This window comes from Anastrepha obliqua, chromosome 6 (genome assembly GCF_027943255.1).
Source record: "Anastrepha obliqua isolate idAnaObli1 chromosome 6, idAnaObli1_1.0, whole genome shotgun sequence".
NCBI classification, from domain to species: domain Eukaryota; kingdom Metazoa; phylum Arthropoda; class Insecta; order Diptera; family Tephritidae; genus Anastrepha; species Anastrepha obliqua.
Genome location: NC_072897.1, coordinates 63,828,651 through 63,900,739, shown reverse-complemented (window position 1 = coordinate 63,900,739; position 72,089 = coordinate 63,828,651). Strand labels below are relative to the sequence as shown.

Sequence of the window (72,089 nt, the reverse complement as noted above, 5' to 3'; positions counted from 1 at the left end):
CGGCCATTTTACGGTCCATTTAACAAGCCGTCCCGTTTTGGGGTTATGTGAAGTCATTGGACTACAGCAGTGGTCGCCAACCTTTTCAATGTGTTGAGCTACTTTCAAGATTTTGAAATAAACAGCGAGCTACTTGCACAAGCCAACATAAATTAAATAATACACAGTTATATTCGACATACAATACATGTATTTATTTTACTAATATACGTTCTATATATGTATAATAAACTTATGACTTATAGTGCTTATACTTATGCATAACTACATCCATGTTCACACATATCAATCGTAACAAAATTTTTTGCAGTCATAATGGCAAATCACAAGCGACTTAAATAAACAACAAAACAGTAATAGTACATTATTTTATAAATAAAATATGGGCAGATAAAAAGAACATATTTAATGGGAAGGTTGACATTCTGACTCATCGATAATTTTTTTAATATTTGCAGTATAATTTGATACAGTCATTCGAATACAGTTATCCAAATGTATATCTGTAAGCCGATTGCGGTATTTATTTTTAATAAATTTCATATTGGAAAAAGAAGATTCACACAAATAAGTTGAACTGAATAACGCTTTCACTTTCAACGCAACACGACATAAAACTGAATACTTATCTTTACTTACTAAAGTCCATATACATTTTGTATTTTAACCTAAAGATTTTAAAGTCAAGTCACTTTGAAAAGCAATCAGTTCCATTTCTGTCACAGCAATGTCTTCGCCAAAGTTGTTCATAACACAAGCTGCAAACTATTGTATATCAATGTCCATGAAGGGTGAAACAACAAATTGCGTCACAAAAGCAATTTTTCTGTAATCCTTGAAACGATTTTTGAAGTTTTCCTTTAAGTTAGAAACTATTTCCATATGATATTTACTGTCTTAGGGCTTCAATAGATTTTTGGATATCTTTTCGGAAAGAATAGGAAAATGCTTAGTATCGCGGTTTTTTAGGTTTTGTTCCCAAAATTCAAGTTTTGTAATAAATGCATTTATATCAGAAATCATTTCCGCTAATTCTTTATCCCTGCCTTGAAGCTGCAAGTTAAGCTCATTTAATTTCTCTGTAATGTCCACAAGAAAACCAAAATCTCTGAGCCAAGTCGAATTTTCCAGTTCAGGAATCGGTTCATCGCGTTCTTTAAAAAATTGGAGTATAGCAGGCAGGACATCATTGAAACGTTTGAGCACTCGTCCTCTGCTTAACCATCGCACTTCACAATTTCCACCACCAGTTTCATAACGTTGTTCAAGTTTAGAAAATTTCCACATAATGCTTGCTGATGTATAGTATAATACAGTGGTAACTAAGAAATTGTGGAAAACTTTCATCCTTATGACATAGCGCCACGAGCCCCTTATCACAACCCACCATAGCTGGAGCACCGTCAGTTGTCAGGCCTACCATTTTTGATATTGGAATTTTCTCAGAAGAGATGAGATTTTTTAAATGAGAAAACAGCTCTAGCCCAGTAGTATGTCCTTTGAGTGGAATAAACTTCAAAAGATCTTCTTTAATTGTAAAATCACTAAAAGCCATCCTGACAAATATGGCCATCTGTGAGGTGTCAACTACATCTGTTGATTCATCCAGTTGCAGTGAAAAATAAATACAGTTATCTAAGTCACTTCTTAACTGTAAAAAAATATCATTGCTCATTACTTCTACTCGCCTCATCACTGTATTAGCAGAAAGTTGCATAGATTTTATAGCAGACACTATTTCGTCTTTATTTCTAAAGTTGGCGAATAAAGAATCTGCAGCTTCCAAAAGTGCTTGTTTTATGATTTCCCCGTCTTCATAAGGTTTTTTCTTTTGTGCAATTATCTGGGAAACACGATAAGATGCTTCAGTTGCAGCCTTATTTTTATCGATTGTTTTCAAAAATATTGACTGTTGTCCAATTAACTGGATTTTTAAATGTTTCAGTTTTTCTTTTCTGGTGGCAGAATTTATCGGGAATGCCTTCTCAAAATTCGAATGTACAGTTATATGATGCCTCTCAATATTTCCTTTCTTAGGAACTGACACAGATGTATTACATAACAAACAAACACTTTTGCCTTCAACTTCTGTGAAGAAGTATTGTTCTTCCCATTCCGAATGGAAATGGTATGCCTTCGCCTTCTTACTACTGCTTGCCATAATGTTTCGAACTCTAACCCAACCGCTGCACGCAGAACATTGATAATGCCGTTCCGTATTAAACGCTTACCGCAGTGTTGCCGCTGTTTATCTATCTATTACGAACATTTCTGAAATTTGCTAATACTGGTATGATTTTCAGACTTTTGAATTTTTTGCAACGTGAGCAGCGCGAGCTACCAGAATTGCCTTTGCGAGCTACCGGTAGCTCGCGATCGATGGGTTGGCGACCACTGGCCTACATAATCGCTGATTCAATTCATGATTCCTGCCGAACTGATTCCGATTATTGGCTCTGGCCACTGTGGGGCACCGCTGATCCACGGTTGGCCAATTCGTCGGCGATTTCGTTTCCTTGAACACCGGAGTGTCCCAGAACCCATATAAGTACAAGCCTGTTTTGTGTTGCGACAGAATTGAGCTTCTTCTTACATTTTTGAACAATCTTTGAGGTTTGTTTCGCATTCTCCAAGGCCTTCAGGGTCATTCTTGGACCCATCGGCAAAGAAAATATCCGTCAAACCTCCCTGCATGCATTTTGAATTACTCCATTGTTCACGCAATGGAAATCTGACGTGAAATTTCCTTCCAAATGAAAGTGTGGGTATCAGGTCGTCTTTAGGTGCCAAAAATAGAGGATACTGCTCAGATAGCAACCTAAAGATTTCTCTGTGTCCCGAAGTTCCGTCTTTGTGACAGGAACCATATTTATGGAGTCTACACATTGCTTTTATTGCTTCCTTTTGTATCTTAAGGTCCAGGAGGAGCAAATCAAGCATAGCATTTAGAGCATCACCAGAGGTAGCACTCATGGCACCCGAGATGCATAAACATACACTTCTTTGTAGCCTGTATAGTTTTCGGATTGTGGACTTAACTATGCTCCGTCGCCACTATACCACAGAAGCGTAAGTGATGATTGGTCTGATAAGTGCTGTGTATATCCATAGGACCACAGCAGGTTTCAGACCCCAGGTTTTACCAAAAGCTCTACGGCATTGCTGAAAAATCCTCAATGCGCGATTCACCTTCAGTGAAACGTGTGTCTCCCAAGTCAGCTTCTTACCGAAGATTACTCCTAGATATTTAACTTCATCGGAAAGACCAAGTGTCAAACCTTTCAGTGTTGGAAGACTGAGTCCATCCAATTTCCGTTTTCTCGTAAACAAGACTATGGTTGTTTTGTTCGGATTAACGGAAAGACCTTGTCTCATACACCTGTCATCGATTTTGTCAAGAATCCTCTGCACTTTCGTGCAAAGCCTCCTAAAAACCGAGTTCCTGCATCTCCGCTGGTAGAGAGTCTACGGCGAAGCACTACAACAGCAGAGAAAGAACACCCCCTTGGGGATATCCTTGCCTGGCCCTGACTGTGATTTGTTCGTCATCGCACCCACCAGCGGTTAACAGCCTCTCAGAGACATGGAATACTATATATCCATTTCACAATGGTTGGATTAACTCCGTATCGGTCGGCAGAAGAACATATCGAGCCGAAAGTGGCATTATCAAAAGCCCCTCAATGTCCACGAACGCGCCCATTGTGTATTCGTCAGCTTCCAGCCCGGCTTCAATCTTGCTGGTAAGATCGTGTAAGGCTGATTCTTATGATTTTCTACTCTGGTAAGTATGTTGATTTCTACTAAGTGGACTTCCCGGCAATACCTCCACTCGAATAGGTTTCTCCACCACTCGTTGCTAGGGAATAGTCATCTCTTCCTAGTTTCGGAATAAATATTACTCTTACGCGTCGCTATTGGGATGGTATATAACCAAATGCAAGACAGGCTGTGAAGCTCCTTTTCAGGGCCTCAATAAGCCTGTCTCCTCCTTTTTTAAGCATTGCTGGATACATTCCGTCAGATCCAGGGAACTTAAAGTTCCCAAAGGAAGACAAGGAAAACGTTATCGATTCTTTTGTCACTATCTGACTAGCAATATACCAGGTTACACCGTTGCTACCCTTATTGTTCATGTCACTCTCTTCTTCAGAGAGAGTTCTACTACCCGGAAAATGGGCTTCGAGTAGAGCATTAAACGTTTCCGATTGAACCATTAGGTTTTCGAATGGAATCCAGCCTTACTGAGCGGTCTAGATGAAGGACCTTACGAAGTTTCGCTGTTTCTCTCATTTCTTTGACGTTACTGCAGAAATTTCTATAGGATTCAAGTTTGGCTTTCCGTACTTTTGACGTGATAACGTCTTATAATTCGATTTAACAGGCTGCACGCACGAAAAAATGTGTCGTTACCTTGCTCATTAGTGTTACCTTGCTCATATGTAGTTACCTTGCTCATTAGTGTTACCTCGCTCTTTAGTGTTACCTTGCTCATATGTAGTTACCTTGCTCTTTAGTGTTACCTTGCTCATTAGTGTTACCTTGCTATTTAGTGTTACCTTGCTCTTTAGTGTTACCTTGCTCTTTAGTGTTACCTTGCTCATTAGTGTTACCTTGCTATTTAGTGTTACCTTGCTCATTAGTGTTACCTTGCTATTTAGTGTTACCTTGCTCATTTGTCGTTACCTTGCTCATTGCATTGCATGAACTGCAAGCGAAAGCGCGGAACGAACGACAAAGCAAACGAACGGCAACGTTCGACATCTTGCTCTCTCCTACTTAAGTGAGCGTATATATGTATGTATATGCGCATATGTACATATATAAATTCACGTATTTGTATTTGCATATGCCTTCTTATTGATTATTATTAATTTGATTCACTTGAAGAATTTAAAATAAAACCAAGTTTGTTAATAATACCTCTTGTTTTAATGTTATAATTATTAATTTTTTTATTATATAATATATGAAGGAAAAAATGTATTTTAATATTTACCATATACCTTATAAACTATGTTGTCTATACTAATATTATAAAGAGGAAAACTTTGTTTGTTTGTAATGAATAGGCTCAAAACTACTGGACCGATTTTAAAAATTCTTTCACCATTCGAAAGCTACATCATCCACGAGTAACATGGATTATATTTTATTTTGAAAATAGGGCTCGAGATATAGGTCAAAACGTGGATGGATGGAGTATGGATATCAAATGGAAGCTGTTGGTGAATGCTTTAGTCCAGAGTATTTTTCATGCCGCTCCGTGACTAGGGTCTCGAGATAGAGACCAAAACGTGGACCCTAGAATGTGTTTGTACAGTATGGATATCAAATTGAAGCTGTTGGTGAATGCTTTAGTACAGAGTATTTTTCATGCCGCTCCGTGACTGGGGTCTCGAGATATAGAACAAAACGTGGACCCGGGTAACCTTTGGTTGTGTATGTACAATATGGGTATCAAATGAAAGCTGTTGATAAGTGCTTTAATACGGGTTAATTTTCATACCTATTGATGACTAGGGTCTGGAAATATATGCCAAAACGTGGACCCGCCGTGTCCTTGCACCGAATTAAACCAAACTTACATACATTGTTAAGGAGGTATTGAAGATGGTTTCCGTATAGTTTGGATACCTATTGGTAGATAGGGTCTCGAGATATAGGTCAAAACGTGGACCCGGGTAACCTTCGGATGTGTATTTAGAATATGGGTATCAAATGGAAGCTGTTGGTGAATGTATGTTCACATGTTAACATGTATGTTAGTTCAGAGTATTTCCATCCGCTCCGTGACTAGGGTCTCGAGATAGAGACCAAAACGTGGACCCTAGAATGTGTTTGTACAATATGGATATCAAATGAAAGCTGTTGATAAGTGCTTTAATACGGGGTAATTTTCATACCTATTGATGACTATGGTCTGGAAATATATGCCAAAACGTGGACCCGCCGTGTCCTTGCACAGAATTAAACCAAACTTACATACATTGTTAAGGAGGTATTGAAGATGGTTTCCGTATAGTTTGGATACCTATTGGTAGATAGGGTCTCGAGATATAGGTCAAAACGTGGACCCGGGTAACCTTCGGACGTGTATGTACAATATGGGTATCAAATGAAAGCTGTTGGTGAATGCTTTATGATATGTTATGTTATGTTATGTTATGTTAGGTTATGTTATGTTATGTTATGTTATGTTATGTTATGTTATATTATGTTATGTTATGTTATGTTAGGTTATGTTATGTTATGTTATGTTATGTTATGTTATGTTATATTATGTTATGTTATGTTATGTTATATTATGTTATGTTATGTTATGTTATGTTATGTTATGTTATGTTATGTTATGTTATGTTATGTTATGTTATGTTATGTTATGTTATGTTATGTTATGTTATGTTATGTTATGTTATGTTATGTTATGTTATGTTATGTTATGTTATGTTATGTTATGTTATGTTATGTTATGTTATGTTATGTTATGTTATGTTATGTTATGTTATGTTATGTTATGTTATGTTATGTTATGTTATGTTATGTTATGTTATGTTATGTTATGTTATGTTATGTTATGTTATGTTATGTTATGTTATGTTATGTTATGTTATGTTATGTTATGTTATGTTATGTTATGTTATGTTATGTTATGTTATGTTATGTTATGTTATGTTATGTTATGTTATGTTATGTTATGTTATGTTATGTTATGTTATATTATGTTATGTTATGTTATGTTATGTTATGTTATGTTATGTTATGTTATGTTATGTTATGTTATGTTATGTTGTGTTGTGTTGTGTTGTGTTGTGTTGTGTTGTGTTGTGTTGTGTTGTGTTGTGTTGTGTTGTGTTGTGTTGTGTTGTGTTGTGTTGTGTTGTGTTGTGTTGTGTTGTGTTGTGTTGTGTTGTGTTGTGTTGTGTTGTGTTGTGTTGTGTTGTGTTGTGTTGTGTTGTGTTGTGTTGTGTTGTGTTGTGTTGTGTTGTGTTGTGTTGTGTTGTGTTGTGTTGTGTTGTGTTGTGTTGTGTTGTGTTGTGTTGTGTTGTGTTGTGTTGTGTTGTGTTGTGTTGTGTTGTGTTGTGTTGTGTTGTGTTGTGTTGTGTTGTGTTGTGTTGTGTTGTGTTGTGTTGTGTTGTGTTGTGTTGTGTTGTGTTGTGTTGTGTTGTGTTGAGTTGTGTTGTGTTGTGTTGTGTTGTGTTATGTTATGTTATATTATGTTATGTTATATTATGTTATGTTAATGTTAACTCATTCTCTATATCCATACAAAATATCTATCAAACAAATAAAATTAAAATTTTCTTTTGAAAAATGCAACCATTCAATCAGTATTTTCTTATGACGTTATCACGTTAAACTATCGTCAGTAAACCGACTTTACAGACAACCTCTTTTTTCTTACATTCTCTCAGCATAAGTCGATGATTTGCCCAGTCCTCCTCTGTTTGGGTCTCTAAGGCCTTATTAAGAAGTTTTCTAGACCGGGAACGAAGTTTCGACAGTTCAGGGTTCCACCAAGGAGCCGCTTTCCCTTGTCTACTTTGCCATAGTGGGCACAGCTCCTCAAAGCAATTGATTAAAGTACCTTCTAATTTCTTAGTAGCATCTTCAATCATTTCAACTGATTTGATTTTTTTTCAGGTTTAATTATAGCGCTGTTACAAGCTCACCATACCTGTCCCAGTCCACATTCCGAGGATTCCTACCGAAAGGTATTGATATTGTATCGATTCCTACTCGGAAATTGATAAGGCGATGATCAGAAAGAGAGTCCTCTTCCAAAACTCGCCATCGGTTGATTTCATTTCCAACTGACCTATTGGTGTTAAATCAATCACCCCTTGTCACCTTTTGGTAACAAAAGTTGGTTTGTTACCAGTGTTTTGAATGACCAAATCGGATGACAGGATAAAATCCAGTAACTTGAGACCTCTGGGGTTGCATTTGCTGCTTCCCCACACAATGTTCTGTGATTTGCGTCACAGCCCACTATTAGCCCCAGATTATTGGATTCTGCATACTTGAACACTTCTCTTAGCTTCCTCGAAGGAGGTGGCTGAAAAGAGTCGTAGGGTAGGTGGGCCGAAACTATGATAGCTTGGACACTGTTCCCACTTTTCAAGTACTTTATCTTTGCAACAACGATATCTCCGGAGCATAGCTCTTTTAACATCGTGTGTTCGATCAACCTCGGCTTGATAATACATGCTCGCGGTCTTACATTTCCTTCACAATGAAGTATTTGTCCCCACGACATAGCACCTAGACCGCAGATACGCTTGTGGCATACCCATGGTTCTTGTATTAGTGTTATGTGTGGGTTTGTTTGCTGGTTTGCATGTCTACGGCACAGGAGAGCCGTAGACGCTTTGCTATGCTGCAGATTTATCTGTGTTAATATTACTTCAGTCATGAGACTGAGTATATTAACGCTTTGTCCTCCACCTTATCCTGAACACGGAAATGGATTCGCCCCAGATGTAGGTGAGGATGGCACCCGTAGTTCGACTTAAGAACCTTGAGAGACCCAAGATCGATACCCAGCACCAGGAGCTAACCCGCCTCCGAAGTGGTAGCGGATTTCTGCCTGGGGCACGAGTATACTCTCCAGAGAGTCGTGTCAAGATCTTTGTTCTGAACACGGATGCGTGTGAGGAGCTCTGCTGAACTGCAGGAAGGACTCGGAATCCAGACACTCGCTCGTACCAGCCTTCCTTTGCTACTCTCAACAAGAATGAACTTACTGTTTTCGCAGGCTGGAATTTTTGCTATCACTTTTTCCAGCTATTCTCTCAAAAAAGAATTGGAACTGTGCACCTTTACGATGCCGTCCACCACGCTTTTACCCTCGACAGTCGGAGCGTCTTTCGACTCACCGATAGCTTTCCAAGGATAGCTGTCAAGATAGTCTTGTTGCCCTTTGGACAGTAGACCGTCTTGTTTGTCGGTATGTATCTCCACCGCCATTGCCTTTGCTGCCATTCTCGCGAATGATTCGCCAGACGTTGACGGAAGAGTGTCATTCGTCATTTGAGGTCCCTTAGCCCTTGCCTTGTCAGGTAAAGGTTTATCTGCCTTGGATTGGGTCGAGGATGCAGGCATTTCCGAGTTCCGTCTCTCGACTTTCCTCATCTTTGCCTTTCTCCTCTTCCCGGTCGTTGGCACAGACCCCATTTCGTTTCCGGAAGAGTGCAACGTTAGAGAGAAATCCTCTGTTCTGCCACGCTTTCCCGTTTCCATTACCGTTGTCGAAGTTGACGGAGCTTCAGTATTTACCTTAGCTGATGCATCGGCTTTCTTCGCCTTATGTCGTCTTCGTTTGATCTGCCTTGCGGATAGACCAACACCTGCGTTCGAATCTCCAATAACTTCGGCCTTTTTACCGGTACTTACCTGATTCACACCAGGTTTAACCGTTGTCAAAGACTTACTCGGTACCAGAGATCCGTCTGAGTCTACTGAGAAATTGTCCGCCATCTCCACATCCTCCACAACTTGTTGAGTTGCTTCAGACCGTTTCGACGACGGTGTATCGCTCACACTCACTTGGCTCTCCATTGGCATAGCCAATGTGCCATGCTTCACCACTAGTAGTTCGCTTCCTCTGGAACCCTGGGTGTCACTTACCGTCATAAGAGGGTGTGGGGTTCTGGCCTGCACATCCTCGACGGGAGGATTTCCAGAAAGTGGGCTACCTCGTGCAGAGAGATCCTTGTTTAGCCTCCACATTGCAAGAAAGAAATGCATTTTATACCTCCTGCCAGGTTGGGGGGATACCCAATTCCTATATGGAGATGCCCTCTTAGTTCGTGGTAAGTTAATCTCCATAACATGGGAATAGAAATTTGAATTTTTTTTTTATTTTTTAAATTTACAAACAAACTTTGTTCAGTAACAATTCTGAGCACTGACTGAGACTATTTAACCGCTGCGCTTCAAAAGATAAAACAGTTACGAGATTGCTACAACTCAATCTCAACCATTGCGAAGCCGCACAAGATCTCTTGTCGCAAACAATTGCTGAACTCAAGGTTGTATTGAGCGAACAGTATAGAAAAAGGTCAGCCAACTGAACGCACGACGCTTGCAAAAAGGCTGCAATATGGTCCTCCGATGCCAACGCAAGGCACTCTCTATGGGGCAGCTCGGAGACGAACGAACGAGGTGAGTCTTTTTACGACTTTATTATCAATACTAACCTGACGGTATGCAACAGAGGTAAGACCCCCACTTTCACCTTTCCTAGTACGGAGTACTTTAGGGGTTGGGCGGAAGTAATTGATGTTACTTTACTGTCCGTAAACAGTTCGGTAAGGGTAGAAAAATGGAAGGTTTCCAACAAAAATTCTTTCTCCGATCACAGCTTGATCCTTTACGAGCTGGATCTGAGGGTGGTTACACCCTTACCGTATCGAAACCCACTAAGAACTAATTGGAAAAAGTTCAAAAATGTAGTGAACAATAGGTTGGGAGGAATTCCGATCAGATAAATCACTCTCACGGAAAACCTTGAGAGTAGGGTTGCAACATTGGAGAAGACATTCAGTAGGGCCTACAAGACGTCGTGTTCATTTAAATATAGCAAAAAAACACATCCTCCCTGGTGGAGCAATGAGCTCTCGAAATTAAGAGAAGAACCCAGAAAAAATTTTAATCTCAGCTACTCAACAGGTAATTGGCAACTGTACAGAGATAGTCGGAGACAGTACAAAAAGGCAACTAGGGCCGCCAAGAAAGAGAGCTGGAGAGATTTTTGTTCTTCGATCGAATCTACCAGAGATTCTGCGAGGCTTAGCCGTATCTTGTCCAAAGATCATTCAATGGCTTCTTGGGTCAAGAATCCAGATGGCACTTGGACTTCTACGGCAGAAGAGTCTCTAGAACTTCTCTTAAATACTCATTTTCCGGGATGTAGCGCTCACGATAGCGATGTGGGGGAACTCGGCGGAGCCGCTATGACCCACAGAATTTTGCGGATGTAATAGTCACAAAAGAGAAGGTTGCATGGGCAATCAAATCGTTTTCACCTTTTAAATCTCCAGGCCCTGACGGGATTTTTCTCACGATGTTACAGGAAACTCTTGCTAATATACTGCCATGGCTAATGGAAATTTTCAAAACGTGTCTAAACCTAGGTTATATTCCAAATAGCTGGAAACCTGTTAGAGTCATCTTCATACCAAAGGTGGGCAGAAGGGGGCATGAAACAGCGAAGGACTTTAGGCCAATTAGTCTGTCGTCTTTCGTTCTAAAAACATTTGAACGGCTTTTAGACATACACATTAGAAGCTCGCTGGAGAGCTCCAGTATATCAATTGCACAACATGCTTACCTCAAAGGCAAATCGACGGAGACAGCGCTTCACGAGGTAATCCGAACAATAGAGGGGTCTCTAGCAAGCAAACACTACACCATGGCAGCTTTTCTTGACATAGAACGCGCATTTAATAACGTTAGCACTGATGCTATCCAACGGGCGTAAATAGACTTAGGGGTGGAAAATTGTATCAGCAATTAGATCATCTGTATGCTAGAAACCAGGATAATTAGGGGTAATATGGGCAATATCAACATAACAAAAAGAGTCCACAAGTGCACTCCACAGAGGGGAGTATTATCTCTACTCCTCTGGTTATGTGTTATTACTAAAATCTTAACAAAACTTAATGGAGGAGGGGTAAAAATGGTCGCGTACGCTGATGATGTGGTGTTAATGTCATCAGGATACGATCAGTGGGGTCATTCAAAGGGCGCTAAGCGAGCTTAACTCTTGGGCTACAGGCTGTGGCCTAAGTTTAAACACGCTATTTGTGACCAGATATAAGGTACCAATCTTTACTCCAAGCATTAACGGACATTAACCCCAGTGCAAAGTACTTAGGGGTAATTCTGAACTCCAAACTTAGCTAGAAATTAAACATTGAAGAAGGGGTAAAGAAAGGAGAAATCGCTATATATACCTGTAAACGTATGCTAGGAAGAAGATGGGGTCTTCAACCCAAGTATACATTATGGTTGTATAAGGCGGTTATACGAATAATTTTAACGTATGGCTCTGTAGTTTGGTGGAAAGCTTTAGAGAGAGAATACAACATCAAATTACTTAGCAGAATACAAAGATCAGCCTGTGCAATAACAGTCGCGTACGCTGATGATGTGGTGTTAATGTCATCAGGATACGATCAGTGGGGTCATTCAAAGGGCGCTAAGCGAGCTTAACTCTTGGGCTACAGGCTGTGGCCTAAGTTTAAACACGCGTAAAACAGAACTCATGCTATTTGTGACCAGATATAAGGTACCAATCTTTACTCCAAGCATTAACGGACATTAACCCCAGTGCAAAGTACTTAGGGGTAATTCTGAACTCCAAACTTAGCTAGAAATTAAACATTGAAGAAGGGGTAAAGAAAGGAGAAATCGCTATATATACCTGTAAACGTATGCTGGGAAGAAGATGGGGTCTTCAACCCAAGTATACATTATGGTTGTATAAGGCGGTTATACGACCAATTTTAACGTATGGCTCTGTAGTTTGGTGGAAAGCTTTAGAGAGAGAATACAACATCAAATTACTTAGCAGAATACAAAGATCAGCCTGTGCAATAACAGTCGCTGCGATCAGACCATGTCCTAGGGAGGCCCTGAATGCGCTGACACACGTTATTCCGGTAGAACTACATATCAAGATGATGGCAACAATGAGTGCATTTAGGTTAAGTGAAGCGGGTCGCTGGAAGGAAAAAGCTCATGGCCATGCTAGTCTTTTACTGCGACAAACTCAGTATACCTCGAAAAGGACTGACTACATCGTCCCGACGGTGACATTCAGCAGACATTTTGTCAATCTCTTTCCATCTCGGAAAGAATGGAATAAGGGATTCTCACTAAACAAGTTCAACACTACAGTCTATACAGATGGCAGTAAAATGGATTGTGGTGTTGGAGCTGGTATATATTCTCACAGACTTCAAATTGAAAGATCAGTGCGTCTCCGAATGTTTGCAGTGTCTTTCAGGCGGAAGTACTGGCAATTGGGGAAGCTTGTAGGCCACTAATCGCAGATCCCTCTTTTAAGGGCAGTATGGCTATTCTTTCGGATAGCCAAGCTGCAATCCAGGCACTGGGTTCAGCTACAGCAACCTCTAAAGTGGTGGAGCAACGCAGGAATAGCCTCATCACCTTGAGCGAAAGCCATAAAGTTACCTTAATCTGGGTCCCCACGAAGGGGATCTGCCATGAATAACGCTCTTGCAGAATCGGTATTCACACCACCAGGTACAGCCAAGAGTGCAACTTCCCTAAAATACCTTCAAATCGCGGATTGTAGATGGAGAGACCAGACGAAATGCAAAATTAGCAGAACGTTATGGCCCACCTACAACCTCAAACAATCCTCAATATTGTTAAACATGAAACGACGGGACGCCTGAAGACTAACGGCAGTCATAACTGGCTTTTGATCTGTGGGAGAACAAGCAGCCAAAATGGGCATCCCTCACAACACATACTGTCACAGTTGTAAACAACCGGAGAAAGAGGAAACAATCTTCCATTTCCTCTGCGAATGCCCTGCCCTAGGGAAGGACAGAATGTTAACCCTGGGTAAACCGCTGTTCGAAAGTCTGGAACAGCTGTCTGGCTTAAATGTCAACAACCTGATAAGGTTCCTGAACCGCACATACTGGATATAAACATGCTGTAAACAACTGGTAAACAAGTTGGTAACGAGGATGTGGCAACAAAATGGTGCGGAAGCGCTAGTTGGATTCTGGAAGAATCACCACTTAAACCAACCAACCAATGGTCCTGCGGACGACATCCCTTACATCTAGAGAGCGTAGTAAAAGAAAGAAGCATACAAGGTGGTGACCAAGAAGCTGAAGTCTGCTAAGGAATCCATACCAACATGCCCGATTTTCTTGAATGAAGTGGTAAATACACTTTTCCCCAAACAAAGGAAGTTAATTTCTTTAACCTCGAAGCCAATTGCACATCAGTTCCCAAGAATATCAGCAGACGAGGTTCTTCAAGCTGTGAATAGGATCGAAATTAATAAGTCTCCTGCCCCAGATGGGGCGCCTAACCAAGTACTTAAACTGGCTTTTGACCAGACAACATCGAATTTCGTACGCCTCCTTAATACATGCCTCGCGGAGGGAACATCCCCATAGATATGGAAGCAACAAAGGCTGGTTCTACTGCCCAAGCCCGGGCAAAGCTCCCGTGGAACCGTCTAGCTTCAGACCGATTTCCCTGCTCGACTCGGCAGGTAAAGTACTCGAGAGAATAATCTACAACCGCCTCAAGAACGAGATCGATTAAGCCAGGGGAATATCGGACAACCAGTTTGGTTTCAGAAAAGGAAGGTCCACCGTTGACGTTGTAAATACCGCCAAAAAAATTGCACAACAGGCAAGAAGTGATACCCGATGGCTCGAAGGTGCCAAAATACTGGACACTCTGGACGAGATCGGAGTATCCCCCTACCTGCGAGCAATGATACGAAGCTACTTCGAAGACCGCGTACTGGATTACGACACAGCAGTAGGCAGAAAGAGTTAAAAGGTTTCAGGCAGGGTCCCTCAAGGCTCAGTCCTTAGACCACTGCACTGGAACATCATGTACGATGGTGTTTTGCGCCTCAATATGCCCAATGTTTCCAACATTATCGGATTTGCAGATGATATCGCAGTAATCGGCCTTCAACTCGCCGAGAAAAAAACCGAGTCCGTTCTCATATCGAGCGGAAAAAAAGTAGAAGTGACAACTATACAAGTTGGCAATCACAGCACCACAACACTACCAGAAGTTAAACAGGAGGTTACCTTTTAAAACGCACCTAGAGTATGCGACCAAAAAAGCATCAGTAACCATAGCAGTCTTATCGTAAATAATGCTAAACGCCCGCGGACCAAAAAAACAGCGACGCCAACTTCTAGCAGACGTGCTGAAGAACCAAATATTATATGGTTCTCCTGTTTAGCACATGGCTACGCAACATTCTTCCTACTTCCGCGGTATAAAGGCAGCGTATCGTTTATGTGCGCTTCGAGTCTGCTCCGCCTTTAAAACGGTTTCAGAAGAAGCAGCACTGGTTATCGCTGGAATGTATGCAATAGAGATATTGGCAAACGAAGCTGCAGTATTGGCTGACAGTGAAATGCAACGCATCGTAACACGGGAAACTAGTACCCAAACTGGGCAGCAAATATGGAATAATACAATGAAGGGCCGCTGGACACATCGCCGCATTCCAGACTTGCGAAGCCGGATTGAAAAAAAACACGGAGAAGTGGATTTCTATCTGACGCAATTTTTAACACCTCCATCGATTCAAACATGAATCGGATCCCACTTGTGATTACTGTGGGGTAAACGCGATAGAAGACGTTCACCACGTATTCTTCGAATGTAAGCGTTTTTATGGCTCTAGATCGAAGCTTCGGCGAATATTTGGAGGAAACTACGATCCAGATACATTCGTGAAATCCATGCTACAATGCAGGGAAAAATGGACGGCAGCATGCGATGTCATAGCAGAGACGATGAAAAAACTAAGGCTCCTCGAAAGATTACGGAGAAGAACCCTTCTCCCCCATGCTGTAATACTTAGGGTTGTCCCGTGGGGTGCGGAGTTTCGACGAAACAACAGTTTTATCCTGGTTTCAAAGGGCCACTTGAGGGTATCGCGCTGCCACAACGCCCATGAAAAAACACACATATACACACGCACACAAATTCAAATTCGACCTCTCCTTGACCGGACTCTCGTTCCTTTGAGGAATCGAGAGTTCCCCAAGTAGTTATATACCAAACGGGATTGCACGCAGGGTGACTGTCTATCTTTAACCAAATATTGCAAAATATCGTGCGAGTCGCAGAATTTATTGGCTCGGGTAAAATTTTTTATAAGAGCGTACAATTGTTGTCGTATGCCGATGATATTAACATCTTTGGCCTTAAGAAACGCACTGTCGGTTCTGCCTTTCGAACACTGAATACAGAAGCAAGGCGAATGGGTCTGGGGGTGAACGAGCACAAAACGAAGTACCTCATGTCATCAAACAAACAGTCGGCGCACTTGCATATCGACACCCACGTCACTGTTGACAGTTATAATTCCGAGGTTGTAAAAGGCTTCAGAACCAGCATTAACACATTGTTATCGGTCTTGAAATCCAACGAAGAATCTCTCTTGTCAACAAGTGCTACTTTGGACTAAGTAGACAATTGAGCAGTAAAGCCATCTTTCGACGAACAAAACTAACACTCTACAAGGCTCTCATCATGCCCGTCCTAACGTATGGCGCAGAAGCTTGGACGATGACAACATCCGATGAAGTGACGCTTGGAATGTTTAAGAGAAAAGATTCTCCATAAGATTTCTGGACCTTTGCACGTTGGCAACGGCGAATTGAGCAGGCGATGGAACGATGAGCTGTATGAGATTTATGATGACATAGACATAGAGCAGCGAAGAAAGATCAAACGGCTACATTGGCTAGGTCAAGTCTTCCCAATGGATACAAACGCTCCGGCTTTTAATGTATTCGATGCGGTACCAGCTGGTGGTAGCAGAGGAAGAGGAACGCCTCGTCTGCGTTGGAAAGATCAGGTAGAGAAGGACTTGGCTTCACTTGGTGTGTCCAATTGGCGCCGGTTAGCACGAGAAAGAAACGACTGACGCGCTTTGTTAAACTCGGCCAAAATCGCGTAAGCGGTTATAGCGCCAAATAAGATGAAGAAGAATTTCTTCTTTCAAGGCCAAGTCTTCCTTTAAAACAACTTCTTCTGTCTCTTTTACGAACTTCAGTTTAATGGGCCGACAAAATCTTACAGATTGCGGTGAGCGATTGTTCCAAATTGGTTTTCCCGACAATAGCAATAACCTTAATGGAATTACTGTAGTAGAGAAAAGAGAGCATCACTGCTATTCGACGAACCTGGTTTATCAAACGTTTGTTTAAATTGACCTTGAAAAACTTCTTTTTGCATCTCAACAATTATTTTAGCCCTATGCTCTAAAATAGGTTGCAACGAAATTTTTACAAAGGTCTCATTTGCCTCTAAATCCTGAGGTGAGCATTTGAATTTAGCGGCTGTAATTTTTGAATAGTGTGGATAAATGTCTCGCTTTCTTAACTTATTTTCGTAGCGTATTGCGTTGTACTGCTCTCTTGAAAAATAATTTTCAAGAAGGAAAGCTAAAGTGTTATCTGCAAAAAGTTGGATTGGCGATTTGGTAGCGTAAATATACATTTTCCGCATTTTTGATGGCCTTGTTGGGCTTTCTATACTTTCTTTCAGGATTGCAGCCAAATCGGTATATTCTTGCTTACGAAGCGATGTTGCTGCTGCACGAACAAGAAGATTAGTATCAGCTTTCTTAGTTGACAGGTCTGCGGCTTCCTTTCTTTTGCCAAATTTTAATTTTTCGCTGAATGGCACACGCGGGCGACAAACAATGATATTAGTTGCTTTTTTTGGAATGCTATTTACCACTAACTTTAACTCCGAATTTAGCCACACATCATTTTGGTCCTTAAGGGCGTTTATCTTTCTGAGGTATTTTCTCTACTTTTGCGTCAATTTTACAGTAAAAAATGTTTATTTTTCCTAATTTCGCAGAGGTTAACTGGGGTCAAAATTTTATAGGGCTTCCAGAAAGTCAATGTGGAAGATAACTTGTATCATTTCAAGGTTATATAGGCTAATAAGCTATTTGCAAATATAGCAACATAAATATAAAACGTTATAGGAAAGTTTTGCAAAAAAACACACTTAAAATTCAGAAAAATGTATTACATTTTTATTTAAATCGATAGTCCATGTAATTTAATGCTTGAAGATTATTTCATGAAAATGTTGACCGCGACTGCGCTTCAAATGGTCTATCCACTTAGTCCAATTTTGGCAAACTATTTAAAATGTTTCGGCCGGTATCTCACATACATATAAATGCTTCCAATGCGTTAATTGCCCCACAAAAAATAATCTAAAGGCGTTATATCGCACGATCTGGCCAATTGGCAGGTCCCGAACGTGAAATAAAATGTTCACCGAACTCGCCTGTCAACAAGTCCATTGTTACGCGTACTGTGTGGCATGTGGCTGAAACCGCATGTCCTGCAAGTCAAGCTCTTGCATTTTGGGCAAAATAACCATTCACAGTTACGTTATGATTCGCAGCATCTTTGAAGAAGTACGGTCCAATGATACCGCCAGCACATAAACCGCACCAAACTGTGACCTTTTCTGTATACATTGGTAGCTTTTGCAATTCTTCTGGCTGATCTTCACTCCAAAATCGACAATTCTGCTTATTTACGTACCCATTGATCCAAAAATGAGCTTCGTCGCTGAACACAATTTTTCGATAAAAAAGTGGATCTTCGGCCAACTTTCCAAGAGCCCATTCACCAAAAATTTTGCATTGCGGTAGGTCGTTTGGCTTCAACTCTTGCACCAGCTGTATTTTGAAAGGTTTCACACCTAAATCCTTTCGCAAAATTTTCCACGTTGTTGAGTAACAGAAGCCAAATTGCTGCGAACGGCGACGAATCGATAATTAATGGTCATCATTAACACTGGCCGATACAGCTGCGATATTTTCTTCAGTTCGCACTCTGCGTAAGCGTGTTGGTGGTTTGATGCCCAATAATGTAAATTTGGTTCTAAATTTAGTCACAATAGCTCGAATAGCCGCTTCAGTGGGTCGATTAAACTGACCATAAAATGGAAGAAGCACGCGATAAACTTTCTTAACAGAACACGCGTTTTTATAATAAAATTCAATAATTTGCAAGCGTTGTTCGTTTGTGAGACGATTCATGGTTAAATTATAGACCAAACTGAAGAGGTTTGACATTGAAACAAAACACGAAACGTGTTTAAACCAACTGTTTAAAAAGATAATAGCTAAAACATCACACGTTACTTATAGTCCGGGAGCCAGGGGTCATTTCGACCTCATTATTTCATACCGACTGATTTTCATATTGGAGGCAGACGCCATCCAGTGAATGACGAAACCAACCGTCAGCTGGTCCAGTAGCGGTGGGTACGTGCGTGGGATATTTTAAAATTAAATATGGATGTACTTTTTTCTTAAAATAAATTCGATTTTGCGTCTGTCCAAAACTCTTTCTAATTTGCATTGTTACCGTTGTTTTAAGTGAATTGACAAATTTCAGGTCAATTATCAATTCATACCATTTATTGCCATCACAACAAAATTTTGAAAAAAATTCGCAGCACCCATTGGGACTATGTTCATGAATACATATTTATTAGTAAAGAGAACAAAACGAAACAATTATTGAGAATCCAAATGTATACAATGCTGTGCTCATTAGAAAGAGAGCTAAACAAAGCAAACGTACTCATATATATGCGTATATTTGTGTGTCATCCCTCTTTGCATAGACATCGCTGTTATCAATATGAAAATTTTGAAACTTTACACACAGACATTTCATGAACAAATTGACCAATTTTAATTTTTATAATTTTCCGGAAATATGCTCATCAAAACCTTTCTTTTGATATATATTTCATATCTGTACATATTGCAGTTTAGTCAGAATAAGCGCCATGTTTTAAAATAATACTATAGATAATTGAAATATGAGAGAGAAAAAAAATTTTTTTTAATTCTCAGCATCGCTATTTTCGTCACTGTGATCATCGGAGTTATCGATTGTTATGTTACAAACACCATCTTCTTCAGTTTCGACATCGTCTGTAAAAATACAAATGCATCGAGGAAATCATGTAGGTCCATATTTGTCAAAAAAAATTGAGAGAATAAATATGTTCATACCAGAAGGCTCATGTCGAGATTAGAGATGCTAGTGATGGTCGGTGGCAATTGATCGCCTATAAACCATTTGAAGAAATATTTGTCATTGCTTTCTTCCCATCCATACTCGGTAGGTAATAATTCGGCTGGCACGGGATGATAAGCTTGGCTCCAAAGTTGGGTGATGTATGCCGCACGTAGACAATGTTGTTTTAGCTCCGTTTTACAGGACGGGAACAATGAGCCATCAATCCTTCTTTCGAGATTTAGCGGGTTCGCGTCCTCATGCGTACCGTATGCTTTAGTGAATGTTACGACACGAGCAACTTGGATATCTTCAATTGCTGTCATAGCATATAATCGGCAAACATACCCTTCCAGTGTTACAAAGACTTGATCAAGATCACAATTTGGAATGTTCGAAATGTCAGTTAGTGCCTGTATGTATGTTGGTGAGTTTCGTAGAATTTTAAATGGTTCTTTTTCCCCCTTGCGGTAGAACGCTGAGTTAAAATCGCAGCCCGTGAAGGCATGAACTCCTGGCAATGCAGAGCTGAAATTGGGACCCAATGTTTGATATAACTTGGTGACGTTGATAAATTTCTGATTGTTGCGGGTCCCAACGTGCATCTAGATATTTAGATTGCTTTTGATGTTATTCATGTTCCCCAACATAATAAATAAAATGTCTGTGTCTGAACATCGTATTATTACATGAGCATCAAACATGGAAAATTATTTTTGTATCAGCTTCTTCGTGACCTGGACATGTCAACAATGGCTCTGGTACTCTTTGTACTTTGCCTTGATGTACTTGATATTTATGATATTCCAAATAATTTACATAAATGCTTTTATTGCCAATAAATGGTGCCATGTGATCATTTGCCCAATCTTCAGTTAAAAAGTCGATAAGTGCTTCTTTGAAGTAAATATTTTTCAATGCCCCCGCGAAATTTGATGGTCGTACTTGGTCAGGTCCATTTATTTGGAATCGCTGCCCTTGGATTCGGCTTCTTAGTGAGTGTTCATTGTCTTTGATTGATGGAAATATGTATCTATCGAAGGCAATTATAGTGTTGGCATTATTGTTCGTAAATACTTGCATCAGCTTCTTTGATACATTCCCAAATGAATGTATAATGAAAAAGCCATCATAAATAATTACATCGCACCGTTCTGGGTTACTATCATTCTCATTTTGAAGCACTTCTAACAATACCGATTTATCAGTTTTGTATATCGTTCCATCTATATGACACACAGCTAGTGGGATTGGAGTTAGAGGATATGCTAAAACCTTGTCAATATTTTTGTTCTAACGACAGAGAAAATAATTGGCCAAATAAATCGCGTTGCATTTGTATTGATATCTTTTTTGCAGCAATTGATATTTTTTGTTTCGGTGCAACACTCGCCAAGTTTAGAATTTTATTTCTCTTGATGACTTTTTCAAATCGTTCTTTATCTGTTGAACATTCATAAATAAATTGTTTACGTTGTTCATTGCCAATTGTCTCGATATTCAGTAAAAAATCTGCGATCACCGGTTTAACCGCTTGTCCTGTAGAAATATTGATCAATAAACTTTCGTTTACGTCTTTGGAAAATGGATTCATATTTTGCTTAATATGAGTTATACATTGTTCCAGCTGTAACGAATGTTTTTTATTCTGCTTTGCTCAAGATCAGCTGTAATATCTTGATCAGGACGCAATCCAGTTTCTTCTATGACATGAGCAATAATTTTTGAACGAATGCTATGGCTTTTACACCAGCGCTGACGAGCCATTATTGAATTGATAGTATGACTGATTCCTGTCAACTTGTTGTACTGATGAGTTCCTCTGGGGCGTCGCATTCTCCATTTATTAAAATATCGCATGTTAAATCTTTCGACATTCGTTTAGGCTTTATATTGCCTATGTATTTTCATACAATTAATACAGCGCGATCCAAAATATCTTCTTCTTCCAAAATATCCAAATCAGTTTTGATAAGCACTCTTCTATACGGTTTAACAATTATCTTCCCATTCATTGTAACTATGTTAATATCTTTCGGATAATTCTTGAATATCCTGTTTTCAAATCTATATGAATCTACTTGTAATAATTTTGAGGGATCAAGATTGGCGATGGAAGTGGCAAAAGGTGACTGTAAAAAACTCAAAAAATAAGAATTTTTTTTGTACAATATTCTCGGAAATGAAATTGTACACTTCTGCGAAGGCTGTTTTATATATTTCGCTTTTTTTATGTACCTATTGAGTATTTGTAAAATTTAACTTACAAATTTTATGATACAGGATGACTTCATTTGTCGAACTCAACTCTGTGATTCTATTAATCCATTGCTCATCTACCATTTCATTAGCAATAATGAGTAATGTGTTAACGATGTCTGCGGTAACACATGTCTGCAGTTGTTGCTCGCGGCCATTGTATTTTTTGCAATTTTTTTTTGGCAAAAAATGCATGTATATTCTGCCGAAAAGTCGAGAGAATTGTATACATTTTTTTACCATTCTTCTTAAAATTTTTTAATACGTAAAGATCTGTGAAAACAAAATTTTTACATTCCAATCCAAGAAATTTTACGAATGCCTAAAAAAAAAATGTATAATTGTGTTGGTGAATGGCACACGACTTATCATAAAACAAATGCATCCGAATTGTTTGCACGCGGAAGTATTATGCGGAGAGCGAAACCACACTTCCTTTTACGTTGAAGCGCCGCCAATTTCTCATTATAATAGCCTTAGCCATAACAATAAATAAGGCCCAGGGGCAAACATTATCAAGGGTGGGGCTTCATTTAAAGGAGGATTGCTTTGCTCACGGCCAACTTTATGTTGCGTTAAGCCGGGTTAGATCCTGGGAAAATATACGAGTTCAAATGGGCAATAACGAAAACTTGACGGTGAATGTAGTTTATAATGAAGTATTTTAAAAAAATAAAAAATACTGATTTAACTGAAAAAAATTTTAAAAATGTTATATGCATAAGTTCTTACATATTACATATGAATAAAAATATATACTTTTCTAATCAGCATAACTTTTAATATATAAAAGTTTCACATATGCTTTCCGTGGGAAAAAAGCCCACCCGATTTTCGGGGGTTACATACTAGTGTTTTATATTTCAATAATAAATTAAATATCTTATATTTCAATAATAAATCAAGAATGTTATATTTTAATAATAAATCAATTTACTTAAACATATCTCTGGTAAACTGATAAAAGACCGCTTGAAATTTTCAAATATTATAGTATTAATAAATGAAAACGGAAAAATAGTCGTCAGCTGATTGTCCGTTGGGAGAAAAGACGGCAGTCGAAGCATTGAAAACTCCTCGCGCCGCTGAGATGTATGAACGCAATCATACATTCTTGCTTCGGCTGACGGTCTTTCCACTGCTATAAACGCAGCTGACTATCATTATTATATTTTCATATGTGTCCAAAATTATGTAAAAAATTTCAATCGGCATAAAGCTGATGTGTTTTCCCCCCTCTACCGCGCAGCTGACTATTTTTTTTATTTTACTAAATGTCAGCAATACATGAAAAAAATTTCAGCCGGTATAAAATGAGTTGGTAGATATTTTTTTCCGACACGTTTCGCATCCCGCCACAATCACACCCACCGCGAGTGCGCCAGCTGACGTTCACTTTCGTTATTCATGAAAGCTCAATCACAAGTATAGTCAAGAATTTAACGGTATAAAAACGTAGTCCAAAATCGACCCCTGGCTCCTGGACTATTATATGTCCCCTTATTTTCTGTTCTACACTAATGAATTGTATTCAAAACAATTCGAGAAACGTGGACTCACAGTTCTCCAAGCACTGCTGAACTCGCAAGCAAATTTATACGAAAAATTACGGCCATTGATTTTGACGCGTGCCTGTGTAACGGTGCTTTTTATTAAGAGGAAATAAAGTCCACGCACTTTTGTTTTGAAGTATCTCTAATTACAAAACATCAACAACAAAAGTAAGACGGCTTTTTCATTCTTATCACTTTCGCACAGCAAAACGGTTATTTGACCTAATGTGCAATGATGAAAAAAATTTGCATATGAGATTGAAGAAGTCAAATCAAAATAGTCAATAATAAAATATTTTTTACAGAAATATTTGCCAATATTTGGTGAGTCGTGAAATTTTGTCATGTCGAATGGTCGCGGCTCCGTTTACTACTGTGGGCAAAAAATAAGGTGAATTTATTTGTCAAACTTCGCGGGATTAAAATTTCGCTCTAGTTATTTTTTTCGTGAGTTGGCAGCACTGGTAATAACATCTGGGCCAACTTTCATGTGAATGTCATTATCAGTAATATATTTACGCTTGTGTTTACCCAACGACCAAGAGTGCATTTTTCGATTTTTACAATGTCTGATTTGATTGAGCAGAGAAGTGCCATCAAATTTTGTTTGCGGAATGAAATTTCGGCTGCGGAAACATTTAGCATGCTGCAGAAGGCATTTTGTCATTCGACCATGACGCAGAAAAATGTTTATAAGTGGTACAAAAAATTCAAAGAGGGTCGAGAACGTGTTGATGACTTGGAGCGCTCCGGACGACTATCGACGTCAATAGATGACCAACACGTCAATGAAGTGAAGGAGTTAGTGCTCAAAAATCGTCGGTTGACTGTTAAAGACCTTACTGATATGATCGGAATATCATAAGGATCTGTGAAAACCATTTTGAAAGACCATTTGGGCCTACGAAAAGTCAAATCTCGTTTGGTACCGAAAACTCTCAATTTCTTGGAAAAAAGTCGTCGCGTTGATGTGTGTGAAACAATGCTTTCAGACTATCAGGACAAGCTCAAGTACATCATTACGGGAGATGAGATTTGGATTTATGCTTACGACCCTGAAACAACCGACCAATCAAGCGAATATCGTGCTAAAGGCGAGGCCAGACCGAAAAGAGCACGTCAAAGTCGTTCAAAAATATTGGTCATGATGACAGTTTTTTTCGATTTTCGTGGTGTGGTGCACTATGAATTCCTTCCACCTGGCCAAACTGTTAATAAGGAATATTATTTCAGCGTTATGCGTCGTTTACGTGAAGCAATTCGTCTAAAAAAACCAGAATTATGGGCCAACAACTCTTGGTTTTTGCATCACAATAATGCACCGTCTCACACTGCACTCGTTTTTCGTGACCATTTCGCCAAAAATTCAACGCATATCGTTCCGCAACCACCGTATTCGCCTGATTTGGCTACGTGTGACTTCTGGCTATTCCCAAAACTCAAGAGACCACTCCGGGGAACGCGTTTCGAGTCGATTGAGGAGATAAAAACTGAATCGAAGAAGGTGCTGATGGCTATACCGGAATTTTACTATTTGGCATGTTTCGGGGATTGGAAAAATCGTTGGCATAAGTGTATTTCATCGAGAGGGGATTATTTTGAAGGGGATTAAATTGATTTACAAGAATAAATAAAGATTTTTCACAGTAGTATAATATATGTTTGAACCCATATATGTACATATGTTAATGCTTGAAAGGCGCAGCTGCTATGCATCAAGCGCGCGAGTTACGTCACTCAACCATTCTACTCCAAAAGAAAATACAATTGAAGTGGACTGGTCATCGTAACTCGATACCCAACCAAATAAGTGCCATTGCACTAACGTATTTCACAAGCGACACAATTAGCTTGTAAAGAAATGAGTGCAACGACACTTATGCAAATAATTTACGAAATTTAGAATAAGCAATATTTCGTTGATTCACCAAATATTGTATTGTAGGTGAATCAACAATTAGCAATAGTTATAATAAGAAACCAGGAAATATTATAAATACAAGCTGTAAGCATATCAAGATTGTATTTGAAAATATCATTAAATCAATAAAGACGCGTTTCGACACCACTTGATTTTTTTTAAGCCACGACTTTCGCTTTGGAATATTTCGTGCAGTCGGTAGGATTCAATTCTGAAGAATTGATTAAAAGAACTATCGGCATCCTTAAGGACCGAAAAATAAAATCCCTGACTAAAGTCAAGAATTAGTGATTACAAGAACGTCGGTATCCCGAAGGACCGAAAAACAAAAATTTCTGACTAAAGTCAAGAAATAGTGAACAATAAGTGACAAGTGTAAACAAAAGAAAAATAAATAAATAATAAAAACTTGCTGGCTGAAGTCAAGCAATATAGTGCTTACATAAAAGCAACAACAAACAATAATAGTGAACAATCACAGTGAAATAGATCTAAGCAGATCAAAAGAAACTAAAGACGATTATATACTCGTACAAGCGATTTGAATTGCTCCTACATATTTAAACAAAAGAAAAAGTTTACAAAATGAACGACCAACCACAACCAGCAATAGCGGTAACCGAACTCATTAAGGAGGCGTCCCGGAATAAAGAGTTCAGAGGCGGCAAGTCTTATGACTAGACATCGGATTCTTATGCAAATGCATATTTTTGTTTAACATCACATGAAGTTCGCACCTAGGTAGAAACTCATCATTAGACATCGGATTCTTATGCAAGTGCATATTTTTGTTTAACATCACATGAAGTTCGCACCTAGGTAGAAACTCATCATAATAATATATTCAATTTGCATAAAAATCCGATCTCTACTTATGACTTATCGGCGTTTATACGGGAAGTTAAAATCATCCTTCCGCTATTTAATCAAAATCTACCGCTGGAAGAATTCATATTCCAGCGTCACATTAGGACGAAGATCCAGGGACAGGCATTAAACGCAATCAAAACACTGGGACAATCACCTACTTGGGACGATATAAAAAAAGAGCTGATCAGGAATTTCGGCGTGAAAGAAACATACCACAATCTCTACCACCAGGCGACCACGACGAAAAATAATAATGTAAGTGTTTATTTTACTAATTATAGAAACATTTTAGACAAACTTAACACAAAATATGAACAGGAAGAAAACAAACCAGTAGAGTTCGCACCAGAAGTTAATGAATCCATAATATTAAAAACATTCGTTAATGGGATAGATCCAAATTTAGCTAGTATAGTTTATAGTAGGAATAAAAGGACACTTAGGGAATCTTACTATTTACTCGAAGAAACTGGCATGCTTAAGAAACATGACTATAAGAACAATAGGTCAAATAGATTTACACAAAACAACCAACAGTACGAGTCGACACAAAACTATCCTCGACAAGGATCCGGACAAAACACAAGGAGTCACGGACAAACAACTAGTTCCGACTCATCAGGACAGCTCAAGCAGAATGAAACTGCTTCTGGACAATCTAATAGAAATTCACAATAAAGTAGGCGATTTCCAAATAACACAACAAGTAGGGGTTCAGGACAGTACATGGAAGTGGATAACATAGAAACCACTAACGAAGAAGGTGAACATTTTCGGTCTCCTGCCCATGCTACAACCTACCGGCAGTTAAATTAACAATAGGAAAAAACGAAATTACGTGCCTTATTGATACAGGCTCTTACACTTCTCTTCTCGGAGAAGACAAACTTAAAAATTATAAACGACAAAGACTCAAGAAGCCTCTAAATTTTAAGACATTAGATGGAAATGTAAGAGTGGATACAGAGATTATCACACCACTCCCAACTGAATTCAACGAAAAAAATCTAATGAGTTGGAAGTTGACAAACTTGAAAAACAAAAAATTCGACGGAATACTTAGACAAAACATTTTAAAGTCAATGGAGGCAATAATTAACCTAAAAGATGGATACATGGAAATCCACAATACAAGGACGAAGTTCATCGATACATGCCCACACAGTTACGAGGACATACACACACTCGAAACTGCACAAATAGACAGTACAATTATACAAAAGCTTTCACGTGAAGATATGAACGAAGAGGTAAAAAGTCCATTACAAACAATAGTAGACGAAAATGGCGAACTATTTTTTCAGGAAGGACAAAAACTCTCTCACACACATGAAATAAGACAGGAAATCGTCAGAACTACTGTCAGACCAATATATTCTAAAATATATCGATACCCTCAAATTCATGAAAGGAAATAAATAGGCAAATGAAGGAAATGCTAGAGCACGGCATCATTAAAGAAAGCTGTTCTCCTTATAACTCACCATTGTGGATCGTCCCCAAAAAAGTGGACAAATCAGGTAAAAAGAAATTGCGCATCGTTATAGACTATAGAGCCCTTAACGAGATCACTGTAAGCGATAAATTTCCTATATCCAACATAGAAAACATATTAGAAAAATTGCGAAGAGCCCAATATTTCACAACATTAGATCTGGCAAAAGGTTTCCACCAGATCCTTATAAAAGAGGAAGACAGGGCGAAAACCACATTCTCTACTCCACTAGGACACTACGAATTTGTTCGTATGCCCTTTGGACTAAAAGATGCTCCTGCCACCTTCCAAAGACTTATGAATTCAGTCTTGAGAGACTATATCAATAAAATTTGCGTTGTTTACTTAGACGACATTCTTATATTTAGCACTACAGCCCAAGAACACATGGACAGTATCAAGAAAATTTTCGATAGACTACGAAAACATAACTTACGAGTTCAAATTGATAAGAGTAATTTTTTCGCTACAACCACAGAATATTTAGGGCACATCCTGACTACAGAAGGTGCAAAACCAAACCCCACCAAAGTGGAGGCAATCCAAAAGCTTAAGCTGCCGCAAACAGCAAAACAGATTAAATCATTTCTGGGAGCAGCTGGATACTATCGCAAATTCATAAAGAATTACGCTAAAATAGCTCAAGCTATGACTAAATACCTAAAAAAGGATACAAAAGTCAACGTCCACGATACACAGTACATGGACGCCTTTTATAAATTGAAGAGATTACTCATATCCCCACCGATACCTAAGTACCCGGATTTCAGAAAAAAATTTGAAATTGCTACAGACGCAAGCGATTACGCCATAGGAGCCGCATTAACGCAAGCAGGTCATCCCATATGCTACGCAAGTAGAACTTTGAATGAGCACGAAAAAAAGTACTCAACCACAGAAAAGGAACTTCTCGCCATAGTATGGGCAGTCAATTATTTTAGGCCCTATGTTTACGGCAGGAAATTTGACTTATTAACAGACCACCAACCACTAAAGTGGCTACAAACAAAATACAGAGGAAACAACATAAATCCAAGACTACAAAGATGGATACTGAAATTAGGTGAATATGACATCAACATCGGTTACATTAAAGGTAAAGAAAATACCCTAGCCGATTTCCTAAGTAGAATTAATAGCGAAACAGGTGACATCTACCTAACGAATGCGGACACACAAATCGAGGATAACTTAGACAATATGAGTACCTCTGCAACCATACACTCTCAAGAAGAGGACCTAAATGATCATTTCAAAATTCTAGATACAGTAGTCAATCGTTTCCACACACAAATAATATTAGTTGAGCACAAATATAGAGAGATTGAAATTATTGGAAATAAAAGGAAGATATATATATGCCTAGAAGATATAAATAGCGGTTTTATTTCAGATATATTCAGAAGATTTCTCAAATCAGGAAAAGTTGGAATTTTCTCTGAGCTTTCTGACAGTGATTATAATACTGTACAGAAAAAACTAATAGAATTATTTAATGGAAATATAAAATTTTTCAAATGCTCTTACCATGCTAAAAACATGCAGAATGAAGACGAAACATTTAGGTATATAAAAAATTATAACTTCGCCGAAAGCGGCCATTCAGGCATAAATGAAAATTACGAAGGACTGAAAAAACTCATAACACTCACAAAAATTTAAAACAATTAATTCAAAAATTTATAAATACCTGTGATATATGTTGTCAAACAAAATATGATAGAAAACCTATCAAACCGAAATTTCATCTGACCACCAAAGGATACTAACGAAATAGTACACCTTGATACGTATACAATTAAGAAGCATAACTTTATGACTTTTATCGACAAATTTTCTAAATTCGCAGTAGCTATCCTCTTAGAAAACCGAAATAGCATTACAGTTGTTGAAAACCTACGAATGTATTTTGCAATGAGAGGAAAACTTAGACTCTTTATAACTGATAATGAATTCAATTGCGTGAATGTAAGCGACTTTTTAAGAGAAGAAGGGGTGGAAGTCCATTTTACTAAACCGAACAGTCATACAGGGAACTCAGATATTGAACGACTTCATAACACGATAGGAGAAAAATTTAGAATTATGGAACTCCAATCACCAACTCTATTAACAAGAGAGAAAATGTACAAATGTATTCAAACCTACAATAATAATATCCATTCCACACTGAAAGAAAGACCTTCAGATATAGCATCTGGTAAAATTGACAAAGGGATAATCCATGACCGAATAAAAGAAGCCAAAGAAAGAGTTATTAACAAGATTAATAACAAAAGAGAGGTTTTTACCGACGAAAGAAGTACAGGACACGTAAAAAATTATAGAGCACTTAGACATAAACACGAACCTATATATAAAAAGCTACCACTTCAAAACACTCATGCAAGTAACATTAACAACAATTTGCAGGTACTCTTGACATCAATGATGTTAATACCACTGATAATAGGATCGACCGCAACGATAATAACTGAAGACATCAAAAGTGAAGACAGTTTGCCGAAATTAAACTCGACAACATACAGGTGATCACAGATTTTGACATCATCCTCCACATAATCAAACCAAAGGAAATAGAAAATATTATTGATCCACTAGAGAATTTAGCAAAAGACTCGAAACTGACCGAAAAGGGGCAAATTCTAACACAGGAATTTGCAATACTACGACGCAAACTTTACATTACTACCTCACAAACAAAAAAGAGGACTAATTAACATATTAGGTACAACAATGAAATGGCTATATAGAAGTATGGACGACGACGATAGACAAAATGTAGAAGAACATTTTAAAGTTCTTGACACGAACAACCATATTGCCATAGACACCTTAAATAAGAATATAAAGATAAATGATAACTTTAACAAAACATTCCAAAATATTCAGAAAGCTATAGAATCAGATAGAAGACAAATCTCTTTAAAATTAAATTCAGTACAACATCAAAATTAAGACATACATAAAGATCTTCTACATCTTGACATTCTTTTGAGAATTAGATCGCTTAGCAATAGTATAGAGCACATCCAAAATAACTTAGCATCAGCTAGACTAAACTTAACCCTTTCGCTCCGACTTTTGCAGGGGATTTGCTCAAACTTTATTTTTGAGTTTTTGGATACCCATTGGTACTTTATGTGCGTAGAAACTAGATGAAGCTTGTAACTTATGTAGATAACGGTATTTTGAGGTGGGACATATGTGTCCCAACAGTATTTAAAAAAGGAATATATTTGTCCCAACAGGGTACAAACTACACCTAGAAAGTATAAACATTTTTTTGGTAATAACATATGATTTTACTTTTATTTATTTTATGAATGTGATGAAGCGAAACATTGTATACAGAATGGCAAATTACAAGCCCGGCAAATAATTTTTGTTCTTTTCTCGACTTTTCGATTGGCGCATGCTACGCACCGACGTCTTTAAGACTGCTCTATGAGTAAATGATCCCCCACATTTGTCATTGATTTGTACCTATTCGATGATCTTCTAGACCGACGGGATCGTTTATGTCCGGTAGATTCCTTTCCTTTTTCAATTAGCGACTCAGCAATCTCGACCAGCACTGGTAAGAAGGCAGGTTTCTTCTTATTCAGCAGGTTTCTTCCTATTCAGCTATCCTACACACTCGAGCTTGACTTGTTTACAGTAGCACAGAAAACAAACTATGTGGCATTCACGCTGAAATTTGCCATGTAAGCTTATAACAGTCCTACCAAAAAATTTATTTTTGCCATATGTCATCCGCGGACCGTTTTATTGATAACGTCTCGTTCATATTTGAGCAGAAGAGATAACCCAAGTGTTTACAGCAGCCATCATCATGCCACGATAAAATACTTTTTTCCACCATTTATTTGATTTTCTGTTTATATCATACAATCCCGACATTTGATCTCCCAAGTCCACACCGCCCACTATTGCGCGGTGCGTCTTTACGATGTCAGGGCATGGAAACTCTGCCTCAGTTCCATCTTTCATTTTGCGTCTAACAGTGCTCATTTCAGATGTGTGGCAGTTACTGAGCAGCATTACCTCTTTGACGTCCTGCCACTTTACCGCTATGGTACCTGCAATCAAGAAAGTTACTTAAAAAATTAATTAAAGGGTTTTAGTTTGACTTCGTACCCGCGGAATTAACTTTGAAAATAGCTTCGCCTCGCTGCAATTTTTCTGGTATTTTCGGAACATTCTTCCGGTTGGACATGCATGTTCTCAAAGCTGGATATTGTATGTTGTTAATAAGATTAACAGTGGTGAAAAAACGATCAAAGCAAAGTGTCACGTCAAGGTTAGAAATCGTTGCTGCAAGACCATTCACACCTCGTTCGCCGAGTGTCCCTTCAAGGACAGATCCTTCTTTTCCACAATAGATACTCATGTCATAGGTGTATCCAGTCAAAGAATCGCAGCGAAGCCACATTTTGATGCCCCGTTTCTCTGGCTTGAGTGGCATATATTGCTTGAATGATGAACGCCCTTTGAATTTAGTCATTTGTTCATCGATACATTGGAAGCTACTATCACCCCGGCAGGCTTTGAAAGTTGTTTTCAAGCAATTCATGAAATCGTCAATGTAATAGGTTTTTCCTGCATCTGCAGGCTTGTCAACTGGAGCAAAATATAGCTTAGACATTATCTGCTCAAAACAATCACGTGATATGGCTGATTTTATAGATTCATTGCTCAATGAGTTATGATTCGACCAGTAGTTTTTAATCGACGGCACATGGTTATACGACATGATAAACATGGATCCAAGTAATATATCAATTTCACCGGAGTCCGTCTGAAGAAGTTTTTTTTTTGTTTCGCTCCGTAATGGGTATTTTTCTGAGCCTCTCATTAGTACATTGGGCAATGTACAAATACATGCTTCTTGGAAACAATTTGCGAAAAATTTCGTAGGGGGTTGAGTGGCGCCCAATATTTACTGCAATTTTGCATTCGCGGTGGTTACTAACCGATTTTCTTGAAACAAACGACTCATTCGGTGTGCTCCAAATAACCGTGCCTGAGGCTTCCTCACCTCGTGCAGGTTGATCGTCTATGCCACCATTCTCGTCACTCAATCCGGTCTCCTCTGAATCGCTGGAAGAATCGTCATTGCCAGTGGTTTTATCTAACTCAGGACTACAAATATCATCACTTTCGTCACTAAAATCAGTTCCTGATTCCATGGATTCATCATCATCTTTGCTGTCTACGAGGTTGCAAAAATAAAAAAATTAGCTGTGTGATACATTATGTACAACTTACTGCTGGGACATATACCTATGTCCCTATATAAAGCCCTGCTGGGACACATGCATCCCAAAATTAATTTTCGCTGAATATTTTTCACAAAACTCTTATTAAAATATATATTTGTACTTACCAGTAAAAGGGCAATATTTTTCTTTACAAAAATCAACACTTCTTATAAAAATACGTATTATTTCACCAAAATTACGCGTAAATTTGATGCAATATTAGCGACTGCTCACAAACAACTGATCAAAACTAAACACGATTGAAACAGTGTGGAATGCGGATAACGGTAAATTGTAAGTATTGTTCGCAGCTACTGATTGGGACATTTTGGTTGAGTTTCCTATGAAAATTGCAAGTTTCAGGGTGAAGTGAACATGCTGTGAGATATCAGTGTCCCAGCAGTAGCGAAAGAGTTAATGTCCAGCAACATTCTTACCCCTGAGGAAATAAATACATACAACATAGATATATTTAAACTATAATAGAAAACATAGAAGTAGGAGCAGCAACCGCCGCAGATAATATTATATTTTCATTAAAAATCCCAACAAATACAACTATAGCAAAACATATATTCATAACTCCATGTGCAAACAAGAACTCGGAAGAATTACAACTCAAAAGCGAACATCTTTTGGAAATAAATAAAACAAGATTCACTTTTTCAAGAAATTTATATAATTAAAAAAAACCTAAAAGCCTCAAAATCATGTGTAATAAAGAAAAATTGTAAGAAAATCAAAAATTATAAAGAAGAAATTATGGAAATCGAAAAAGGCTTAATAATTTTAAAAAATTCAAAAGGAATTTAAATAAAAAGTACATGTAACGAAAGAACTTTAAATTCCACAGGAACTCAACTTATTTTATTCAATAATTGTGAACTTTATGTAAAAAACGAAACTTATAAAAATTAAGTAAATCATTTATACAAAAATATGTAATACGTCATCTTGAATCAAATATAAATAACACACAACTCGAACCTACATTTGACGAATTAATTATTAACCAAATTGAAAACGCTCAAAAAATCGAAGAACTAACCTTCCACAAAAAGTCATATCAAATTATAATTTGGCTAACAATTTCATTCATCGCAGTAAGCACATTAGCTTTATCTGTAATTTTTATTTATTTCACAAATAAGCACAAAGCCATTTAACTTAACGTAAATGCAAAAACCCAGAAGTGTTTTCAATCAAAGGAAGGGGGAATTACGTCACTCAACCATTCTACTCCAAAAGAAAATACAATCGTAACCCGATTCCCAACTAAATAAGTGCCATTGCACTAACGCATTTCACAAGCGACACAATTAGCTTGTAAAGAAATGAGTGGAACGACACTTATGCAAATAATTTACGAAATTTAGAATAAGCAATATTTCGTTGATTCACCAAATATTGTATTGTAGGTGTATCAACTATTAGCAATAGGTATAATAAGAAACCAGAAAATATTACAAATACCAGCTGTAAGCATATCAAGATTGTATTTTAAAATACCATTAAATCAATAAAGATGCGTTTCGACGCCACTTAATTTTTTTTTAAGCCACGACTTTCGCTTTGGCATATTTCGCGTATGAGCGTACAGTAAGATGCAACAAACAGCAATAAGAAGCTTATAAAAAAGTTCTGCCCCGGGCGTTTCGATACTAGGAGAAAATTTCGAAACAATGATCTATATATGTAAAAGAAAGTCATGTTAGTTACACTATTTATAACTCGAGAACGGCTGAACCGATTTGGGTGAAAATTGGTGGAGAGGTAGCTTAGAACCAGGAGACGGACATAGAATACTTTTTATCCCATTCAAACGCGTTTCCGTGAAGTCACTATAAAAAGTGGTATAACAAAAACGCATCTGATATGGAATAACAAAACGCAAATGACAGCTAAATGTAAGTTTGTCTATGCTTAAGTAGAACATTTGATAATATAAATTTTGTCAGAAATATATAATCACAGTAATTTGTATTCTCTTTGAATCTTCATTATCAATGCCACGACCAAGACGATCGAATCTTTTCCGACAAAGCCGTAATGCAAGAAGGATACGAAACATTGCGAATGAAACGACTGAAGAAGCACGAGGAATTGCCCGTGAAGAGCGCCGCGTTGGTATGGCTCGACTTCGTGCTTCTCAATCACAAGAGCAAAGCGAGGCAGCCCGTGAAACGGCTCGGTTGGCAATGCGAAATCGTCGAGCGAATAACAGAGATCAACAAGTAGATCATTTTCGACGCACAAGAAGAAAATTATCAAGTGCTGATTTGAATCGAGCAGCGTTTCGATATAATTGCAACACTGATTACTGCTTGCATCCTAGCGTTGGCATTGGGCCAATGAACGTTGTTTGCGAGTAATGTGGCGCATTGAAGTGTTTCGGGAGAAACGTCCGGATTGTGCTGCCTTAGTGGAAGAATGAAATTGCCATTATTGACTCCGCCACCTGAGCCATTGCATTCATTGCTTTGTGGCGAAACACCAGAATCACGTCATTTTCTTGCAAACACTCAAAAATACAATGGTTGACCTCATTTGGGGCAGACATTATCGAAGAACGGGGATTTAATCCGACATTCAAGGTATTTATTGATTTGTTTTTGAACTTACTATAATTATTCATACGTATTATGTTTGCTGATTGAAAAAAAAGTGTTTTTAAATAAAAAATACTGGCTTTGCTTTTTATAGATACAAGGACAGATTCACCATCGAATTTTTACAAATATATACTTCATAGGCAACATGGAAGAACAACTTGATCGACGTCAAGGGTTCAATCCAGCTATGAAAAGAGCAATTCTTAAAGATCTGCAGCAACTACTTCATGAACATCATGCGCTGGTCAGGCTGTTCAAGAGTGCTTTGGAACGCATGTCAAATGATGACTACAAAGTCGTGATCAGAGTAGATAAACGGCCATCTGGAACACACGAACGCACATTTAACGCTCCAACAATTGATGAAGTTGCCATCCTGATTGTTGGCGAAAACTTGGAAAAATGCGATATCGTGCTTACTCGTCGTGATACTGGATAACTTCAACAAATATCTGAAACACATCGTTCCTATGACACGTTGCAGTACCCGTTGATGTTTTGGCAAGGAGAAGATGGATATTATTTTAATATCAATATGATAAATGCATTGAATGGTGAGTAGCAATATCATAGTTCAACTTGACATACATTTTACATTCTTTGGTTTTGGTTTACAATAAAATACCAATTACACTGCTTATTACCAGGAAAAGATAAGGGGATGTTTGTATAGATAAAATTGAACAAATGACTGGCAACCGATTTAAAATCATTTATGTTCACCCCTTAATAATTATGCTAAAAATTTACATAGGTACAAAATGCTAAATATAATGTTTTAATTTCAGGTGAAGAAACTACAAAGAAAGTTAGCTCGATGAATTATTACGCATATCGTTTGATGATTCGTCCAAATGCTGACAATCGGTTTCATCGATTGTTTCAGAAGTATTGCGTCGACATGTACGTCAAAATAGAAACGGAGCGTTTAACTTTGATTAGGTTGAACCAAGCCAAACTGCGTTCTGAGGAGTATGTATATTTATAATATTGGTCGATTAACTATTCTGCCGGCGACGTACACAGGTAGTCCACGTCATATGCATGAATATGCGCAAGATGCAATGACATATGGTATGTTCGTCAGATCTTCCCGGACAACATCACAGCTTGTGTATTCAGACAAAAAATGCGGTCCCTGATGAACTACATTGTTAAACGACGCGTGTTTGGAGATACTCGATGCTGGATGTATTCAATCGAATGGCAAAAACGAGGCCTGCCGCACGCACACATTCTTATTTGGTTAGTGGAAAGAATTCAAATAGGCCAAATATATGATATCATATGTGCCGAGATTCCCCATCACGAAGCCGATCCAGACCTACATGATGTTGTTATTACAAATATGATTCATGGACCGTGTGGCGCCATCAATCCCCAATAACCTTGGATGCCATCCAATCCTCCAAAGCCAACGATGAAATTGCGCGCTATCAAGTTGGTCGTTATGTGAACTGCAATGGAACGATTTGGCGTATATTCGCATTCCCTATTTACTAACGTCATCCTACTGTTGTGCATTTGGCGGTTCATCTGGAGAATGGTAAACGAGTATATTTCACGGCTTCGAATGTTGTTCAATGTGCTGAAACACCTCCAGCGACAACACTGACCAGTTTCTTTGCGATCTGCCAAATTGATCAGTTTGCACGAGCTTTGCTTTACTCGGAGATGTCACTTTATTACACTTGGAATGCTTCATCGAAGAATTTTCAACGACGGAAGCGAGGTGATACGGTCCCTGGTTCTACTGATGCTCTTGGTCGTATGTATACAGTTCATACAAAGAATGATGAATCCTTCTATTTTCGGTTTTTGCTGGTAAAAGTGCGTGGGCCAACGTCATTTGAGTCACTACGGACTGTTAATGGTACAATATTCCCAACATATCGTGCTGCATGTGAAGAACTCAATTTACTAGGAAACGATACCCATTGGGATACGGCAATCGTTGAAGCCATTATCTCTGCATCTCCAAATCAGATACGCACATTATTTGCTATCATCATTTCGATATGCTTTCCATTGAACACATCTAACCTATGGCATAAATACAAGGATAATACCTATGTCAGAAGATATTTTACATCAAATTCGTGTCAGTTCCAGAAATCGGGATCTTGAGATGAATGAGGAGATACATAATCGGGCTTTACTCTTGATTGAAGACATGTGTTAACTTAGGTGCGGTAGTTTATTCGTCAGGTTAGGAATGCCAGCGTCAAATCGTGAAATGAATGACGCATTTAATCGAGAGTTGGAACGGGAACGTGAATATGATCAACAGGAATTAGATTTAGTAGTTCAAACGAGTGTACCACTGTTGAATCGCCAACAAAAAGAAGTTTATGATACCTTAATGAAGGCAATTGAGAATGGAAATGGTGGTTTATATTTTCTTGATGCCCCTGGTGGAACTGGTAAGACATTCCTCATGTCAGTAATTTTAGCCACTGTTCGTGCGAGATCCAACATTGCGCTTGCAGTTGCTTCTTCTGGAATAGCAGCCACATTGTTAGAAGGATGCCGTACGGCTCATTCAGCATTGAAATTGGCGTTAAATCTTCAAAATATTGAAGAACCAACATGTAAGATTTCAAAAAACTCAGCATCGAAAATCATCATCTGGGACGGGTGCACAATGGCGCATAAACGTGCATTAGAAACACTTAACCGAACATTGAAAGATATACGCCATGACTCAAGATGTTTTGGGGGCGCAATGATTTTACTGTCTGGCGACTTCCGCCAAACACTGCCAGTAATTCCAAGATCAACGGCAGCTGACGAAATAAACGCTTGCCTCAAATCATCGAATCTATGGCACTATGTGAGGAAACTTCAGCTGACAACAAACATGAGAGTTGCATTACTTAATGATACATCTGCTTAAGATTTCTCTGAGCAATTACTGACTATCGGTAATGGTCGAGTACCTGCCGACGAATCGAGCGGATTGATTTCACTTACTCCGAATTTCTGTAACTTTGTCTCATCGAAAGACGAACTTATCAATAAAGTATTCCCAAACATCATTAATAAGTACAAAAATAATGAATGGTTGAGTGAGCGAGCAAATTTAGCGGCTAAGACTGATGATACTACTACATAATTCAAAATGATATCATTGGAACAATGCATTCATTTAAATTCATTGACTGTGTAACAAATGAAGATGAAGCCACCAACTATCCAATGCTTCGAATCATAAGCCCACCAAAACTTTGCAACGGTACGCGTTTGGTGGTAAATAAATTGATGAACAATGTGATTTACGCGACTACTCAAAGGAAAATTCGAAGGTGAAGAAGTTCTCATTCCGAGGATCCCGATGATCCCAACCGATCTTCCGTTTGAGTTTAAAAGACTTCAATTTCCGATCCGTTTTGCATTCGCCATGACCATTAACAATCACAAGGCCGATCCTTGAAAGTTTGTGGTCTGAATCTAGAAAATCAATGTTTCTCACATGGTCAATTATATGTGGCATGTTCACGGGTCGAAAAACCATCTGCGTTGTTTGTTCTTGCACCTGATAATATAATAAAACAAAAAATGTCGTGTATCACAAGGTGCTTAACTGAAAAGTGCAATCTATTAAAGCTTCATTGAAATACTTGATTAATAAAAAAATTAACTCAATAAAATCAAAAATCTGTTTTTTTATTGCGTCTAGGGCGGAACAACGTTCGCTGGGTCAGCTTGTTTTATATATATGCATATACGAGTATCTGCAAAGTTAGGAATTTACTCTGAAATCAGATTGCGGCTTATTTTAAGGTTACTGTACATACATTCAGTCTTCGGATGAAGCCCAAAGTGCTAAATATATTGAATATTGAAGCTTCTGTGAGCTGTGCAGTGTTGTTCATAACAACAGCGACCATAGCCGCAAATTATTGAACCGATTTTTTTCAATCAATATGCATTTGTATAGAAATCTAAAGTTTATTACATATTTTTCCTCTTGAACATTAAAACTCACATATCGTATAATAATGTACTAATTCATAGTTAAGACCTAAGAAGTTGTTTAAAGACCTTAAAAGCTGTAAATTAAGAAACCATTTTGTTGACGCTTTATAATTCATAATTTTTAACACAATGCGTAATATTTTCGATGTGGCAAGTGCACACAGCCGCATATATACATGTGTTTAAACATTCACATATTTGTATTGGCATATGCCATTTTCTTGTGTCCTTGGTAATGCAGCGTATATCTGTAAAGGATTTTGATTTGGTTGAAGGGAATTCAACAAAGTTTTACAGAGCACCTTAGGCAGACATAATATTAGCCCTTGATTTGGAAAGTGGTGTAAGTCATATTTATGATAAAGAAATTTATAACCATTTTTTAAAGGGAATGTGGTTTTGAAACGTTGAAATTACTAATACCACTTTCATAATTAATTTATAAATGACTTATACCATCAAGAAAATCTTTTTATAAGTAATTAACATTTTATTCAAACTTATTTCGTTGAAACTAAATAAGAAACTTGTTTATTAGTATTTTGGGAAATAAAGTGTTTGTGAAAAATTTTTGGGATATAGGGTAGTAAATCCATTATATCTTTACGTTTTTCTTCTGTTATTGTTCTAATGGTTGTGTATAATGGAAGCAAATCAATATTTTCGTATATTCAAGGTCCTTCTGTCGAAACTTGCTAATTTGCAAAAAGAATCAAAATTAGCTCTCCTACCTTCATATCCGATTCCATTTATACATTTTTTGGAACAAAGGCAATCTTTATTTTCGAAAAGTTTACCACTCTCATGCTTAGACTCTTTTGTTTCGTATTCCCCTTCACTATTTCTCTTCATTTTTCTTATATTTTGTGCATAATTATGTTGATTTCGTATCCTCTTTCTTGATTTCATGTTGCTTTCTTCCATTTGTAAGGGTTCCGAATTAACTTTTAAAGTATGAACTGATTCATCTGGAGACGACATTAGTCTTATTCGTTTGAATTTCTTGCGAGCATTACTTATACTTCTTCGCCGTATAATGTTTACAATTAACTATAAATAGTATGTTTGTACATTCAAAGAATTAGTTGATCATACCTGAACCGTTATCTGAAGACATGACAAAATTACCAATTATTTTGCCAAACTTTGTGAACAGACTGACGTATACCACTATCAAAAGAAGCAGTACCCGTGTTATGTATACTAACCAAAAAATAAACACATTTTATCGAGTTAATTTTCATGGTATACTGCTCGTCTCTTCAGATTATGTTATTTTATTAGGATTTGATATGAAATAGCTGATAAACTAGATTTTTAAAATTTTTGACATATACTACTTTCAAAATCAAGGGCTCATATATGTACATATATAATTTTGGATTCCATACGTTCCTGTCATTAAGACTTCACTATACATAAACGTTCTCTGTTATTTACTCTAGCTCACCAGAATACCTAGGCGTTATCAAGCACAACACAAAATTCTGAGCTAAATCAGCACAACTAAAATAGAACGACCAACATTTTTCAACCAGGCGAAAAAGTTTTTATAAAAAAACAACAGACGAATAGGTAACAAACTCACAAAGCTCACAGTAAAAACAGTGGGGGGACTTAGGAATGACCGTTTTAATTAACGGTAAAAAAATTCACAAAAGCAATCTAAAATACTGTCCAATTTCCACAAACACATATAAAACCACTCTTACAAAATGACGCGGAACCGATAACCCAACTAATCGACGCGGTTAAGCTGCATCACCGGCAAGCTCGTCGTATTAACGTGTTGGGGACTTCATTAAAATACATTGCTGGAACGCCAGACTTCGATGACTTCCAAGAGATTAAGACCAAAACTGAGACCCCAATAGAATCTCACGAACAACAAATTTCAATATATTCTACAACAGAAAAGAATAAATGAGGTGACTAAAACTGTTAACAAACTATTGAAAACTTTTAAGAAAATAAACATCGATTCACAGAATCTATTTTCTTTAGCCTCCGCTAATTGGAATTAAAAACCATTATAAGCAGAATAAATGTTATTAATCCGATTTGGGAGGGACGATGGTTCCATGTGTAGAAGTCCACGCAAGTGGGGAAAGTTACTGATCGCCATTCACTTGGGAGTGGCCAGGACGATTCTTCTGCATATGAGCTAACGGGAGACGGCGAAGCACTCCAGGATAGTTGGTTATGCGCTGGGTTTGGGATCCGCCAGTTAAGAATCCCCCCAATGAAAAGAATTACAAGGCCTCGGATGAGAACTACCTTTACTGATGACGACCCCTGCAAACGAAATAAGGAATACGATTTGAGGGCATGCACCTGGAATGTCCGGTCCCTTAATGGGGAAGGTACCTCTGCCCGGCTGGTTGATGTCCTCGTGGGTATAAAGGCTGACATCACTGCCATTCAAGGAATGCGATGGACGGGGCAAGGCAAGAAAAACATAGGACCTTGCGACGTCTACTACAGCTGCCATGTAAAGGAGCGCAAGTTTGGTGTCGGATTTGTTGTGGACGAGAGACTTCGTCGCCAAGTACTGTCGTTCACTCCGGTGGACGAGCGTCTCTCAATAATCCACTTCACAGCCCGTTTTCTTTAACATGTCGCTAAGTTGCGCCCACGCCCCGACGGAAGAGAAGGACGATACAACCAAATATTCCTCCTACGAGCGCTTTGAGCGTTCCTATGAGCGCTCCCCCGCCACGACTTAAAAATCGTGCTTGGCGACTTCAACGCCAGGGTGTGCAAAGAGCGAATTGTTGGTCCCACAGTCGGAAAATTCAGCCTGAACAACGAAACACCTGCTAACGGACAGAGGCTGATCGACTTCGGCGGGGCTCGCAACATGGTAGTCTGCAGCACCAGATTCCAGCATAAGAAAATACACAAAGCAACGTGGCTGCCTCCTGATCGGAAAACGCGAAACCAAATCGTTCGCATAGCATTTGTCCTTAACGGCTCCCCACAAAAAATAGCCCAACGGGCTTAAATCACAGCTCCGACGCGGCGAATTGATATCGGAACTTCGTCTGATTATTCGGTTTTCAAAATCGGTAGCCAAAAGTTCGAGTGCAACATTGACAGTGTGCCAAGTTGCACCATCCTGTTGAAATCAAATGTCGTCCATGTCATCCTCTTCAATTTTTGGAAACAACTCATTGAGCATGTCACGGTAATGCTCGCCATTTACTGAAACCGCGGCTCCTCGCTCATTTTCGAAAAAAATGGCCCGATAATGCCGCCAGACCAAAAACCGCACCAAACAGTGACTCGTTGTGAATGCATTTGCTTCTCTACAGTAACGTGTGGATTTTCTGAGCCCCAAATCCGACAATTTTGCTTATTGACGCAGCCACCGATGTAAAAATCAGAAAAGAAGACGAAGATATTTCCCAATTTTGTTCAAGCGTATAGCGTCCCATTTCGTAAATGTCAAACCTTTAAGTAAATTATGAACACATTCGACATGTCATTTGTGTTACCATTCTCAAAAAGTAGGTGGTCCAAAAAGTAAACGCTATATGGCCTACCATGTAGTTAAAGAAACTAAGGTGCATATAATGAGGGTTTTTATATCTTTTCGTGCCTCCTACGCGTCTGAATTCCCGTAGGCAACTGGAGTTTAAAAGCACGCTTCGCTCAAATCAAAGGCTTTTATATTTTAGGCACGGTTGTATTTTTTGGTAGAAATATAACGAAAAACATTTTTAGAGTAAAGAAAAGTTCAAGTTAAGAACATTAGCAGTTGAATACAGTTTTCTTTTCAATAAAATAATGAATGCAAAAACAATTTTAATGTTGAATCGTTAATTATAATCGGTAACAGCTTCCATTATAAAATGAGAATTTCTACTTGGATTTCAAAATCAGACAAAAGGCACTGCATATTACCAAACGAATTTGGAACCATAATTTTTTGTCAATCATTTTATTCATATGTCCAAGTATGTCTACTGTAGCTTAAGCCTGTAAAGCAGGCTCCCCCCTTAAGAAAATTGGTAGCGTTGCTGCTGCTTATGTTCGGTGGCTTCAAAACCATAGATAATGTTTTGACCATTGATCGCTGAAGTTATTTAAAATTGAAATACAAAAGTAATATAATTACACAAAAAACATAAATTATAACATAATACATAAAACATAAAAATAAATAAATATAACACAAAAAGTGGGTAACAAAGAAATGTTGAAACAACGAACAGAATAAGTCAAAGCAGATAACCTTTAATCTTTCTAAAATATCTTAAACTCAAATTCATTTTTCTTACCTACGCTTTTCAACCATTATATATTTACGTATTTACAAATTTACAGACATAAATCAGCAGACAGTAAAACATATTCATATGCATATGTACACAAGACTAATTAAAATTAAAAGTCACAAAGGATATAAGAGGCTTTGGAAAATTTTAGAAGCTCACTTGAATATGAATTATTACTTTTCAATTGAATTAATTTTAAGACAAATAATTATAAATATTTCAATCGCGTCAGTTATTTTCGGCGCGTTTTTTCTGGCAGCCCGCCATATCGCCTATCTGCTGTTCATCATCCCATAATGTATGAATGCTGCCAAGTTTTGAAACGAGGTCATGGGTGCGCTCTCACTCAAAGTGAAAGAGTGTCGCATCTTATTATCTATGGTCAAAACAACGACTGATTTCAAGAGCATAAGAATAGGTTTGTTGAGTGCACGATGGAGAGAATAATGAGATGGTGCCTGTCGAGGTCCCAATACTTTGCTCTCTCTCTTATTTGGCGTTTGCGCATCTGCCTTCCTGCTCGCTATATCGAAGATGCTGCATTATTTCGGCAGCTATGTGTTAAACATTGCTCCATTTGTCCTTGCTCTTCAACATCAGTGACACTAAATTCTCGGGCGTGATGCTGCTGCCAAGGCTGTGTTCCAGTTTAGCCCTTACTCTTCTGAAGCGGACACGTGATAAGCACATGTTCTGCGTCCTCCTTAACTGCTGATGTGCACTGCTCACTTCTTCGTGCCCAAAGTGGTGAAGGTACGCTTTAAAGCAGCCATTCCCACTTAGGATTTGGCGGAAGTAGTAGTCTACTTCTACGTGCTTTCTCTGGAACCAAGATTTTGACTAAGTCATGAGCAATTAAAACAAAAATTTCTTATATAATTAAAAAATCGATTTTGAGCCGAAAAACAAAATTGCCGATAAATCTTAAAAAAATGTTTTTTGGGCGAACAAAAAAATACGTGTCTCATTATTTTTACCAGAGCGCAACATATTTGAGTTACATCGAAATCGAAGAACATGTCCCGAATAGTCCGGTTGAATTCAAATGGAAAGCATTTAAATAAGACATTGTTTTTTTAATTCCTCATAACTAAGTCAAAAACGAACCGATTTTAATGATTCTAGGTTCAAAATGATCGTCATTACTTGACAAGCGATTTCATGTACAAACAATAGCAAAAAAGTAGTTGAAAGTATTTTATTTAGCAAAAAATAAAAAGTGCGAAACAGGTTTTTTTCTCAAAAATTCATGACTCAAAAACAACTCATTTTAGCTAATGGGCATTCAGCTCAATTGAAGTTTGAGGTGTCCTCTTGATTTGGAAAAAGTTAAAAAAAAATGTACTTTTTGAAATATTGAATTTCGAAAATATTTCGCAGTTTTTGTTTTTTGTAAAATAAAAAATTTTCAACTACTTTTTTTGCTATTGTTTGCACATGAAGTCGCTCGTGTAAGTAAGGACGATCATTTTGAACCCAGAATCATTAAAATCGGTTCATTTTTCATTAAGTTATGAGCAGTTAAAACAAAAATTTCTTTTATAATTAAAAAAATCGATTTTGAGCCGAAAAACCAAATTGCCCATAAATCTTGAAATGGAAAGCAGAATCCGCGAAGATGGATTAATAGGAAAATACCTAACACTTCTGCGGTGAATTGCTTAAAACGTAGGCGAGCGCGACATAATACCTATGTTTGTAGTGGAACGCGAGAAAACGTGAAGCTCCTGGACCTTGTTATTCCGGCGGAGAAATTATTTTACCAGGACTGCAAGAACCAAAAAATTCCTTAAAATCTTTATTTCTTGGATCGCACCTATTCTCAAAACCTCCTAGGCACAAATTAAATAGTTGATGGAAATTATATGCCCATATATAAAATTCAAAGACACAGTCAGATATAGCTCATTTGAAGCAAAATTAAATTTACTATAACAGTGGGGTACTAAAAAAAATCCTCAATATCGGATAATATCGTAAAAATTATGTCAAAGTCGAAAAAATAGAGAAAAAATAAAAAAATTCCAAATACTTCCGTCTACAGTCTCGTCAGTTGTCATTTCAGAAAAATTGTCAACACACTGTCAAAAAGGCTTGTTTTTGTTCTTTCGAACTAAAAAAGCAAATTCGAAATCGGATGGAAATTGGCGAAGTTAGGAGTTATTCTTCACATCAACCTACTGAAAAACGGTTTTATGGCCATAAAATGAGATTTTGGGGGTGTATTGGAAATTTCTCCTTTACCATTTTTTTTAGTTTTTCTATAGCCACAAGTTGTGCTAGGTCTCCATAAAAGTATATTTAATTTTTTTTTTTTGTCACACAGTGTCATCAGAATTAATATTTTTCGATTTTCAACAACAGCACAAAACAATGTTATTGGAGGGTGTAAAATTCCTGCTACTAATGAATTAGCAGTTCTTTTTGTTGATTAGGATAAGTGTGCAACAGACATTATCTTGGTGAATTGAAATGAATTTTTGAACTACATCGTGCGTACCCCTTGGTGTTTCCATCAGCAGATAATGGATATCACCTCAATATTGCACATTAAAATTTGTCTAATCGAAATTAAACAAAAAATGCTTCCTCTATGCAACACTATTCTTACCGCTTTATAGTAACCGCAAATAGTTTGAATCATCTGTATTTCTTTCAATTGGATTTAACAGTTGATTTAAAAAGTTGCATATTAAAACTGATTTATTTTTCTTACGGTTGTTATAGGTGACGTGAAATAATACTTTTGAAAATTATTTTTATCTTACATCCCTTCATATGTTGGAGTTCTAAAAACTTAACAGCAAGGATATATTTTTTGGGGGAAAAATAAATCATTTTTTTCTTGGTAAATGACCGTAGTGATCGATATCTCGTAAAGTATCAATCAAACAATTTAAAGTTTATGTTCATTGTCCAGGTGACATTCAATTCAGCTGTGAGTTACAGGGTGTTAACAATGGTAGTCAACAAAGAGAAAATTCGGTACATTATACGGTTTTTTTCATAAAGGCAAGAAATGCAAGCCAGACCGCTGAAATTGTGAATGGTATTTGTGGTGCCAATACTATAACAGCTAATTAGGTCCATGGTTTCGTCGGCTCCGTTCAGGCATTTTAGATACACCTCGCACAGGCAGGCCCGTCGTCGAAAATGTCGATATAGTAAAACCACAGAAATATTCCGGTTGACCAGCATGTTAGTAGTCATAGCATCATCCAGGACCTAAAGATATACCATAAAACAATTTTAAACAATTTGCGCAAAGCTGGATTCAAAAAGAAGCTCTATGTTTGGGTGTCCCCCCAATTAACACCAAAAACCATGATGGATCGAATTTCCTTTGCGAAGACTTGGCAAAACGGAATGAAATTGACCCATTTCTTAAACGTATGGTGACTGGGGCTGTGAAAATGGACATATACGATAATATTGTGCGAAAACGATACAACTTTTTTCTTTCATTGCAACACTTCCTGAGTGATAAGAAATTGGTATCAAGAGAATACTGTGAAAATCGATGACTAGAGTTTTTCGCCAATAAGGAACAAGACTTATATGAGAGAGTAATGAAGCTACCTATAAAATCGCAACTAATTATAGAACAAATCAATTTTCGACAGGTGTTTACTCAGAGTAGACGTGTTTCGCTCATTCTAAGTTTCTCTGTGTTGACTATTTCTCAGTTTATTTGCTTAACGTTCACGTGCTTGCTTTCAAAGCTTTAATTTACTATTTTATTAATTACCTTTTTCTTTATAAGTGCTTAAAAACTAGTGGGCTTTTGGAAAATTTACCAACGACGGCCCCCGGGCTACCAAATCTCGGGGACAACAGGTTTGCATTGCTTGCTCCTGCCCCACAAACGAAACGGAAAAAACCTTCTTATTCACCATTGAATTTTCCAGCTTTGCCGGTTCAAAAAAAAAATATATTAACTCCAGATTCATTTCTATCAGTGCAATCGATACCAACAAACCTCTATCAAAGTACTCATGTTTTGCGGTGCATAAAGCATTAGAGTATATTAGTAAAGAAATAATTTCGATTACAGAATTTCGTACAGGTAACCTCTTGCTATTAGTGAAGAATCCGCAAATCGCGCAAACGGTGTATGTGAAATTGAAGCCAAATTTAACGACAACTTAAACAGTGTTAAAGGTACAATTTATGGCCCCTGCCTCATTGATGTTGACGAAAAAGAAATCATAGAGAATATGAGTAAACAAGGTGTTGTAGCTGTATACAATTTTAGTAGAACGGTTGACAGTGTTTCACACCATACTGTTGTTATTTTGCTCACTTTTGACGTTTATGAATTACCTGAAAAAGTAGAAGTATCGTGGAGAAGTGCTAAAGTCAACCATGCTATCCTAACCCCATGAGGTGTAAGACGTGTCAAAAGTTGGGTCACACCACTAAGCGATGCAATGGTACTCCGGCATGTGTTACTTGTAGTCTTCCTCCTCACACTTCCTCCTGCACACGCACTTTTTGCACTAATTGCTCAGGCAACCACGCCTCATCAGCCAACACATGTCCCAAATATTTGCCATCGAAAAAATTACTTACACTCGATACATCTTTCGCCACGAAAGCAAGAGAAACTCAAATACAAAAAAATAATAATAAAGAAAAACCAACATCAAGCACTATTATTTCACCTCTCTCTATTCTACAAAATAAATCAAAAAATGACTCTCCATCCAACATTCCATTAAATAATTCTTCCAACATCGACCAACAAAATATACCTCAAACCAACATCTCAGATAACAACAACACCCAACAAATTATCAATACACACGAATCACAATCCACAAATACATTAGCTAATGAACTCACTATATCACCACCTCTTCACTCTTTTTTACAATCGTCTTTCAACCTTGGATCTACTCTCGCAAGAATCATAGGACAAACGAATATAGACCAAAATCAACCAATAACTCAATTACTCACAACAACTTCAACTGACTCTGATGCTATCAATGACGGTCTAACGCATAATTTAACACAGTACAATACTGGAGATCAGTACATGACAGTTGACGATTGTCAATAGACATGCATGTAACATATCCCCCCTCATTACGTTTTGCGATAACTCTATACAAATAAAATGTTTAAGATAATACAATGGAACATGCACGGTTTTTACAATAACTTCACTGAGCTGGAGACCTTGATAAAAGAACAATCGCCTTACGTTATATCTATTCAAGAAACCCATCTAGCTGCTGGAAAGTCAGTTGCGGTACCTACTCAATACAAAGGTTTTTTCTTTAACCTACCACAAAACAATTCGAACAAACAAGGCATCGCGGTTTTAGTAAAGAAGTCTATTCCCCATAGAGAACTGCACATTCAGTCCAACATCATAACAATTACAATAGAAATTACACTAAGTTTTAAATTCACTATTGTCTCTATATACATACCACCACTACAAAATATATCATGCAATGAACTCAGGCAATTCATAAGCTCAGTCTCAACCCCGGTTATAATCGCTGGAGATTTTAATGCTTGGAGCCCTCTTTGGGGATCCGAAAATACAAACACCAGAGGCGTTATTATAGAGGACCTAATTCTCTCAGAGAATCTCACCATACTAAACGACAATAGCCCAACACATTTTTCTACACATAAAACTTTCACAACCGTTGACTTAACAATCTGTTCATCCAACATTGGACCAAAACTTACAACCATCACCCTATCTGATCTGCATGTCAGCGATCACTATCCCATCGTCACTGAGCTCCGCACTCAATCGGCATACAAAGTACCTCCCAAACCTAAGTTTCTAACAAACAAAGCTGACTGGGAAATGTTTCAACAAGTGACATCTAATCTTTGCTCTTACTACCAATATTCTGACAACATAAATAAAGAAGCTGCGGTGATAACTAAAATAATTCGGACTTCTGCACATTTTTCCATACCACAATCTACGAACAAAATCTTTTCAAAATCGGTACCCTACTGGTCAACCGAACTATCTCAGCTGAGAAAAGAGAAACAACTTTACTGGTCTGAATATAAAAGTTCTAGAACATACACCAATTTGATTCGCTATAAGAAAGCAAATGCAATTTTTCGCAAAAAGTGCAAACAAGCTAAGAGAGAGTGTCTGAAAAAATTCTCGGAGTCCATTAATCATAAAACTAATCCGAAGAAAGCTTGGCTCGATATTAAAAGACTATCTGGCTCTTATACCCAAACTCCGGCAATCTCTCTAAGCAACTCAAATGGTCCCATAACTGACCCAAAAGAAATAGCCAACCGCTTTGCTTCATATTGCCGATCGTATATCATATCCCATGTTTCATCATCTTCCTCTCTGTCTGAAGATCAGACTTTTAAGACTCTATAATAATATTTTAAGGGGGAAGTCTACTGTGACAAGGGAAAAAACAGGCTTATTTTCCGGATTTTATTTCTAACAAAATTATGCTCGTACATAAAATCTATTTAAACTCTTATCTTTATTATATGTATATTTAAGTTTTTGAAAAAAAAATTTTAAGTCAAAATATTCAAAATGGCCGCTGTGGCACTTCTGCAAGCGCAGGTCCGCTTTTCTTAGGTGCCTAAACGGTGTACATGAAATCTTACGTTTCGGTGATCTAAAACAAAAAAACAAAATATTGTTATCATATACATAGTATTGACTCTCGTCTGACGTAGGATTATGTCGATAAAAAATTTTGGCGTTGAAAAAAAAATTCTTGAAATTTTTTTCTTTTTTTTTGCCTAAAATTGATGTTACTATTGTTTATAACAATTTAACAAATAACGATATCAAAAAAATCCTATGTCAGACGAGAGACACTATTACAGAGAATATATAATTAAATTTTTAAGCTGATTCATTTATCAGAACTCGAGATATCGTGTACACCGTATAAAAAAGCGGACCTGCGCTTGCAGAAGTGCCACAGCGGCCATTTTGAATATTTTGACTTAAAATTTTTTTTTCAAAAACTTAAATATATAATAAAGATAAGAGTTTAAATAGATTTTATGTACGAGCAATATTTTGTTAGAAATAAAATCCGGAAAATAAGCCTGTTTTTTCCCTTGTCACAGTAGACTTCCCCCTTAAACCAGGGAATTTAGCCCCAGGCGTGGAAAAATGCAGTAATTATCCCCATCCCTAAACCAAATGCTACTCCAACAGAGGTCAGTGGGGTCAGACCGATATCGCTACTTAGCTGTCTGGCAAAACTCTTTGAAAAGATTATATCAATGCGTATCTCCTGGCATGCCACAAAATTTAACTTAATAAGTCCACGACAAGTAGGCTTTAAGGCAGGGCAGGGCACAATCGATGCTATTCTCTTTTTTGAAAACAACGCATCTACTACTCTTTCCAACAGAAATCAACTGTCAACCCTGAGTATCCACTTCGAAAGAGCCTTCGACCGCGTTGGAGTTCCCGTTGTGCTTCGTCAGTTTCAAAATTGGAATCTAGGCGTTAAGTTACTTAACCTGATTAAAGATTTTCTCACCAACCGCAAACTTGTTGCAAACGTTAACAACGCCTACTCTAATTACCATCCTTTGTAGGTATAATGGTATAGCTCAAGGGTCTCCACTGTCTGTTATCTTGTTCATAGCAGCCTTCAATGAAGTCAGTATTGTAATTAACAAGTACAAAAATGTTTCTCACATTTGCTACGCAAATGATTTATTATTGTTTTCTAAAGTTAATGACTTAAATGCTGTAAAGAAAGACTTCTTAGATATACTCTCAGACATAGCTCGTTGGGGCGAAGTCTCAGGTGCTAAAATCTCCATTAAGAAATGTAAAAACTTCCATATTTGTCGCATAACGATATACCAATTGTCAATACAACTAGTCTTAAGTTTTTGGGTATAATTTTTGACAAAAAGCTAACAGTTAAAGAACATTGCTTAGACTTACGAAAGCAACTGGCTGTCAAACTAAGTATAGTTAAATATTTATCACCGAAACATTGTTTAATTAACCAATATACTCTTATAAATGTAACCAAAGCTCTTTTACTGTCCAATATTGATTTTGATCTCCCGATATATGGCAATTGTGCGAGAAGCTACATTAAGCTTCTGTATTCCCCATATCATACGGCCGTTAGCAGGAGTAAATTCCTATAAGCCGAATCGTGTTGTAATGGCAGTCTTACAAACATCTTCTGGGTGAATCCGGATCTGGTTGAAGACTCTCAGCAAATATGTAGGTAAAGTCGTGCAGAAGGAGTAATGGGTACCTGTCGGGTACTGTAATTGAGGACCCGACAATGGCAGAATAATTCTATTTTGAATTGTTTGGTGGTGGTGAGCGAGTGAACTTGCAACATCTTTTAGATTCTTGACCGAATTTTCGGTGATACCAACACACGATTCAGAACTGCTGTCTGATTTTCGATGGCTGCTGGTGTTTTAGTACTCGAACGGTAATGGGTCTTGCCGTTATCTAACGCTTTATCGAGTCGCTGTGTAAGTGTAGCTATTTCGGTCCTGAGCTCTGAATCTGAGTTGTTTTGTATGCCGCACACTTCGTTACCGCGTCCTTCTCGTAGTTGAATCGACTCAACAATAGACCGGAGTGAAATACGTAAATTTTTTCAAATCATATCGTAATAGCAGGGAAAAGTTGCTACATATAAATACAAATTTAGGAAAAAAAGAAATTTCAAATCGGTTAATATCTTCCGTTCGCACATTGCATTTAAAATTTACAAATTTTATCCCAAATCTAGCTGATTTACGAAAACTTGTAGAAGTGGTAAATGATTAAAGATCGAGCTCCCTTTTTATACATAGCACTTTCAGCATTGAGTAGTAGATTTTTATTTTTCTAATATATCCATTTCTGTGGTTCTAAGCGACACAACTTTCACCAATTTTACACCAAATCTACTAAGGAAGCCTATGCCAAATGAGGCTTGCGTGAAAGCGGCTTACGGCTACTACAACACGTCTGTGCTTTAGATCGTCTTCCATATGGTTACTTGTATTCCATCGTCTTTCTTTTCATTTTGCTTTTGATTCTGGCATACCGATAAACGAAGTGCACGGAAGAGCTAGTACTCTCTGGTCATTACCAGTTCTGCTTTCACTCTTGTCGAACAGCGCTGTTTGGTCAAAAAAAATTCTATTCGATGTTCTTTTGAATTACATAGTTTACACAATTACTTAACATTAAATCTCTTGAAACATTTTATTCATGTCTCTTACTCGTAAGGACATACACTGCCCATTTTTTGGTGCACCTAAACCACTGCTGTCATCGGTCCTTCCCACTAATACCGACATTATACAATGTTGGCAAGAAGTGAGGTACAAAATGTCAGTAGAATCTTCTGCTGCCAGTTCTGGTCAGAAGTTAAGCTTCACAGTTGTAGCAGATACTGTAGCTCATCAGACTGAGTCCCTTTATTCCAAGGCTTCGATTCCAATAGTTTCCCACACAAGAGTTGTACAAAAGATTAAACATCTACATGATCGATACTACACTCTTCGTAAATCTTATTCAAGGGACAAAGACACACCTGAGAAACAAAAGAAGTACAATGATTTTATTGAACAATCTTCAAGTACATTATTTGACATTTCGTCCTGCAAGTGCGAGATGACACTCAATTGCTTTTGTCAAAGAAGCTTTGACAAGTGTATTTGTCCCAGGCCGGTAACTATCAACTGCACATGCCCTAAAGATAGAAAGATACCGCCATTAGAAATCAAATTTCTATATGCTCAAAGATATCTCGGACAAGGAAAGATTGGGACAGTAGATACCAAAGAAACTCAAAAGCTTATATTAAAATTGCAGAGAAAAGCTCGTCACTTAAGTCAGACCAACTTACCTGGACCTTCTTGTAGTAGTATTGATTCTGAAACAGAGATAACTCCTGAAGTTGACAATGATAAGAATGATCCCGATTTTCAGACCCCACGCTCTATTTCCTCTCAGTCAGCAAGTTCAAAAAATGCACAGATGCGCTTATCACTTCCAGCAACGGCCTTAACAAGTGATCGTTTTGGAGTATCTGATAGAGCAGCAGCAGCTATTGTGTCTAGTGCATTTAAAGACGTTGGTCTTATAACGGACAAAGATACTTCTTTTGTTGTTGATCGAAGCAAAATGAGAAGAGAAAAAGAAAAATGTAGACTAAAACTTATCGAAGCGGAGAATGCAATAGAGCAATTAAACGATCCGATGTGTGTGTATTTTGATGGCAGGATGGATGACACTTTAGTTTTAGTTGAAAAAGGAAACAAACGTTATCAATCTATAAAAAAGAAGAGCACATTTCAGTAATAGCAGAACCAGGCTCAAAGTACCTTTGTCATTTAGTACCTACTTCAAAAAGTGGAAAGGACACAGCATACAGCATTGTAAATTATTTTGAAGAAAATGGTATAAATCAATCTAATGTTGTAGTGATTGGATGTGATGGTACGTCAACAAATACTGGGTGGAAGAATGGTGCAATAAAATTCATTGAAACGCGTTTAAAAAGACCAGTACAATGGGCTATCTGTCTCCTCCATTTTAATGAATTACCTCTGAGGCATCTAGTTGAAATACTTGATGGTAAAACAACAGGTCCTCAGTCTTTCAGTGGGCTTCTTGGCAAACAGCTGGCTAAATGTCCATCGTTGCTTTTCAGAGGATCGAATGCTCTCTTCCACGAACGCTTGACGCAATAAGCTTAAGTAAAGATCAGAAATACTTACATGACATTGCCATTGCTATTGATGCTGGTTTTTGCTCCCCAGATCTAGCAAATCGAGATCCGGGACCAATATCACACTCTCGTTGGTTGACAATTGCAAACAGGTTCCTACGATTATACATTTCTTTGCAGGAGCCATCTAAAAATCTCATTCAAATCTCATTTTGACTGTATACGCACCTCTATGGTTCGAAATCAAAACAAATTCGTCAATAGTTGACGGACCTAAACATATTTTAGAATGTATTAAAAAATGTAGAATCTTATCTTCAGAAGTCCAGGCAGTAGTTCATAAGGTTATTCAAACAAATTCCTTTTTTGCCCATCCAGAAAACATTCTTCTCTCGATGGTGGTAGATGACAGAGAGCATGTCCGCGATCTTGGATTGAGGCGAGTTCTGAAAATAAAAGAAATCCCTTCAAAAGACAAAAATATTAGAAACTTTTTGGTTCCTAAACTGAACTTTGAAGCAAATGAACATTTTGAGTTAATTAATTGGTCTGAAATGAAACTTACCTGCCCCCCAATTTTAGACAGCCTTTCTTCTGAAGATATCTTGCAATTAATTTCTGATAAAGAAAAACCTAAATTAACCATAGATTTAACAAATATTCCATGCCATACGCAAGCTGTGGAGCGTTGCGTAAAACTAGTAACTCAAGCGTCCTCAAAAGTGTATGGGAACGAGAGACGTGATGGGTTTATAAGAGCAGCACTCACTTCTCGTACAGTTATGCCTCAATTTGACACTAAAGCAGACTTTGCCACTCCCGAATAAATAATTTTTCATCTTTGGTTGGTTGGTTGGGAAGGGAGTGGGTGGAACTCGTAGTACAGTCACCTTCACGCGGTGAGTTCTGAGTCGTCCAAAAAGGGCGGGCCAAGAGCTGTACAAAACTTCTTTAAGATAGTGTGGTTAGTGGGCGCGCTAAGAGGGGAATAATTTATTCTACTTATATACTCAAGAAGACTTACACAAAAATTAAAATAGAGAAACTAACCACCCGCAATTACGTAAATTTATACAAAAAATGACATTTTCCACTTCTTTTCAGGGGCTGTAGGGGCTTTGATAGAGCGGTAGACGTTTTTCTTTTCAAACTATACCTGATGTTGTAATAGTCTACAAAAAATGAACTTTATCTAACATCATTTCCACCTCTTACAATTTTTCGAATATTTGTTCAATTTATTAATTATAAAATTTGTAAATTTTAAATGCAATGCGCGAACGGAAGATATTAACCGATTTGAAATTTCTTTTTTTTCCTGAATTTGTATTGATATGTAGCAACTTTTCCCTGCTATTATGATATGATTTGAAAAAATTTACGTATTTCACTCCGGTCTACTCAACAATGGTGTCGGTAATCTTTAATTTTTCGGTAATAAATGCTATAATGGCTGCTTGCGCATATGCAGGCAAGCAGTTCACCCACAAATCGAGCAGAATGCTCTCACTTAAAGCGGAGCCGACTGCACGCTTCATTTCATTGAAGAGGTCAGTTGGTCTAATGGCATTTCGCGAAGCACGCGTTGTAACCGGCATTAATGGCTTTGAGTGAGATACTCTGTCAACTTTGTGCTTATGTACAGATAATTTCCAGTACTGTAAGGTCTCGTTTTATGCGGTCTGAAAGAAATTCATGTAAGAGCTTAAAATGAACTTGTATTCAAACTTAATTCTTTTTATTTTATTGAAAAGTAATATAACTTTAAATTTTTAATAATTTTCGCTATCTGATAATGGTTTGCACCGTTTGAGAAGTGGTTCCAAATCACCTTTATCATCAGAAGAGACTGTCTCTCCAATAGATATTTGCGGTAAAGGCGATGGATTTTCATAAACTTTATTCTCGTTCTGTGTAGCTCTTCTGACACTGTAATCCGTAGTTAAATTTTGCGATGATGATTCTACTTATAAATATATTTTTTATGTAGCTCACGATATTCAGACATGAAGCTCTGTAGCTTACGGTCAAATTTAAAGGGTCGTTCAGAATTGGGGTAATTAATAACAATATAATTTTCTTATTTACTGCTAAGGTGAAGACCTTCTTGAATCTCGGAGAATCCACACTTTGGAGATCTAACTTTCCTTTACATCCATAAACGTTATATGTCAGTGGAACAAATGGTGTGAGCTTTGAGCACGATTTTTGGAAACTGTCTGGAACTGTCTACACGCGGACTTCGTAAACAAGCTTATATGTATGTTTACCCAAGAAATTTTCGCATGAAATACAAATCGCGCAACTAAAAAATCGCAAAAAAATAGTCCGCATAAAAAGAGACCTTACAGTACTTGGTGCCGCATCAATAATAGGGCGTAGTTCCGTTAATTCAAGCTGTGGTATGCTAGCAGCGACAATGTAAAATTTTGCATGGAATGCGTGGAATGCGGAATTATTTATTCTCATGAAGATCCAGTTGGCGGTGCTAGTGTATCGTCTAAAGACATTTGATTAAATATGTAATTCGCAAATTTACCAAATTGTGTTTGCTTTGTGAAATGAAAACGATATATGGTCGGATCGATACAAAAAGAACGAGAGCGAAAATTATTTCGTTTATTAGCTCAACAGCACAGATCAAAAGAAAAAGATGTTAGAAGCAAATGAGAGGTACACATGGTTGCATTTCACAGTATTAAGAGTAAATAAAAGTACATATATGAATAAATGAAAGAATAATTAATAATAATGTAATAAGCTAATATATTTGTGGTTTTCCCACCATATAATTACACGATCAAACGAACTTACCTGAGTGAAGTTCGATCGTAATTATGCTAGCTGTCTCGTCCTCGAGATCAATTATAACTTGTAGTAACGCCAGTTGCCAGATCTAGTCACAACATTTCACAATAAAAAATAAAATTTTTACCAGGTGGTAACCCTTTACTTACGCTCCATTTTCCCGCTTTCCTCATTAATTTTACAATTTTCGACAAATCGAACCGGGGCCATAATGAAAAAAGGAATACTTCTTCATCTTACCCTTCCTGTGGTGGGTGGGTTTGATTGGTCGTAATTATGCTAGCTGTCTCGTCCTCGAGATCAATTATAACTTGTAGTAACGCCAGTTGCCAGATCTAGTCACAACATTTCACAATAAAAAATAAAATTTTTACCAGGTGGTAATCCTTTACTTACGCTCCATTTTCCCGCTTTCCTCATTAATTTTACAATTTTCGACAAATCGAACCGGGGCCATAATGAAAAAAGGAATACTTCTTCATCTTGCCCTTCCTGTGGTGGGTGGGTTTGATCTCTTCGGACGAGACAGCTAGCATAATTACGATCGAACTTCACTCAGGTAAGTTCGTTTGATCGTATAATTATACTACGCTGTCTCGTCCTCGAGATCAATTATAACTTGTAGTTATTTACAAAAACATGAGATTTGTCTTTCGCTTTAAGATCTTTAAAAGACCTACTTCTTATTTAAGTATTTTTATTAGTCTCAATTCTAATAACAGACTTTGCAAAACCTGTTTCATTAGTTATTGGTCGATTATAAAATCGGGCGAATGTTTCCGACTTCTTTGCTCATCCTGCCGTTTTGTGAATAGTTTCCACATCGATGCCCTTCCTTAACGACGCCGATGTTGATGCATGGCGCGTGCTGTGCGCTGAAAACTGCTTTATATCAAGACCACTCTCCATCATTGCTTGCTTCACCCACCTACTAATAGTTTGGGACGTAGCTACCCTGTAAGGCTTCTTAAATGTTATAAAAAGACTTTCGTTTGTGTGACTTCTCAACTCTCTTGTCTCATTAAAGTAAACTTGAAGAGTTTTAACTGGGCATATTTTGTTATTTCCAATAAACGCCGGAATTACTAAATTAGGTTGTGTGTTACCCACCGCCGTAGTTTTAATTCTATCAGGTATCTTTATAACTGCTAAATTATCTCGGAAAGTTAATATATATTAGCCGTTTTTATTTTCGACAAGGTCTGAACTCTTTGGGCAGTCACCAACAATAAGAGCAACGCGAGTTTTTAGACAAGTTATCCAATTTAAATTCACTGCTCTCTTCCCGACTTGAGTAAAATCCTAAAACTATACTTGGATCCCATGTCTGATCGTATTTGGGGCGTTGTGGTTTTATTACGGACACTCCCCTGCAAAATCTTCTGATGGTTGGATCTCTCCCAATATCCCACGTTGACAATAACGATATCGCCGACCTATAGGTGTTAAGAGTCCCATACTGACTTTTTCCCGATGCCAATGGTAATAAAAACTCTAATAATGCCGCCACCGTAGGTTCAAAGGGTGAGATGTGCCTTGTCTTACAAAAGGAGTACCAAGAAATAATCGGCTTGTTGTACTGCTTTAGTGTATTTTCGGATAACGATGCTAAAATGAATTGCAACGATTCATTCGGTGCTCTTTTCTTAATAAATGCTTCCCTGATAATTTGCCTGCAATCAAGGTAAGTGATTTCCATGCTGGGTGAAATTCTCTGAAAGGAGAGTGCAGAAGAAGAATATCCCGATTTAAGTATATTGGTTGACTTATAAGCAATTCGTTAAACAGTGGAAACCAATGCCGAGATGGCCAATTTGGCACAACTAAAACCCCTTCGGCTTGATCATTGATTATTTTCCTGATTACTTTTAGTATAAGTGCAAAGAGAGGAAAAGCATAGAACTTCAGACAGGACCAATCTACTGTAAATGCATCTACAGCTGATGCCTCTGGGTCCGGAAACCAAGAATAAAAAATTTGACACTTTTTGTTAATGTTTGTGGCAAACAAATCAATATGAGGTTTACCAAAACACAAAACAATTTCATTGAAAGCATAGTCTGCCAGTTCCCATTCTGTTTCTTCTGATATTATACGCGACTCCCTATCAGCTTGAACATTTCTTGATGATTTAATATATGTAGCCCGAACCCATAAATTCCGATCTTGACACCACTGCCAGATTTCTCTACTAAGCTTTGTTAGTTTTTGGTACCGAATGCTACCCATTTTGTTAATATAGCTAATCGATGTAGAGTTGTCTATTCTAAGCAAAATTTCTGCAGATTTTAACGCGAATGCAAAACATTTTAACGCATAAAAGGCAGCTTTGAGTTCAAGCAGGTTGATATGATCTTGCTTCTCTTCAACACTCCACCAGCCATGGGAATAATTACCCCCACATGAAATTCCCCAGCCAGAAAGCGAAGCATCAGAAAAAATTTCTAAAACATACTTTCCCTCTCTTATAGGATTATTTGCTCGATCGATATTATTAATCCACCAATCAAGATCTTCATGAATGCACACATCAATATGAACCTTCTGCTGATAGTTTGCGTTATGCTTTTTAAGAGCTAAAACCTTTTGCCTCTCTAACTGCTTCGTGTAAACCATACCATATTGCACAGCGGGGCAAGCTGCCACAAGATACCCTATGAATTGCGCTAAAACTGCAATCTTTACCACAGGTTTTGTTTTCAAGCTTTTTGCTGATGATTTAATTTTGTCCCGCTTTTCCTCCGGAAGCCTCATACAAAAACATTGCGTATCAATTATAAATCCTAAAAAGGCTCTAACTAAGATTTTTTCACGTTAATATTAAAACCCAACTTTGCAAAAGAGGCGTAGTCTCCGCAATGTTACCTTTGCAAATTGAAACCGAGTCTCCCATCAATAGTATATTATATCATTAAGATATATACACCTAATTCTCTTTTTACACGAATTTTTTTTACACGAATTTGATTTAACACGAGTTAAAAAGAGAAAAAAAATTTTTTTTTACACGAATTGTTTTGTTTTAACACGATTTTCAATATTTTATGAATTTTTCTTGAATCTCATAGAGCAAATCGGATTCATTGTTTGGGATTTTTGTTTTAACATATCGGTTTAGGTTATTTGTTTAGGATCTTAGAATATCAGCATGTAATCGCATCTATACAGGATGAGCGGCTTTGGGCTGTTATCGTGTACAGCTGTTGCTATAAAAATATGTGTATATGAGTGGGATTCCCCGAATTATGCATAGAGTAAAGACGTAATGTACTTTTTACGCAATTTAGTTAACAGGTAAGCTTTAAATAATTTTCAAATCTTTGCATTATTAATATGAAAAATATTTTGGTAGCCTTAACACAATGTCACATAATTCACCTGTAATAAAAGCCAAGAGGAAGGCGATCAGTTTAGATACTAAAATTAAAATTTTAGATCAACTTACAACAGGACAAGGAGCAACGGCTGTAGGAAAGCATTTTGGTATTCATGAAGCTACCATAAGAACGATCAAGAAAAATGAAACTGCGATTAGAAAATCGGTATGTTCTGGAACGAAAATAAGTGCTAAATCATCGTCATACATAAGAGATGTTGTCAAAGAGAAGATGGAAAAAGCTTTGGTAATGTGGATTGAAGATAAATCACAAAAAAGAATACCAGTAGATGGAATTGCTATCATGCAAACTGCATTAAGAATTTATAAACGTATTAAAGAAGTTGAGCCAGGCACTTCATCTCAGTCAAAACAACCCGAATTTTCTGCAAGTACAGGTTGGATGACAGGTTTTCTTAAACGACATGCTCTCCATAATGTAAAAATTAAGGGAGAAACTGCGTCTGCAGATGAATTGGCTGCCAAAAAATTTCCTGAAAAACTTAGAAAAATTATTGAAGATGGAGGATACACCCCAGATCAAGTTTGGAATGTAGATGAAAGTGGCCTCTTTTGGAAAAAAATGCCGAGCGGAACTTATGTTGCAAAATCGCAGAAAACTGCCAGTGGTTTAAAAGTAGCAAAGGACCGTGTAACATTGTTGTTTTGTTCCAATGCTTCAGGAGAACGTATGTTAAAACCACTGCTAGTAAATCGTGCTTTAAGACCACGCTCTATGAAAAGTGTAGATTTCAATAAACTGCAAATTCACTGGACAGCAAACAAAAAGGCATGGATGACCAGTGCAATCTTTACAGAATGGTTCCAGAAATACTTCATTTCAGAAGTTAGACGCTACATGAATGCAAAATGTCTAGAATTTAAAGTTCTTTTAATTCTAGACAATGCACCTTGCCATCCGCTCTTGGAGCACCCAAATGTGCAATTTTGCTATCTTCCGCCTAACACTACATCCTTAATACAACCGCTAGACCAAGGGATCATTGCTACTTTTAAAAAGTACTACATAAAACGTTCATTCCAATACGTGGTAGACAAACTAGACCATAATGAGGATTTAACAGTCATTGATATGTGGAAAAAATTTTCTATTATGGACTGCATTAATCAAGTTGGGTTAGCGTTAGCTGACTTAAAGCCATTAACCTTGAACTCATGTTGGAAAAATATTTGGCCGGAATGTGTCAAAAGCAAAGATCCTGATCCTGTCATCCATAATAACGCTGTTTTTACTGACATCACAACGCTGGCACATACAATTGGTGGAGATGGATTCGATGATCTATCATTTACCGATATAGAGGAATTATTAGCTGATAAAAGCTTGAGCGAAAATGAAATTATAGACCTCACCCTTGAGACTCATCAAGACAGAGAACATAGCGATAATGACGAAGAAGATCCTCCCATTTTAAATGCAACTCTAATTAAAGAAGGTCTTGATCTTGCCAGAAAATTAGGTAATCATTTTCAACAACATGATCCTGATGAGGAACGAGCTGCAAAATTTCAACGTGAACTGAAATCATTAATGGCATCTTACAGGGAACTTTATAAAGGTTTATCACGAAATCAAACACAATCTTTAATGACTGATTTCCTTCTAAAAACTACTGAATTATCAACACAGGAGCCTAGAGATGATAATCCAGAAACAATTTCACAAGATGATGAACAAAATAATTCTAGTGATGGCAGTGATATTCTAGTCTTACGCAAACGTATGCGTTTATTGTCAGAAAGTGACAATGCATACAAGTTTTTTATGTTTATATTATTTTTACTTGTTTTATATTAATGAATTTCAGATATTATTTTCTTTTTCTCAAAGTATAATTTATTTCTTATAATATATTTAAAGAATTAAAATGTGTAAACACGAAATAAATTCTTTAGTGAACTCTAAAAAGAATTTTTTAGTATTGTTTTCACCTAATTCCCTTTTTACACGAATTTTTTTTTACACGAATTCTTTGGGAACGTATCTATCGTGTAAAAAGAGAATTAGGTGTAACCGATTGCCACCCTCGCGATCTTAGTTCTTTGATGACTGATTTCATTACTCTAGTAAATATGTACGGAGCTACCGATAACCCAAACGGTAAGCTATTGAATTCATACAACTGTTCTCTGAATGAAAATCTCAGAAATTTCTTGAGATTCCTGTGAATCGGTATCAAAAAATATTCATCCTCAAGATAACTGAGGCCAAAAACGCATTTTTTGAAACTATCTGAGTTACTGTCTTCCAATCTTCGAGCTTAAAATGAGGAGCAACCATGAAATCATTAAGTTTTTTCAAATTCAAAATAAACCTCTTTCCACCATTTGGTTTGTCAATCAAAAAATATGAAGATATAAATTGGCCCTCACTTTGATTACAAGCGCTAATTGCACCTTTATCACGCAGTTGTTTAATTTCAGTCTCATAATCAGGCAAAATCGCATTATTTAAACAAGGCTCGCTAGGTGGCTGACTTTGATATACTCGGTAGCAAAAAGGAGTTTTATAACCTGAAATCGCTTGCAACACTGTTTCATCTGAGGTAAGTTTCAGTCATTGAGCCATAAATATTTTTAAGCGACCTGCAATTACCCTGTCTACAGCCGATGATTGCTGGGCTTCCTGCTGTCCTGATGATGGCTTGATTTGCTCCGAGAAACTTTGCCCTCTGTCTGGTAACTCGATTTCTGATTGTACTTCCTGACAGGGGGTTTCGAGTTTAAATACTGCTTTTGCTTATAGCTGGACACTGGTTTTGAAACCACCGTTGAGGTAACTGACGGTTTTTTATGCATTTCCATGCCTGTTTTTTCTAAAGTTGAAGCTGTTTTTACACGTTCAGTGAAAGATTCACCAAACAGAAGCGTGTCGACTGGGCCCTCTGTTGCCACATTCCTGGATAACAACGACAAACCCGGTAATATAAATGAACGCCTAGCTGTAGATAGTTTGTAATGCAAATCAGTCTATATTCTGCCTGCATCGCCCAGAGCTGCATTAACAGCTTTATTGACTTCCTCGTCTGGATTAAATCTTAACGTCTTTGAAAATGCTTGCCCTAATGCACTTAACGCCGCACCAAGTTGATTCTGAAGGTCTAACTGAAAACCATCTCTTTTCAAAGCATGTGCCGCCAACATCAATTTTAGTTCTGGGCTTAAGGCTGGACCGCCCAACCCCGGACAGTTTTCAGGTATCGGGTATTTCTCCAGCAGTTGTTCTCTGGATTCCTCTGATAATCCAGATTTTGTCAAAGCCAACCAGTTTTCAGCAATTGGCTGTAAGATTTTCAACTCCTTGGTTTGGGATATAATATCAGAACCAATATATGCCAACAAGGAATCTGCTAATATTTCTTGACCATTTGTTGATTCCGGCGACCTTATTTGATCATTTGTGGCTTCAGAAAAATTATTACTAGATAGCAATAAATTAGAGCGATCTTGAATATCAGGTGAGTTGCCTGACTCCTGTGTCGTGTCTCGCAGGTCACGCTCGCCAGGTGATCCTTTTGCTCTTGCTTGATGTGGTTCTCGTCTTGCGACTCGCACACCATCTTTCCGTCCAGATATCTGACTTGCATTCGCGTAGCTTATTCTTTTAGAATATTCACCACTTCTCGAGCGTGAATTATGGGCAGTACCCGAGCTACTTGAAGAAGTTGAATCTCGCCTAGGCCTGTAGTCGTAACCGGTACGTTGCCTCTTTCGAAATAGGCGATGAGAAGAGCTGCAGCTGCTTGAATAACTACCGCGTCGTTTGCTCTTCCTAGAATTACGCGTTCTATTACGACTCTGCCGTGTAGCATCCCTCTCTAAATTTGCAATTCTGCGTAAAGCATCATCCAAAATTGATTTATCCTCCATCTCGGAACTATGCAAGATTTTATAAAACGTGTATTTTATGCAAAAAACTTTTATAATACGCGTTTTCCTTTATTTAATAAAAACACGTGCAACTAGATCTGCACAACAAAACGTAATGAGGAAAGCGGGAAAATGGAGCGTAAGTAAAGGGTTACCACCTGGTAAAAATTTTATTTTTTATTGTGAAATGTTGTGACTAGATCTGGCAACTGGCGTTACTCCAAGTTATAATTGATCTCGAGGACGAGACAGCGTAGTATAATTCGCACTGATTGCAGTATCACCCTTCATGACGATTGGGCAAAGCACACTTAAAGTGCATACTCTCGTCCATATTTTACATAGGAACTCATGCATGGACCCTTCCAGCTCCTCACCGCCATGTTTGAAAGCTCAGCCGGCAGTTCGTCGGCTCCCGCGACTTTGTTGTTCTCTAGCCGAGTTATCGCTATACTCACCTGATCATGGCCGAGTAGTAGAACGACAGTTCCGTCGTGAACGATTGGGATATCGGGATCTTCACATTCTCTGTGACGTGCGCAGTTTCCACTTCACTTTTTAACAGGTTCGAGAAATGTTCCCTCCATTATTCAAGCACGCTCTAGATGTCAGTCAGCGATGAATTGTTATATAACGTTGCAATTTAATCTAAAGGGTGGTTAAATTTCAAGGGCCGATGTTGAGTGTGAACCACACTTAAACCTACATTTTTTTTCGCATTTCATTTGACACTTTTCAATTTCAGACTAATTTAATTTGAACCATGGAAAGATGCACAATCGAGCAACTCGTTAAAGTTATTCAGGCTTATTATGAAAACGGGCGTTCAAATCAAAATGCATATCGCGCACTCCGTGAAGAAAATCATCTTCAGTGATGAGGCACATTTTCACCTCAGTGGATTCGTCAATAAGCAGAATTGCCGCATTTGGGCGAATGATAATCCAAGAGTGATTGCCGAAAAACCAATGCGCCCACAAATAGTGATTGTTTGGTGTGGTTTATGGGCCGGCGGCATCATAGGGCCGTACTTTTTCCAAAATGAGGCCGGTCAGGCCGTTACTGTGAATAGCGTTCGCTATCGTGAGATGATAACGAACTTTTTATGGCCCGAATTGGAAGATATGGATGTGGACGATATGTGGTTTCAACAAGTAAGCTGTGGTCACACAGCTAACGAAACAATGGCTCTTTTCCGCGAAAAATTTGATGGCCGAATAGTCTCACGTCACGGCGATGTCAATTGGCCGCCAAGAACATGTGATTTGACACCGTTGGACTCTTTTCTTTGGGGTTATTTGAAAGAAAAGGAGTACGTCGATAAGCCAGCAACAATTCAAGAGCTAAAGAATGAGATAATTCCGCACATTAATGGCATAGAACCTCAATTATGACTCAGCGTCCTCGAAATTTTGGACCATCGGATGGAGGTGTGCCGCCGAGGCTGTGGCGGCCATTTGGCCGATATTTTGTTCCATACGTAATTCAGCCATACCAATATTATCATAATAAAGAGAAATGACAATAATTTCCTAAAAAAATTGTACTTTATTCAAAATCAACACCGGCACTTAAAACTTAACCACCCTTTATTTTAAAACAAATACAAAACACTTTTCACTGTGTTCATAGTATCGAAGGTGGCGCCTTCCGAAAACCGCTACTTTATTTTCTACGTTTTTTCAAGCCGATGACGTCATCACTTCAAATAGACAACCAAAAGGAAGAGAAAATACTTCTTTGCAAATATTCAGTGAATGAAATTTTTAAATTAAACGAACAAATAAAATTAAAGTTTCGTGTGTTAAATAGTGAAAGCACGAAGCATAAAAATACGTCCAAATGCAGTTCTTTCCGATGATGCCGTGGGACGATAGGCATATGTACGTGGGTAATTTCTTGTGTTTGGTAGTTTCCCTTGCTTTAGCTCGCTCTTCTGTTATTTATTTGAAGAGATGATGTCAGAGCGAACAAGACGCAATTTAGTTTTTTCAGTCTCTAATCTCTTCTGCTTCGTTGTTGTTCTTCTTCAAAAACCTGTATGTCAGTCCGTCGACAGGAATTAATACGTCAATCTTCTTAAGGCTTTCCGCAATGGGACAAAAATTGTTAATTTGGCTACTATAACTTACGCTAAGTTAAAACTGAAAACGCACCATCTTTTTAAATAAGATTATTTTTCTTTCAGGGCCTCGATACATGTCAGATAACCTAATCCAAGCACCTCTCGCTGAAATACAATTATTTATGTGTGGTAGCTCTAATGGCGACATACAGCTCGTTATGGTCGCAAGGGCTTTCGGGTCGTTCCAAGTCTAACCTGCTTTCTGTTCTGCAGTTGCAGTGCTGCTACAACGTGTTTCAATCACGCGCCAATAGTCCAATGACGCCAATAAATTTTTCACTTGTATTGATGAGTCTGTAGTTTTCACAGGGGATTGAAATTGCCCCACTACTTCTTAGTTTTCATTTTAACTCTCGCTACTACTCTGAACTTGAACATATGAGTATGGGAGTAGGTAGCGCGATCAATTGTTTTACTCCGCTCTAAGGTACGTTTCGTTACTGCTAGTAGCTCAGAGTACTAGTCAAACAAAAGTTTAGGAGAGTAAGATCGGGTATTGTGGGCTATTCGGGTAATGTGGTCAACGTCTATATTTTTCATAATAACGAACATGCACTAGAATTATTGCTTATGAACTTCAAATTTATATAACGGGTGTTTTACGCTGCTCGCCTTTTGAATTGGACTCTTTACTGATGACCAGTTGATCAAAATATTTTGTGAAGTCCAGTGGCGTGCAATATTAACGGTATTTTTAGGAAATGATTATTTTTATTTAGTGTGAAAGTTGGACGAAAGCCGATAGTGGGCGAAACCACAGAAAGCCAACTTGTAAAATATGCATTAGAAATGGAATCAAGACTTGAGGGCCTCACAAGGCATAATATTCAGAGAGGCGAGAGGCGTTTAAATTGGCGGAAAAAACAAAGTGCCAAACAACCGTTCGGTCCTTAAGCAATGTGCATGGAAAGATTGGCTGCATGGATTCCTGCGCAGGCACAAAAAGGACCTTAGTTTTCGCTCTCCAACGCGAACCTATTTTATAGAGCAATGAGTTTCACAAAAGAAAATGTAAAAATGTTTCTCGATTTACTTGAGCAAGAGTATTATTATTATTATGGTTGGTCTTTTGTGCGCTACGACCTGAAAAGATCTATTGTGCAACCACGTAGCCTACTCAAACAGTTTTAGGCTGTTAATAAATCGTAAAACTGCTGGTGGCTTCATTTCCACCAGGAGTTTTGGATCTATACTCCCAATTCCCCCATTTCACATGATCTGCCGCTTTTTGTGCCTCTTTGAAAAGTCTACAAGAATCGTTTTCTATCACACCTGTCTTTTTCATGTGATAATTAAGCTTACAATGTCCTGTTTGTAGGTCAGTGTAAAGTTGTATGTCTTTCCTGCTTAGGTTAAGTATTGCTTCTGTCTTTATCCGTTCTGGATCTCTGAGTCTTTCGATTGCCGCATACCCGATTGGGCTCTCCAGTAATCGATTAGACCGTTGTTCCTGCTCAGGTAGAAAGGAACTTTTGAAGGTGTTATTTATCCCGCAGAAATGTTCAGGACCTATGAAGTGAGTGTTTGCCCTCTTTTTCGCTAAAGTGTGCGCAATTCCATTCCCTTCCAGCCCCTCATGTCCCGGAACCCACATCAAGGTAACAAAGTTTCTTGATGCTAGGGTGTTGAGGATTTTAAAACATTCCCAGACCAACCTTGATTGGAATGAGAAGCTATCCAGGGATTTTGGAGCTGCTTGACTGTCAGAGAGAATGTTAATATTAGCACTGTGCGTGCCTCTCTGGAGACATTTTCTGGCACACAGTTCTAAGGCGTGTACCTCCGCCTGGAAAATGGAAGTTGTTTTCCCATTACAATTGCTTTTTTGAAATGTGGTCCAACAATTCCTGCACTACTATTTTAAAGAGATTTCATTGTTTCTCCACGCTGAACGGTCGCTAATGATCGCTTTGAAGTTCTTGGAGAATTTTACTTCCCTTTTCATATCGTCATCGACTGTCAGCCACGGAGAGTTCAGGATTGAACCCAGAATTCTTACAAGTCCTGCAAGGTTGCCTTCTTTGAGATGAAATAGATTAGGAAGCCTTAGAGCTGTCCTGACTGCCGACCCTGGCTACAAGATAAACAAGATAGAGTGGGATGAGTCCAGTGGCCATTCCTAAAGCCGCTGTAGGGCAGGTTAGCAATGCTCCCGTTACGCTCAGATAGGCAATTCTGTATACCTTGTTAAGTGTTATCTGAGTCATAGTTTGGTCTCCTTTTGGCCACCATACCTGAGAGTCATTGGCACTATTATTGTCTTATTAGACCATGCCATTATCTTTGGCCGCAGACCCCATGTTTTACCTTAAAGCCTTTGGCATATGTACATATAGGTATTGTGATGTACGATAAGTCATTTTTCCAGGTAAATGTTTTATAAAGGAGTACTCCCAGATATTTCATACCCCCAGATAGAGTTAAGTCAGCGTCTCCTAGTTTAAAGGTCCCTAAACTTAATTTCCTTCTTCGGGTGAAGGGTACCACACATGTTTTGTTCGGAGAAGCTTGTCAATGATCAATATCCAAAGGAGCAGTCATAAAACGCCTCCTTGGGGGCATCCTTTGGTTAACTTGACACATAATCTTATTGGCCCAGTTTCAAAGATTGTTGTTCTATTCCTCAGCATATTGAGAATCCACGTTATGATTAGTCTATCTATTTCCTTCCTAACCATACTTTCCTCAAAATAGCTGAAAGAAGCATTGTCGAATGACCCCGTAATATCAACCGATGCGCAGAGGGTAATTTGCCTGCTTTATGAATGAAAGCTACCCTGCCTTTACTCCAATTTTTAGGCACTATACGTAATTCCAGGGTTATCCTAAAATATTCCAGTATTGCCTATTTTGATTTGATATCTTCAATCTTAAATATGAATTTGCATATGGGTGGCTCGTGTTATGAATGAAAGCTATTTCCTCATAGAAATATAAGCTCGAACTTATCAATGAATCTGATTTTGTTGTGCTGTACAATATTTGAAAGTGTTCAGCGTCATGGCAACTAGAATCATAGCCACTACGGCTGAACCTATAAATGTATTTTGATCTTGTGGACGACATACGCATTTAGAGGAATGAAGTGAGTGCCCTGTGAGTGCAGTTATATGTACATGCATATGTGTATACTAATAATAATTGTTTTACTGGGAGTTCAGAATAGAAACATGTACGTTCATAGGCTACGGCATCAAGTGTGCATAGGCAAATACAAATATCTTTATGCATATGCAAAAGATAATTGTTTTAGCAGCCATATGTATGTATGTTAGGCAGGAGTTCGATCATTAGAGTATTTTCTCCCTAAATATTGCATGTAGATATAATAAGGCGATGCGTCGTGGGTAGGTCATGGTTGCTCAGTACATATGAACATATCTAACACTATAAGAATTGAAGATGCAATTGAACTTTTGCACATTTATATGGGGCATTCTTCGCCAACCGGACACCCCCATCTGCCCAGAACAGTTTTTATAAAAAAAATTTTTCCCTATGCCGAAATAAAAGCTTATGTCATGTACTTTAATTTGTCATGTGGCACTTTTTAAATATTCAAGATGGACGACGAATATTGACAAATAATATATGTTGGAAAACACCAAAAAAAATGAAGTAGTTTGTTAAGAAAAGTAGAGAGAGAGATTCTGGTGCAACGTTCGACTGTTTCATTAACAGCACTAGTTCTTGATGTATTTCACATGTCAAACGGTTCAGAAATAATTTGAACAAATTATAGAAAATTCTAAACGAATAAACTATTAAAAATAATTCTGTCAAACTGTTCTTTTTAGAACTATTATCGCATCTGTTGTAGAACGTCGTACGAGATTCTGGTGCAACGTTCAACTGTTTCATAAACATCACTAGTTCTTGATGTATTTCACATGTCAAACGGTACAGAAATAATTTGAACAAATTATAGAAAAGTCTAAACGAATAAACTATTAAAAATAAATCTGTCAAACAGTTCTTTTTAGAACTATTATCGCCTAAAAATGTCGGGAAAATCGAGAAGAGATCGATGCATTAATCCCTTTAGAAAAGTAGGTCCATCTTGAATATTTAAAAAGTGCCACATGACAAATTAAAGTACATGACATAAGCTTTTATTTCGGCATAGGGAAAAATTTTTTTTATAAAAACTGTTCTGGGCAGATGGGGGTGTCCGGTTGGCGAAGAATGCCCCATATACATATATTGCACATTTATATACATATATTGGTGGGCTCACCTTCATTTAATAAAGAGGGCATCTTCATCGGCTGCGACGCCAATGCCAGAAATACTATTTGGGGAGGCAGCGAGATAAATTATCGAGGTGAGTTTCTTTTCGATTTCATTATTAGCCGTAATCTCTTTATTTGGAATAAGGGCAAAACCCCCACGTTTGTATTTCCAGCATCAGAAACATCCAACGGTTGGGAGGAGGTTCTTGGTATCGCCGCAGGGTGGTGTCCTTTCGCCCCTAATTTGGCTAGATGCTATTGACGAAGTTCTGATAATGCTAAATAAGGGTGGTGGTAGCATACGCTGATGACTTGGCCCTGATGGTATCCGGACTGTTTTCCCCAGTCATGGCTGAGATTTTGGAAAGGTCACTGGCTGTACTCAGTCCCTGGGCTGCCGCTTGCGGCCTCTGAGTCAACTCTGAAAAAATGGAGCTGGTGCTATTCCACCCTTTCGACATCCCAAATTAAACAACCACCTTCTCCCGCTTTCATCGGAAGTTAGGTATCTTGATACTTGACTCCAAACTCCATTGGAAGCTACACATTGAAAATCGGGTAAAGACGGTGAGTATATCCTGCAAATCTATGCTCGGCAAAAAATGGGACTTATGCCACAGATCGTGCTGTGGATGTACAACGCAGTGTTTTTGCCAATTTTAACGTAAGGATGCCTGGTTTGGTGGGAAGATCTTCGGAAAGGCTATAATATCACTAAACTTAAGAGGATGCAAGGGACTGCATGCATTCGAATCACCGGAGCATGTAAAACCTGCCCCAGTGCTGCCCTCAATGCCTATGGAGGCAATCTCTCATTGGACATGGTAGCATTTTCGAACAGTTCACACCGCATTTCTCAGAGCTTCGAACAGATCTCTCTATCCGCAAACTAGAGATGGAGGGTCGTGCTAGAG

General features: G+C 37.9%; 2 protein-coding genes across 2 annotated transcripts; one reads left to right on the top strand and one right to left on the bottom strand.

Annotated features, from left to right (window-relative positions):
* Nucleotides 1–31,713: 31,713 nt before the first annotated feature.
* On the bottom strand, nucleotides 31,714–33,247 carry LOC129250625 (piggyBac transposable element-derived protein 3-like). The gene is made up of 4 exons (XM_054890232.1): nucleotides 33,199–33,247; nucleotides 32,969–33,142; nucleotides 32,068–32,550; nucleotides 31,714–32,009 (listed from the first exon to the last, which is right to left on the bottom strand). Exons 1-4 carry the CDS (start codon nucleotides 33,245–33,247, stop codon nucleotides 31,714–31,716), a joined length of 1,002 nt encoding a protein of 333 aa, XP_054746207.1.
* Nucleotides 33,248–61,231: 27,984 nt separating this feature from the next.
* LOC129250624 (tigger transposable element-derived protein 1-like) lies at nucleotides 61,232–62,672 on the top strand. The gene is made up of 2 exons (XM_054890231.1): nucleotides 61,232–62,507; nucleotides 62,579–62,672. Exons 1-2 carry the CDS (start codon nucleotides 61,232–61,234, stop codon nucleotides 62,584–62,586), a joined length of 1,284 nt encoding a protein of 427 aa, XP_054746206.1. The 3' UTR covers nucleotides 62,587–62,672.
* The last annotated feature ends 9,417 nt before the right edge of the window (nucleotides 62,673–72,089 follow it).

Coding starts and splice junctions, on each gene's coding strand:
- LOC129250625 (XM_054890232.1), bottom strand. CDS start 33,247: ATGTGTCCCAGCAGGGCTTTATATAGGGACATAGGTATATGTCCCAGC. Junction 33,143..33,198: donor CATAGGTATATGTCCCAGCA/GTAAGTTGTACA, acceptor GCAACCTCGTAG/ACAGCAAAGATGATGATGAA. Junction 32,010..32,067: donor TTTCAAAGTTAATTCCGCGG/GTACGAAGTCAA, acceptor TCTTGATTGCAG/GTACCATAGCGGTAAAGTGG.
- LOC129250624 (XM_054890231.1), top strand. CDS start 61,232: ATGCAAACTGCATTAAGAATTTATAAACGTATTAAAGAAGTTGAGCCA.